General features: G+C 39.6%; 2 protein-coding genes across 3 annotated transcripts; both read right to left on the bottom strand.

Moving 5' to 3' along the window:
- Positions 1-4252: 4252 nt before the first annotated feature.
- Positions 4253-12106, bottom strand: tppp3 (tubulin polymerization-promoting protein family member 3). The gene is made up of 4 exons (XM_079838011.1): positions 11992-12106; positions 8950-9144; positions 8541-8694; positions 4253-7323 (listed from the first exon to the last, which is right to left on the bottom strand). Exons 2-4 carry the CDS (start codon positions 9132-9134, stop codon positions 7132-7134), a joined length of 531 nt encoding a protein of 176 aa, XP_079694137.1. The 5' UTR covers positions 9135-9144; positions 11992-12106; the 3' UTR covers positions 4253-7131.
- A 7596-nt stretch (positions 12107-19702) lies between these two features.
- zdhhc1 (zDHHC palmitoyltransferase 1) lies at positions 19703-40572 on the bottom strand. 2 transcript variants are annotated; one of them, XM_079842942.1, is made up of 11 exons: positions 39973-40572; positions 38853-39097; positions 38491-38666; positions 37188-37289; positions 36457-36584; positions 36151-36306; positions 32069-32190; positions 28440-28528; positions 26361-26475; positions 26108-26210; positions 19703-21323 (listed from the first exon to the last, which is right to left on the bottom strand). In XM_079842942.1, the coding sequence occupies exons 2-11, from the start codon at positions 39069-39071 to the stop codon at positions 20782-20784; spliced, it is 1752 nt and encodes a 583-aa protein (XP_079699068.1). In that variant the 5' UTR covers positions 39072-39097; positions 39973-40572; the 3' UTR covers positions 19703-20781. The 2 variants fall into 2 exon arrangements, with proteins under 2 accessions (XP_079699068.1, XP_079699067.1); XM_079842941.1 differs by having other exon boundaries at positions 28440-28531.
- Positions 40573-72089: the final 31517 nt, after the last annotated feature.

Consider the following 72089-nt stretch of genomic DNA (forward strand, 5'->3'; position numbering starts at 1 on the left):
ACGGGTGTCGAACGACATGAGGGTAAGTAATTAATGACAGAATTTTAATTTTTTGGTGAACAAACCCTTTAAGTGTTTGCTGAAGTTAAAGTTGGAGATCAGTATGCAGTGTTAAATCATTAAACATTTTCCCTGTTTGTTTCCCTGCATTTTTTAGGATTTTCTGATTTAATGCAGAACGCAGAACATCAATAACAACAGGCACAGCAGCCTACGCAGCACTTATATTTTCTCATATGGCACTTCCTGAACTCTCTACATTAACCCTGTAAATGCTGGTGCTAAAGAAAACAGCAAATCACAACTATTACAAAAAGACTGCTGCACTACACTAAACAGACAACTGTCCCATTGTCAACAAAAGAACTCCATAGCATGCCGTGCCCTCCTCAGAACGCCCACTGCCATGAGCTAGTAGAGCTTTGGAGAGTAGCCTTTTTTCTTTTTGGGGCAGTAAACCCAAACTCTATCCCCAGGGTAAAAGTCTGTCATTGCTGTGGGCATCGTATGCCCACTTCTGTCTGGCAGTTCCCTGTTGGTCCCTGGCTCCCTCATGCACCAACGTGGAGTCTCTTCCATAATCTTTGCAAGTACTCCATCCCTGGGCACCCTGGTATATTTGGTTCTGATGGGGACCCAAAAGTGTTAAAAGTAACCAGCTGAACATGAGGACAGCCGGCGTGCACCCTGTAGACTCTTGAACTGTCATTCAATAGGACCAAAAGTCTAGGTGTTGGTCCCAGTCTCGCTGGTGCTCACTAGTTAGGATGGCTAACTGGGTGGTCAGGGTGCGGTTGAAGAGTTCTGCTAAGTCAACACCCTGTGGTTGAAGAGGAGGATCTCTTCCGTCACTCCAAATTGGCAGAACATTTCCTCCACCAGCTTCCCTGCCTTGTGGCCACACTCAAAAGGCGGTTTCCCTATTGGCCGAAAAGACTTCCTGGAGGTATTGCAGTGCCCACTCAAAGTGTGTTGCATGCACTTAAAGGTCATACTGCATTTAGTTGCCTTGTACTTGCACTTGTGTAATGACAATAAAGTTGAATCTAATCTAATCTAACCACACAACAGCAATGAGACTCCCGCTAGGACCTGCTCCATCGGGAGAAGGTGGCGGCAGCATTGCAAAGGCCAAATGGCATAACCCAGAACTGCCACAGTCCTTGGCCTATAGTAAACGTGGTCTTTGGTTTGGCTTACGGGGCGAGCTTCACCTGCCAATCACCCCCTGCAGCTCAAGGGAGCAGAACCAGCTTGGCCCCACAATGTAGTCCAGGCGTCAATTCAGGGTAGTGGGTAAGAGCTTTTCCTCGTGACCACGATTAAGCAGCGATAGTTCACACAGAAACGCCAAGAGTAGTCCTTTTTCACAAGGCTTGATCACTCCTGCTTTTTCCATCTCTCTGATCTTTTGCTCTGCTGCTGTCTGCTTGGCCAGCCGATGGGGCCACAAGTGGATGAGTGGAGCCGTGCCAGTATCAATGTCATGTTGCACCTACCCGTTTCGTCCACAGTCTTTATCTCGTGCCACAAAGACATCCTGGTTGTGGTCAAGCACTTCCTGCAACCATTAACACTGGCTGGGGGTGAGTCCTTAACTGCTCCACAGACACAGTTCATGAATGGTCTGGTCAGTCTCTTTTGACAGGGGGTGGTACTGGCTCTCGACTATCCCAACCAGCTGATTCCCCCCAAACCGAAAGTGAAGGGTTGCGGGGCAAAGACGCAGGACAATCACAGGTCACATGTCCCATCTCCCCGCAATGGTAACATAGGTCCGATGAGTAGAACGTCCTCGCCGGTTCAGAGGCCATTCCCTGCTCTCATGCTGTGGCGTAATGACACCCATACAACATCCCTACAGCATCATCGCCTTCGGCACGTTTGGCTTGCCATACCTGGGCAGAAGGGTGGTAAAAGGAACGTGCCGCTCGCATCGTCATGAACACAGACACTGCTCGCTCTGCCAAGGACTGGCCCAGTCTGTGGAGTGGCTAGATGAACATGCTGCCGTAGCTTTTCTGGGAGTAGGACTTGCAGGAATGTGTTGAGAGCCAGTTCCTCAGCTGCAGGACACTGGGGATATCCACGAGACACACAAAATCATACATCTGCAGCCAAAGAAACCAGACTGTCTCCTTCTTTCCTTTGCATACTAGCCAGCTGATCTCATAGATCTCGTCCAATCGTAGCTCAAGCGCACTGGTCAGAGACTCATATTCCCGTTACTCTGCTGGCGTGAGATCAAGGACCACTTGAGGACCACAACCAGACTGTCAGCTATACTTGTGCAAAGTAGGGCTCAGGTGGATCTGATCCATCTTACCTGGGCAGCTTAACATGGACCCGCACTGAACCAGACTCAACCCTGTTCACTTCCCTTCCAGGCAGACCACACTTCCAGCAATGGGAGGTTGGTACTTCCTCAACTATTCAAAACCAGCATGTTCACTCTCGCTAGCTGAAACATTGTTCTCATCCTGTCAGATCCAAACCTGTGTGAATCTCGCGCCATCGTGAGGTTGATTGCGGGATCGCAGGTGGTATGTTTGCTGGCCCCTGCCACTTCTCTCTGGCTTAGCATGGGAGTAAACATTGTGGCAGACGCAGGGATTACCCGGCCGCAGCTTCGCACGTCATCTCGCATCTCCTTTACAAGACTGCTTAAATCACACAGGACACATTCCAATGTGCACTCCGTCATCCCACTTCTGACACCAGTGTAATGTCTTGAAACAAAAAAGGAGCTCTTCGTTGAAAGCTTTAATGCCAAACGCAGAATAATAACAACAGGCACAGCAATAACAACGGCACTTCCTGAACTTTCAGCATTAACCCTGAATGGTGGTGCTAAAGAAAACAACAAATCACAACTATTACAAACAGACTTCTGCGCTACAATTCAACATTCATTTACATACTGTATGTTGTGTGGTGCATTGTCATCTCCTGTTTTTTTAATGTCACAAGATGATGTTGTGAAGCATTAATTTTGCTTTGTTTGGTAAAAAAATAATAATAATTACGCTGATCAGACAAAGGAATACTGATCATAGAGATGCAATTAAGATCATGCAACTAAGATTAGTGAACTCTGTTCATATTGTACCATCACCAATCTCCTGCTTCCTGCTCTTCTGCTGTCTGCAACTCTTGTACAAGTAAAAGAGTTAACATGACAGCTGTACTGAATGTTGTGCTCCTTCATACTTAAGATTGTCATTTCATGATCTTTATATGTACATTGCAATGTACATTACAATTAATCAAATGAATACACTAACAATGCATGACTTTCAAACTCTTAACCAATTGTCAAAATGGATGGCTTGCAACATGACTTTTGAAAGAATTACAGTTCCAAATGTAATTTCAAGAGTCATATCACCTCCCAATTTTAGGCCTCAGAAATCTGAAACAATAAAACTACATGTAACATAAATGAAACGTAAATGGTCTCCAATATATGCACGTCATTATCATCATCAGTTGAATTTGTGGTGGACAAGACATGATATGCAGTACAGGTACAAACACTGCTGTGCCTGCTCTTTCCTTTCCTCGTTAAATAAAAGACAGCTTGAAAAATATCCCAAAAAATGTTGTGTTGTTCCAAAAAAATGTTTTCATAATTGTCTATTTATATAAAACATCTATTATCAGTCAAAACATTGTTGTGCTTTCTATGGAGTTTATTCATCTAAATGAAATTGAATCCTGTCACGGTAAAGCTACATTTTCAGCATCATTACTCAAGTCTTACATGATCCTTTAGAAGTCATTGTAATATGCTGCTTTGAGCAGCAAAGCATTTTGCTGCAAAAAAAACATTTATTTATTTGTATCAGTGTTGAAACAGTTGTGATGCTTAATATTTTTGTGTGTGGGGGGGGGGGGGGATTCAGGATTCTTTGATGAACAGAAAATTCAAAAGAACAACGTTCATTTGAACAGAATTTGTAACCATGGAAAGGTTTTACTGTCACTTTAGATCAATTTAATGTGTTAACTTCTTTAAAAAATAAAATTCTTAATGACTGTCTGAACGGTATGTTGCATGACTCTTCATGAAATATTGTATAAACAATGTGAAATAAAATGTTTACATTTATTAGAGAAATGTTCTACAAAACGCCACAAGGTGGTACAATCGAGTCAACTTTAGTCTCGTTCAGAGGATTCATATGGATTCATTGAAAGTTTTCTGATAGTAATGACCTCGATTTGGATTATGTTAATTTGTTTTTATTTTCACATCTTTTATAATTTCACTCCAGTATATAGCAAGCCTAATGACACGTATGAATATCATTGCAGCATGTTGTTACTTGCTAATTGTTGTAGCTATAATAAAAAATAGACTGTATCAAGACATATTTACATGTAAATGTAAATATAAAATGTGACAAATACAGAACATATTAAATATTTAACAGGTGGGTTGAATTCGAAGAAGTGCAAGAAGTTAACTTTAAAAAGTCACTTTAGGCTAATCAGATAGTAGACTACTTATTATTGAATGATATCATCTATCGTTCCACTCGGTGCATGATATCCTGAGCAAAGTCCAGTACGTGGTTCTCAAACGTTTAGGCTACATCAGAAACGTGGGTAATCCGTGATTAGACGCACAAGGTTGTGTTAGAATTGCAATCAAACCATAAGAAATAAAACATGTTGACATTAAAATGTTTATATAGTATAATTTTACATTCACCTAATATTTTAGTATTTTAACATTACAAAATCCTTTCTCGTAGCTCCCCCTAGAGGCACTCCGTCCTGTGCACGCTGATGGGACTCGAGTTTATTCACGAGCGCGCGGCAGTCATCTCTGCCTGCATGTGCGGCATATTATATCAACAGCGCCAGTCAAGCCTGTCGGATTCTGCAATTCATGTTAACAGGCAATTAATCAGCCGGTTGATTACAGCGCGCGGCGAGCACAGAAGTTGACTAAAGGCGATTGCGACGCTGCTGTGCGATGCCATTCATCAACGTGTGACATGAGCAACAAAGGCTCGATCTGGAATGGAGCGAGATGTTTTTGATTAAACGCTTCCAAGGAGATGAACCAAACAAACGTTGCCATGAACGAGTGTGTTTGGTTACAAACACACAGAGGGCAGGGGAAGGCTGCCGGAGCCAGGTGCCGGGCCGGGCTGTTGTGTTTGTGTATGGGACGGTTGCCACGGCAACAGAGGGACCGGCGTCGGCGTCCTGCCTGTCCCTCAGGGGTGACTCCGGACAAATGGATCGCCCTAGTACACACGCTCTGCCTAATGCTGAATATGACAGTAAACAGCGTTCAGCAAAAGGTCGTGTTATGACTCTGTTATGAAGAATTTGGTTTTATTTCATTTGTACCACCTTTTACAGCAATAAAGTAATTACGTTTATTTGTGGATGTTGCCATGGTTACAGTGGCACATTTTTGGAAGCGCAGGGACATAGTATTACCCCCAACCACTGGGTTAAACATATGGGTCATGTTAGGTTATCTTAAAATTCGTTCGGTCGTTTTTTTTACGTCGTTGGTTGATGGGTTATTTTTAACTATATAACCCAGCAATTGGGTTAATACAGTTCCCACTACGATGGTTCAAATTTTAACGGTCCAGTGACAGTTAACGAACATCAGCTGCAGCCTGATTATGAAAGGTAGGCTAGTAATATCGTTTAATGATGTAGCCTAGTATGTAACTTATAACATCAAGTAATGTGAACTTAAACGTTAAATATATCCTAACACTGATTTTTGTTTTATGCCAGCAGGCAAAAAAGGCTGCATTTTTTTAAATGTATTTTAATTAAACATGGCATATAATTTCATTAACAACCTCGATGGATCCCCTATTCATGGACCTCTGGTTTACATTTTTACTGGATATTAACACAATGAATGTGTTTAAACATGCTGTAGAATGTGAAACCATATAATATTTCATCTTTTTGGAACTAGTTGTCATAGTATGCATAATAGTAATTATATTGACACAATATTTTGTGTAGCTTATTGTCTGTTTCAGTCTTGCACATCGCCAGAAAGGTCTTCCTGCAAAAAAGTACTAAGTTTATGTATTTTATTTGTGTTTTTTTTTTTAAATAGACCAAAGTACAAAAACAAAAATTTAAATAAAAAACACAAGAAAAGATATTTAGTAATGGTTTATACAAAGGCAGTTTCCAGTTTCAGTAACACAGCTAACTAAAACAAAGATATGACATTGAATTTTCGGAAATCATTTTGGCAGACAACATAAGGGTATAGATAATATACATAATAAAGCTGGTTCACCATTTCATGGAAAAAGGAATATCCTTTGAAGATTGACATTTAGCATTGAACATTGTTAGAATTTAGATGACTGCAATTAAGTAAGAGCATCAACAGACCGTAGTCACATTAGACGGCATATTGAATTTAATGTGGATGAAAATGAGCCTGTGAGGGATAGACGTACAGTCTTTACAATGGAACGAGCTGTATAAAGATTCTGGATCACACGTCATTTTCACAACTCACAACTTTTAAAATTGTTTTTGTCTACTGCAGTTTTTTTTTCCCGCAAAGATTTTTCATCAGCTGCACAATCAGTATGTTGTAAAACAACATTGAACACAGTGGATTCTATCCCTCACAGCCTTGTTTTCATGTAAATGTAATGTAATGTAAAGGTCTATAAGCATGTTAGTAGAAATTAATCTCTTAAAGAGCTTCTTATGTTCATTTCTCCCTCTTTAAAGAATAGTGATGTTCAGATGCACCTATAGCTATTAAGCAACATAAAACCTGAAACAAATACACTACTTGTCTGTTTCCCCTCCAGCAGAGCTGTCTTTATATTTGTTCTTTGAGATTTTCACCTGAAATCCTACATAAAGCAGGGGCTGGTAACTGCATGAAAGAAGTGAGACCAGTTCCTCTTTTACCCTTCTGTCAACTTTCTAATGAAAATTGACTGTAATACTATGTTCTTTATCATTAAAGACAAACATTTACAACACTTCCTGCGTTACACTGCATAGTGACTGTGTGATTTTACATGTTAAAGTTCAAGTTTGGCTTTGGTCCAGACTTAAGTGCTGATGAAGATGGAGCTCAGAGCTTAGGACATGTTGCCATGGGCCTTACTTGGCCTTCGTCTTCTCTTCGTAAGACCCAGCGTTCTTGTAGGCCCCTACGTAGCCCGTGTGCTCCACAAGCTCCTCCCGCCCACCTTTTCCTTTGCCTTTCCCACTCTCATCAAAGCGCTCCTTGTGTGAGCCCGTATATTTCGATGTGTCGGTTAATCTATCCACTGCAGCAGTTTTTGCCACTTTCTAGAATGGTTCAAAAAGAAACATACAAATAAAAAAGGGAATGAATAAAGCTTTTCAATTATGGCAAGATCAATCAAAGTTGGAGAGCAATATACTATATATATATGCCTGTTTTATAAAAGCAATAAATAGAAAATCAAGTAAAAAAAACAAAAACAAACATGGAACTATAAATTAAATATGCTGCAAATCATTATTTCATCAGATGATCTGTACAAGTCTGTTTCAGCCTGCCCCAGCAGAGCTTTTTCTGTCAATAGCATAGGCTATACATCACATATTCCTGCAACTCCTTTTGAACTTAGTTGCCAGAATTGATTCATTGTTGTTTGATTTCTTACTGCCCTCTAGTGTTGAACTGACTGAGGAATAAGTCGGTTTTTTTGTGTTTCTCAATCTTGCTCCTTGAGGCCCACCTCATTTTAGGTGTCTCACTAATTTGACATACCCAGCGCTCTACAAATGAGTTGAATTATGTGTTATGTACAGAGACAGGAGAATGTGCAGTGTTGAGGGACCTTCTTGAGCAGAAACTGCTTAGCATTTCTTGGTTTATCTAACATTTTTAAAATGTCAGGTGATACACTCACACATTTCTGTCACAACAAAGTTGAGGTAGTCTAACTAGTTGAATTACAATCGATGTTCAGTGAAGTGTGATGAAATGGCAAACCAATAACTTGTTTCTTTCTTGCTTTTTTCGTTTTATATACCGTTCAAAAGTTTGGGGTTGGTAAGATTTTAAAGTTGTTGTTTTTTTTAAGTAGCCCCTGGCTGCATTTATTTGGAATATTATTATTAGTATATGTTAATATAAATGTTGTGAAATATTATTACAATTGGTTAACTGTTTTTATTTGAATATTAAAATTAAATGTGTTATTATTGTAATTGCAAAGACTATGCTGATTTGCTTCTCAAGAAACATTTCTTATTATTATCAATGTTGACAACAGTTATGTTGCTTAACCCTGATACATTTTTCAAGGATGCTTTGATGAATAGAAAGATAAAAAGAACATTTATTTTAATTACTTTTGATCAATTTAATGTCCTTGCTGAATAAAAGTATACATTTCTTTAAAAAAATAACGTTCAACTGTTGTATAATGGTAATGTTTTGATTGACATTGATTTTGATGCCGCCTTGTGTACAGTATAGCCACAAAACTAATTTCAAAATTTTACTAAAATACCTTAAATGATACAAGACTTACCGTTACACCAACGTTGGTAGGTTCTTTGCCATCAATTAGCTTATGCATAGACTGCAATGCCTCCTCTTTGCTTTGACCTTTGAACCTCTTTGGGGCCAATTCTTCTAGAGCTTTCTGGAACTCCTCATATGTTATAACCCGAGATGTCTTTGCTCTGAAACATATGGTAAACATGGTAAACATCTATGAAGATATTTTTAATATTTACAATTTATTTTATATGTGGTTATATTGTGTGCACGATAACAATTTGGTCAAATTAAAATAGGATGCGTCTCAATCAGCTCCCTAGTTCAGTAGTCAGGGCACTGATCAGGACATAAATCAATGGTGCCCTGACTACTGAACCAGGGAGCTAATTGGGACGCACCCATAGTCTCCAAAACAAAAAAATTACGGAAAAACTCACTTGACTTTAGTGAAGACAATATCTACATCAGTGCTGGTGACATTCTTGCCATCAACGACTTTGCAGTCTTTGCACAGCTTAGCCCAGTTTTTCCCATTCATCTCCTTCCCAGTGGCTTTGGTGTCACCATGAACAGCAAACTTCTTAAAGGAGTCCAGAAGCTGGTCCATGTCGCTTTCTGCCATATTGGGTATTCTGCTTAAACAAATAATAAGACTATGACATCATGGAACCATTTCTCCAGAAAAAGAGGTGTTTTCACTGACCACATAAGTCATCTGCAATAGGCATGATAAACAGACATTAATTTGACAAAACAAAAAAAGATTAAAGAGAAGGCAGATTACAGTGATAAACAAAAAAGTAAATATTGCATTGTACTATCATCTTATAGGAATCTCGGATGTTTATTATACAGTATGTATTAAGTAACGTCTACAGTCTCAGTCTGTACAGAGCAATTTGGGCCCAGACAATAAAGCACCTTAAACTCTGATTTAGTCATTCTAAATTATCCAAGTTATCTGCATTATCTAATTGTCCCGTGATTTTAGCTTTGAGATATTTTACTAATGGTCTTCTTGTTGCAGAGTTTTGGCAAACTTGTTCAGCAGGTCACCCTCTTTTCCATTGCGTTTTGAAGGGTCTGAATGAATAAAATACCAATTAAAGCACCAGCCAAAAGTAACACATTAGGTGTGTGTGGAACGACAGAGCCCGATGTCAAATTTAAGGGCCATAAGGATAGAGCTAATGAGGTGATGATCAGCACTCTGCAAACTGCTAATTATTCATTCAACATACAAAAAACACATTTTTCCTAGACATTTTCAGACAGCCTCTTTGCTTCCCTCTTTCCTTCCTTCATAATTCTGTATTTCTCTATTTTCTTTCTTTTGAGTGCATGAGTGAGGCCAATTCCAGACTTTCTTGGTGTGTCTGCACAGTCCAGCCTTTGTCAATGGAGGCGAGAGTAGGTGTGTGGATGGTCTGATGTGCCTCGGAGTTATTGTGGAATGTTTCAGATGGATGTCAGAAGTTTGGCAGCTGATGGCCTCATAGAGAGGCGATGAGTACAGCAGCGGTGGGTGGGCTTGCCCTGGCTTCAACTCCAACTCCTTCAGCCATCTGTATTCTCCTCTCAGCTCACACACTTAAGTGTTACATCAGATAGGCTCACCGAGGCTGCATTTATTTGATCAAAAATACAGCAAAAACAATACTATTGTAAAATAGTATTATAATTTAAAACGTTTTTTTTTTTTTTTATATATATAAATAATAATAGATTAAATGATAAAATGTGATTTATTCCTATGATGACAAAGCCAAATTTTCAGCAGCCTTTACCCCAGTCTTATCACATGAATCAGCGTATCCCAAATATGCTAATTTGGTACTCAAGAAATATTTATTATCAATGTTGAAAACAGTTGTGATGCTATATATTTTTGTGGTGATACGTTTTTTGTTAGGATTCTTTGATCAAGAGAAAAATAAAAAAATATTTCATTTAGAAATTTAAATTTTACAATTTTGATCAATTTAATGTGTACTTGCTGAATAAAAATATGAGTTTCCTTTTTTTCTTTCTTTCTTTTCTGAAGTTTTTTCCGTATTTCTTAAGGAGAATTAATCTAAAATTGCAATCATCACTGGGTCGGCAAACAATTCTTCAGTCATTGAACCATCGAAGTCATCGCATTTTATGTCGTCATGCTTAACATGTTGCATGTGTGTGCTGTGTATTTCCCTAATACAGTGTGCGAGGGATCATATGCAAGCTGCTGCTGAGGTTATTCCCACACAGGCGGCCGAATAAAGACATCATTGTGAGCATGAGCCTCACCCTTCTAACACGCATGCAAAGGCAGCCGTCCACATAAACACACATTGCCCACCTCCCAGGAGATCCCCTTACTCAGGACAAGACTTTGTGGAGGTGTCTATGGAAACCATTGTATTAAAGAGGTAAACAGAGACACGCTTACCCACCCAACCAAACAAAACACACAAACATACAGTAGACTCATCAAAATAACAAAGGCAGTTCCTGAAGACTTTATGAGCAGAGCACAATCTTCCTCCGCGTCAGCCCTATAGGGTTTTACAGCTAATCCTTTGTGGTCCTGCCTGCATACCTGTATTCCTCACACGACATGTTTCTTCACACTTATTGTGTATTTCATACTGACATAAAATAGACATAATATGTGATAATCACTTCATAAACCATAAAACTGATATGTCTGAAATATAACTGATATAGACAACTTAATGAGTGTTTGCTTTCTGATCAGACAGACAGCAACCCTATAATTAACCTGATGATGTCAGCAGTGTTTGGTTCAGCAATTATATGACTAGCATCCTTTTGTGCCAATTCGCCACTGGGAAAACACCATGCAGTATGTATATAGCCTATAGATCACTGCAATCTAAATCATTTTAGTCAGTGACAACTGTAATTATCCAAACATGATTTCATCTTCTGGCACTTGATCGCCCTTAGTCATACTGCAGATGTTGTAACAATACTGTTTATTGAAAACGTCGATTTTTTTTTTAATGTATTTATTTATTGCAATAAAAAAAAAACAATATTTTATGTCCATTTCACTTGTGTGTTATATATTTATGTCCAGTAGAAGGAGAAAGAAATAGCAACATTAAAACAAATTATTGCAAGCGTTTCCAACTTCAAATTTATGCATGTTTGCTCAGGGGCACAAAAAAACCAACAAAAAAAACATTTTGTCTTGAAATAACGGCACTTTGTGTTTATTATGTCACTTTACTCACTGAATTCACACTCTTCTGTGCAGCAATACCCATATGCAGCATGCCATTGACAGTTTCAATATGAAAACCACAGATGCAGTGTACCAATGTATGGCATATTATGGGTCTGTGTGATGTTATGTGTGCATGCATATAGCGAATAAAGACGAGTACATGTACTTTATGCATGTTCACAGGTGTGGAGTGCATTTGCTTATGAAGATCATTCTATCACATTAGTAGCAGTCAAATCACTCTTACCTGTGCTACTGACTTCCAGCTGCTGGCAATCCACACACAAGGACACACACTCCTAGGTCTGCACAACTTCTGTCCTGTCCTGCTCTCTCTCTCTCTCTCTTTCTCTGTCTCTCCTGTTACTCCCTTCTGAAATGGGCTTTAAAAGGCTGAGGGCTTGTTATCATCTGTTTATTCCTGTATCCATGGAGACGTCCTGTTTAACATCAAGGGATGGCTATAAAAGAGAGAGTGTGTGTGAAAGAGAGAGAGAGAGAATGAAAGAGAGCCTACTCAAGTTGTAGTGACCAGGGTCATTTGTCAGTCGGGGTGAACTGGAAGCTTGAGCATAGCAACATAGAGAAACCAAAAAAAGCATTTGTGTTTTATTTGTGGTTTGTGTTTATCCTCTGTTTTGCTGTGTTGTGTTGTGTTGTGTTTGTTTGTTACTCATTCAACAGTGTGAGTGTGTAAGAAGAGAGCGAGGAATGCGATTCATCTAGCACAACATGCATGTGTTAGTGTGTGTATGTGAGAATGTTCATCCAATACTGCCTGTGTGTGTGTGTGTGTGTGTGTGTGTTTGGTCCTGGTAAACCCTACATTGTGGGGACAAAATGTGTGTGTCTCAATTCGTTTGATTTTGTATGAATTACCTAACCCCACCCCTAAAACATACCCATCACTGCAATATAGACAAATCGTACAAATTTATACGAGTGAGGTCATACGAATTAGTCACCTCGTACAAATACATACAAATTGGTTGTGAGATAGCGTTGTTTATTCTGATTGGTCAATAGCAACAATCATCATTTAAATATTTTGAAATAATTACCAGTGTTCCGTTGGTCATGGAAAACCCATGTGCTCATGCTCTGTCTGAAATGGCCATTATTTCAAAATAAACACCTCAGGGTGATATGAGACTCTGATCGGCCTGTTGGGGTTAATTTCATGAACTGGCTCTACATGATCCCTTCCATGTAGTTTCTCTCAGGTGCAGCTGAATCTCATAGAGGGCCCTTCTGGAGATGGCAAGACAGGTCTTTTTTTTGCTAATTCTGTCTCTCTCCGCCCCTGCTCTTCTCTTTCTGTCTTTCTTTCTCGTTTGGCTCCTCTCCTTCATCCACTGAGTTAATATTTTCCATGGTTGCCCTCACTGTCTCTTTTCCTCTTTTTGTCCGAAGAACAGGACATATAAAAAACAGAATCACGATTCAGCAACAGCCTAGAGCCAAAGGTGTTACAGTCGAGCCTGATTTCACTGAGAAATGTTTTAATTTTTTTATGATTTAAACCATTTTTGCCATTTGGAATCACTTTTTATGAGTGATACATAATGCAGGACCAGAATATATTTGAGCTTGGTTAGTTTGTACCAGTGCATTATGGATGAACCATTGATCAACATAAATAGGCCTACATGACAAATATTTGGGGCATGTAAAATTTCACACCAATAACATACAACAACAGTTTAAATGAACTGAATAATTCAGGCTCATATATACAAGAGTGTGATGGAGCATTTGCCTTGCCAGTTCTATTATGGTACATTAGACTGATCAAATTGCCCTTAGAACAAAACTGTTTGCCAAACGTTGACTTTAACTCCTTATTCATACAAAGAGCACTTTTGTTCATTTGCTGAATCATGGTGCTGAAAGATTTACAGTTTCACTCTATGATTAGATTTACATTCAGATTTTTGCACAGAGAAGTTTGTTTAAACTGCTTTACATTCATCTTTCCACAGCTGTGCCACTGTTTCTGAAGCCCTGGCATCTCATTGCTGCACAGAGCTGCTATTTTTTTTAAAAGTGTAATACAATCATCTCAAAAAATATGCAAGGTTTATATATTTATAAATAAATAATTATAAAAATAATCAAAAATTACAAATCAGTTGTAATATTCAAAAATATGAAAAATATATTATACTGTAACATTTAAAAACATGTTAATTTATTATATTAATTTAAATATTTACATTTTGGTATAGTTATTTGTTTATTTTTTTATAGCTTTGAATTAGCATCCAAAGCTGATGAACTTTAAAGGGTTGTGTTCTTTCGCAGCTCAACAGCACAGCATTTAGCCTCTTCTTTCGGTGGTTCAGTTTGGTCATGTGTACTGTTTAGGTTCAGAAAATGCATTGTGGGTATAACGTGTGATTATGGGAATATTTTGAGTGTTTATGCGTGTGTACTCGTCTAAGAAGATATCTAAAGGAACTTTGGAGCGTTGCCATTCCAAAATATGATCTGATGAAATGATCTTTCATCACTCACTTGACCAGATTACATTACAGTTGCCTCCAGCAGAAACAGCATTGAGGTTTGCTACGAGAAAGGAAAACTGCATACCATGGCAATAAATAGGCTGTGGTGTGTTTTTAAAAGAAAGGGAATAAGATGTGTATAACTGGAATCAAAGTCATTGAAAACAGAGAATATCTTTGTCAGCGTTAAAATGTTGAAATATCAATAGTCTCCATTTTATGTGCATTTTATAAATTCTCCTATGAAGGAAAACATACAGAATCAGATACTCGAATCTTCTGTAATCACTTAATGAATTGTGGGTAATTATTTTAAAGGGTTAGTTCACCCAAAAATGAAAATGCTGCCATTAATTACTCCAACGTTACAATGTCGTTCCAAACCACTGAAGTCACATGATAACTTTTATGACGTGTTTTTTGGGGCTTGAAAGTGAGGGTGAGTAAATAATGAGAGAAATTTCATTTTTGGGTGAACTAACCCTTTAATATTGTAGCAATACAGCAAACAGCGTTGTCATAATTACAGCAGAAATACCAGAAGAAATATCTTGATCAATATCCAGAGGCCGTCAAATGCTGTGTTGGACAATGGACCTTCAAGTCTTTAAAGCTGAGAACCACTGATATAGAAGATGTTTTTTTTGGTGGCGCCCCCCTTTGAAAGGGGAAATCCTTTGCCTTCACATCACATTTTTGAGAGTGGCACACATGCTTGTATTTTGGCTTTGAGAACAAGAGCTCATCCACAGCATGAACTTAAAAGGCCTATCCAATAAACACCTGTCCATCCTACACTGACCGCGAAAACCGCTCACATCCTGAAATATAAAAATAAAAAAACTCAGACACACACTCTGTTATAGACATCATCATTTAATATGGAAACATGCTGGATCCGATTATTTCTTTCTGTAAAAACATTGATTTCGAACCTACAGATGTGCGATATGCACTCGTAGCCCTATTAACTGAACTTTTATGCTTCAATAAAGTGTTGAGTGATGTCTGTTACACATTGAGCTGCTAAGACACACACTGTAAATCTCAAAATCTGCATGACCTTTTGATGACTGACACGTTTAGTGGGTGTATGCGAGTTGTCATGGAAACACTTTGTTGTGACATCAAACTTCACACGGCAAAATGCTGTGCAGAAAGTGAACGGTCCAGTATCTTCAATAGTGACATTTACAGTGCACAACATGTCAAACAAACTGAACACTTGCACTACAGCATTTCAACGCATTAGATGGGACATGACATGCGTTTACCACATAGTTGTTTCACTGTTTTACTCTCATTTTCAGCACCTCTTTATCATCCATAAAAAGAGCAGTAGGCCTATATACACGCAACAAATACTTTTTATACACACGCATACAAATTGAAAACAGGAAAGTTGTTGTTTTTCTAACAACTTTACTCAAGACTGTCCAGTCAGAGTTGGTTTTAATGCAATATGCATTATCACTTTGGAATATTATATCATCTTTACTCTTTCGTTAATGTGCATGCAAGGAAGTCAATGTGCATGCAGGGAAGTGGTCAGCAGATGGAGGATTGCTGGGCTGCTGCAGTCCAGCAATATCATATAACCTATACTCTTCCTATTCTCATTTGCTTCATTTACTTAGCTGCTTTTCTATGTAAACTAATGTCTCTCCATTTTCAGCTCATTTAGTGCTGTGAAAGCAGAGAAACCCATAGCCAACAGGAAACAGATGTGCACCTCAGAACAAAAGGTCTATGGCTGTGGCTTTCTGCATGCGTGTCTTTGCGTGTTTGATGTATGATGGAAAGAATCAACTCTTGTTCCACCAACCACCGTTCATTAAGGCAGCTTGTTTTTGCATGACAGAATATAAAGTGTGTACTGTGTTTGGGAAACCTGCATGAACCATTAGAAAATGAAGTAGCCTACTGCGTCTGTGCAACAATAACCACTGGTGTCCACAACAATGCTGTGATTTAATGAACACAAGCGGTGGGAAAAACAGAGAGATGTGGGGGAGCCCTGGAGGGTCAAACTAATGGCATCAAACAGCACTCACTTCATATTTCAGCTTTTGTTTTAACTGTTGTCATAGAGACGGTTACTGCTAGAATAGCTTATTTTCTTTCCTTTTTTCTGGTTAAGGACTATAGATGATGAGGTCACCGTTGGAAATGAATGAAACAGATTGAGAGACATTGATAAGTGAAAGGACACACAGTTCTGTTTAACCACTCTTTCCCTGTCAACCCTACCTCAGTTGCATGTGGAGGCTATTGCTTATTATTTATCTGCTATACAGACTGAATTGAAGTAAACCTGTTCAGAGCAAATAGGGGCTAAAACCAATATTTGCAGCAAAACATGGTAGACATTTTGTTCTGGTTTACATCTACAGATTTATATCACTTTACATGAGTATACAGTTGGATTTACAATATCCAAATCTTGTAACATATAGCTAGGCGATATAGTTTACATTTTGCAACAATATAAACAATCATGCGGCTGAACTTTGCTATATACTGCGTATATCTTTATATCAATGTACTGTATGTATCATGTGGGTTAAATTGTAGGTTGGAGTTATTCATTTATTAGGTGATAAAGATTATGAACATTTTGTTGTATAAAAGGAAAATCCCTCTCATGTAATATACAATCACACTCTTATTCTCCAAAAGGACAAAATCACAAATTATTGCTTAATTGTCCAGAGAATAAGGCATCTTACAAAATACTAATAGGAAACTTAATTTAAATCTCCAATTACATTGAAAAGAATTTAGACTTTAAAAAGAACGTGGGATGTGTGAAAAAAAGAACGAAAAAGTCAAACTAACATGGGTGGAGGAGGTTTGGACATAAAATCCCTTAATCTCACTATCATATACTGACAATCTTAAACTCCCTTCAGTGCACACCGTATAATTCATGAGAAGTCATAATGCAAGTCATAATAAGGCCTTTGTTTGGATATGGTGATCAGCAGAGTCTATAAATCCGTTCCAATGACAATGGTTTGACCACATAATAAATCAACCAAGGTGAATTGTGAAAACTGAGCTCTTCATCTCTGGTGAATAATTTCGTGCAGTGTACCGCTGGCTCCAGCCAAAATGTTTCTGCCAGTAATGCTGCTGCTGTCACTGTGAGTCCTGTCACAAGTTCTGCTGCATGCCTCTCTTCACCAGAGGAACTCTAACTGTCAGTGTCACAGTGTTATAGTATCCTGATGCCATGGTTACTCTGGGTACATACACACTACTGCAAAAACAGCCACCTGGCTTTCAGAATGACAGTGTCTGACAACAAAAAAATGTGCAATTGGCTTTTAAAACATATTTTAAAGGCTTATAAAAATGTAAGATGCCTATGAAAATACGTTAATATACCTATGAAAAATCTTTAAAAGCAGAATAAGCAGCCTTTTTTACAGCAGTTTGACAATAAATGGATGTAGGAGCAGAACATGATACTTTGTTTCAAGCAGGAGAGAAAGGAGAGTCTGAATGATTTTATACAGCTGGTCCGGGAACAGGATCCATCTTGCCGGTGCTATTTTCTAAACCAAAACAATAGTCCCATCCTCAAGGCAAGGAAATTACAACCATAACTGCCTATGATATCATACTTCAGCTGTTGGTAAATAAACTTAAGTGCGTAACCACACTCTTATTCAGTGGATGTCATGACTCTGACCAATTCCATTACATGTCTCTAGGCAGCTATATTTTGCACATTTTTTATCTCAATTTAAAGTATAAAAAGATTGATGCAACTCCACGTGTGACTATAAGCTTATCTATTTACCTACATTAAGGCTTTGACAAAAGATTGTCTGACAACTTTCTGACCTGGCAGAGAACAGTAGGCCTAGTGTTCTCAACAGATAAGCCTATGAACATGAAGTATTAAAATATACCAGGAGCTACAGCAGGTGTTTGGGACGTGATTGTGTGCTCTCTCTCTCTCTCTCTCTCTCTCTCTCTCTCTCTCTCTCTCTCTCTCTCTCTCTCTCTCTCTCTCTCTCTCTCTCTCTCTCTCTCTCTCTCTCTCTCTCTCTCTCTCTCTCTCTCTCTCTCTCTCTCTCTCACTACAGTTCTACACAATTACAGAATCAGAAATAATTCTGTCTTAAAACAGTGTAAAAAAAAAAGAAAAAAAAAGGGTTCATTTAAAATCAAGCCAAAACTTTGAGTTTTAGAACCTGAACCTGAAGAGAGACACTCTTTTACTACTCGGAGTAGGAAAAAAAGATCATGTGACTTTCATTGCAGCTTTGGATTTATTCTGAATGTATGGACAACTACACTGAACTGTAGAACCTTAAAGGTACTGTATGCAAGTTTTTCACTTAACTAAAGCATAAAAATACCATAATATGCCTGCATATATTTAGGAAACTAAATTCACATACTTGTTTCTCTGAAAAGAAATGCTACAGCCAGTTATTCTACTTTGAAATGTGAATGTCTGTTTTTGTTTTGGTTAGGGGGGCCAATAGTATTTCGACACCCCAGGTTGCCAGATGGCGGAAAACACAGCGTATTGCTGCCATGTAAGCCAGCAAACAAACTGGGTCAGAGATTGCAGATTCTACCCGATCTAAAAAGCCTCATCATCCATCTAAAAATCTCTATGAACGAGAGCATATTAAAACGTGGATAAATCAACTCAACGTACAGTGTGGCTTGCATTGTCAATTCCGCTTGCTCTTGTTGCGTCCTCAAGCTGGCAACCCGCGTGAGCATCGAGTCTGAGGAGGAGGGGGTGGGGGAAACAACGCTCTCCAATATTTTTTATTTGATTGAAAAATTATATTATTGATTCAGGACACACAAAAGCAGGGCAACAATCATGCAAAGCTACATGTGCAATTTTTATTGAGGAGTAGAAATTGAGGTCAAAAAGGTATAGGAATAACAATAACCCAGACTATGTTCAGAATGGCAAACTATCATGCTAATAGTACTAATTTTGCAGTATAATATACACTGCACATTATTTGCTAATTTGACACATGCCTGAAATAGCCAGATGATCTACTAAATGTGCAATACAGGGCAGTGTGTGGAATGCACTGTGGGATACAGTAGCCACACACTTGACTTCTTGACCTTCCAGAAAGCAGTATCAATCAACTGTTATTTTTAACATCTCTTTAATCATTCTTCTATTTCACGTCTTTAAATTGAATGCCGTAAACTAGTATTCTTTTCCAAACAAACATAGCCCGAGTCTGAGTCATTACCTGTTTATTTATTGTCTTCATTAAAGAATGAGTGACTAGATTTAAACCCTTTTATTAATTCTAATATTCAATTATTATTATTATTATTATTATTATAATATACAAAAAACATTTGATATAACATGTAAATAAATGAAAATAAAAAAAACAGATAATATTAAAACCATTGAAAACTCTAAACAAATAGTGTCTAGGAAAACAGTTAAAAAGAAATTGATTTTATTTGATTTAAATAAAGAAAAGAAAAAACATATTGCTTCCCCATCAGGCCATCATTCAGCCACTCCCTCTACCCAAAACATCATGTACAAAGAATGTTTCCATTCACAGATTGAACATTAATGTGTAAGTGGGTTGTTTGAGCAGCATTTGAGATGGAGGGAGTGGATTACACTCATAAGGGCCAACATCATGTGGCACTGCTTAATATAAGATGTTCATTTAGAGAGTGACTAAAGCACTTGAGTAAGTACTAAACGTGTGATAACAGAAAACATTCATGACATTAGATTCAAATACCACTAGAAGTACATTCTGTAGTGCATAACTCAAGTTCACACAAACACAACTGGGTCGGATTCAAACAACCAGACATATATAAAGCTTATAAAAACAACAAAAAGGAAATGCAACAATTAATAACAACAATAATAATTTAAAAATAAAGTAACTTAATATACAATAAACATACACATGGACTAAAAAACCCTGAAAATGAAAATCAGTGGTCATGCGTGTTTCATCATAGAAAACTAAAACTTTGGCATTTAACATATATAAATAAATAGTTAATAATGGCAGCACTGCATGAAGTATTTAAAAAACATGTTTGTGCAATGCTACAACAAAGTCATAGTGAAATGTACTGGAATTGATAAAAGGCTAAATAAATGTATATAGTGTCTTGGTTTCCTCAAAAGATTCATTAATATGTTGAGGGCCCATGTCCAAGGCTTCAATCCATTATCAACTTTTACCACAATTTCATGAATAAATATTTGTATAAGTGATATTGATCATATTGCAACTTTATTTAATATGAGGCGTTTGGAATGACCAAATTACACTGACCAATGACAACCAGCATTAGATGTTTTGTCCAGCAAAAGGTCAGACAACAAAATCCATATTGCTGACATTCAGTGGTGTTTGCATAGGTTGCATCAGGTTCTGAGTGCTACATCAGTTATCGGATCGTACCATTTTAAATGGCAAAACAAGACCGACCAAGTGCCGATGAGTCCTGACTAGTAGTGATGTGTCTCTGTAATGTGGTAATCTCTACACCTTCGGGGTTCCTAATCTGGAGTTGGGCTTTGTGTCCTCCATACTCCTCTTTTTACCTGTCTGTTTGCGTTTCACCACACAGGGACTTTCCTCTGTGATAATGCCCTTTTGGGGCATGGCAGGCTCCCCGCTTCCGCGAGTCACGAACATAGATGGATTATGAGACACCATCTCAAACCTTTGCTCTGCAGCTTTACGAACGGCCGCTTTCCTCTTGGTCCTGGGCTGAGGGGAGGGTAAAGCTTGTCTGACTGCTGTGGAAGGCAAAGCACACTGGAGAGAAGAGGAATAGCTGGTGGCAGCAGCAGTAGTAGTGCAGGTGGGGGTCGGAGCTCCGGCCAGGGCTGCGCTGCCAAGCCGAGCCATAGCTACAGGGATCTCCTCCAGAGATTCTGCAGAGTCAGAATGATACTCAGCAGGGGGGCCAGCAGCTTGTACGGGTGCAAGAGGGGGGAGGGAGGCCCGCAGTGGAAATGCTGGGAAGGGTAAGCGTTGACCAAGAGAGGAGGACACAGTGGCAGCAGCTACAGAGGACTCTATTTGTTGTAAAGCACAGACACAGATCACAAAGGTAACTACTCACACACTGTTTTCGCCAATATTAAGACCACTGAACAACAGCATATAGATTTTGTAGAAAAGTACCGTTTGCTACAATTATTACCTAATCTATTCAATTAAAGGCCATTTTAACAAGATTTTAATGGGAAACTACGTGCTACAAAGTGGCTATGCAGCTTATTTATGGAAGCCCATTTCCACCACATAAGAAAAAAAACAAGATCTGATAAATTATAAATCATGACATAAAAAGAACTTATGAGACAAAAAGTCATAATTATGATATAAATCATGATGATTCAATTATATGCCATGACATAAAAGTCTGTGATATAATTATCACATGAAAAGTTCTCAAAAGTCAAATTATGATAATATAAAATCATAACTATTTGTCATAATGACCATCTTGGTTGTCAATTATGTTGTTTTTTTACCTTAAGTCATAAATATGATTCATTTTTTCTTATGTGGCAGAAATAGGCTTCAATAAACACTAGATCAAACATATGAAAAAGGCACACAGGCCATTTAAGGCCACAGAACAATTCAAACACTAAATACAACTGAACAATGCACTGGAAGCTAAAATAAAGTTATACATCAGGTAAAGACAACTGCTCGGTTAGCAGGTTTCAACTTTCATAATATAGTTTTATCTTAGAACAATACTCCCATCTAAAGCAAACAGGGTGTTGTTCAGTGATGCAGATCTACAAAGCTATTTAATATCATAACATAGCAACGTCTTCCATAATTTACTAATCTCCTAAACCAGTGGGGCACTGTTAGGATTAGTCAACTTTCTATCTTAGTCTTGATGTTTAATGTGTGATATGCTGCTAATATGTTGCAGGCCTGTACATTTTATCTGTATTTGTGAGTATAAACAAAATGTTAATATATAAATGATTGCTATAAAATTCTAATACATATGCTCAGGGCTCCAGACTGTGAGTAAAACGGTCGACCAAAAATATAAATTTGCGAGTGATATCTTTGCCGAGATCGCCACTGGTGACCATATAAATTAACATGTTATGATTAAGAAATTGCATGCCTTTTTACCGGCATGTTCTGTGATGAGTAGCACATCACATCTTTTGTTGTGTTGAGGTAATAAAATGAGACGACACGCAGCAAAGTTGCAGTGAAAAAAAAAAAAACTCACTTTGTTCGCGCATCAAAAAACGAACTGAGAAAGCGAGGTTCAGCTTTCCATGTCAGAAACGTGTGTCAAAACTAAAATATCGGGCTTTTTCAAATCTCTATCGAGCAACAACACTGACGATTGTGCCAGCATGAGAGAGATAGAAAGCGACGGAGACGTGTCATCGAATGAACATCCAAGTAGGTTAGGCCTACTGTAAAAGTGCAGAAAGGCAGTGTCGTCGTGCACACAACGTGGATAAACTACAACAGATAAACATGTCAGTTGTGTGGAAGCGAAATAATCATTAACAATTCTCGTTTTCAAGTGATACCGATATGGATTCTTATCCTCAACATCTTTTAATCTTTGCCGTTTTCTGTTACTGCCTGAACTTAACATTTTTTGTAGGGCAGTCATAATCGAAGTAAGATTTGCACTTAATTGTCACCTTTAATATGTCACTTTTAACGTGTTTGTTAATTTGATCACGAAATACAAGCAATGAATGTCGTTTTGGCGCTCTTTAATGTGGCCTGACAGATCGCTCAATCAGCATTTCGACCTTGGAAAGAGCTTGTAAATCGTTTCATGTAACGTCAAATTTAACTCAGAAAAGACCTCAATGTTCATAAACTCGTCAGTCAGCTAGAAAAATAGCTATAGAAAAAAGCATTTTTGCTAAATATGTGCAGTGCATATCACTATACACTCACCTAAAGGATTATTAGGAACACCTGTTCCATTTCTCATTAATGCAATTATCTAATCAAACAATCACATGGCAGTTGCTTCAATGCATTTAGGGGTGTGGTCCTGGTCAAGACAATCTCCTGAACTCCAAACTGAATGTCAGAATGGGAAAGAAAGGTGATTTAAGCAATTTTGAGCGTGGCATGGTTGTTGGTGCCAGACGGGCCGGTCTGAGTATTTCACGATCTGCTCAGTTACTGGGATTTTTACGCACAACCATTTCTAGGGTTTACAAAGAATGGTGTGAAAAGTGAAAAACATCCAGTATGCGGCAGTCCTGTGGGCGAAAATGCCTTGTTGATGCTAGAGGTCAGAGGAGAATGGGCCGACTGATTCAAGCTGACAGAAGAGCAACTTTGACTGAAATAATCACTCGTTACAACCGAGGTATGCAGCAAAGCATTTGTGAAGCCACAACACACACAACCTTGAAGCGGATGGGCTACAACAGCAGAAGACCCCACCGGGTACCACTCATCTCCATTACAAATAGGAAAAAGAGGCTACAATTTGCACAAGCTCACCAAAATTGGACAGTTGAAGACTGGAAAAATGTTGCCTGGTCTGATGAGTCTCGATTTCTGTTGAGACATTCAGATGGTAGAGTCAGAATTTGGCGTAAACAGAATGAGAACATGGATCCATCATGCCTTGTTACCACTGTGCAGGCTAGTGGTGGTGGTGTAATGGTGTGGGGGATGTTTTCTTGGCACACTTCAGGCCCCTTAGTGCCAATTGGGCATCGTTTAAATGCCACGGCCTACCTGAGCATTGTTTCGGATCATGTCCATCCCTTTATGACCACCATGTACCCATCCTCTGATGGATACTTCCAGCAGGATAATGCACCATGTCACAAAGCTCCAATCATTTCAAATTGGTTTCTTGAACATGACAATGAGTTCACTGTACTAAAATGGCCCCCGCAGTCACCAGATCTCAACCCAATAAAGCATCTTTGGGATGTGGTGGAACGGGAGCTTCGTGCCCTGGATGTGCATCCCACAAATCTCCATCAACTGCTAGATGCTATCCTATCAATATGGGCCAACATTTCTAAAGAATGCTTTTAGCACCTTGTTGAATCAATGCCACGTAGAATTAAGGCAGTTCTGAAGCCGAAAGGGGGTCAAACACAGTATTAGTATGGTGTTCCTAATAATCCTTTAGGTGAGTGTATCATGCACTATATGCACTAATCTTTATATTTGTACTTAACCTGTTGTCTACATGAGAGAATGGAAGGAGCTAAAAATTTAATTAAACACCGCCCATATAATTGCATGTGAAGAGCTGCCAAACTATACTCATTGGCAAAGTGATGCGGACATTATTATGGTCTGTGACACTGGTTCAGATTCTGTGTAAAGAACGATTCTTTTTGTGACTGAATGTAGTTCTCAAGATGGAAAAGCAATTCAGTTCCTGCTTTAAGTGAATCTTAGTTCCCAGGACATCCACAAGGATGAAAATGCTGATGCTGTAAAAGGAGGGCAGACGTGACAACACATGACGAAATTAAAACCCATTTATTTTTTGTGGAACTTTTGGCATCTATTTTTTTCCCTTATAGGAGTCAATGGTTCTACAGTTTATTTTTTTTGTCTGGAGCCCTGTATGCTTTAATAATTGCATAATAAATTTGATGTTTTAACTAGATCAGTCCAGACTAAACTTACTTTCACCATTTCTTATTCTCCTCTCTATTCTGCATCGCATTTTACAGCACTTGGCATGTCCAAGGATGAATCACTTTGTTGTATTCCTCATTTGTAAGTTGCTTTGGAGAGAACTGCTTGCTAAATGAATAAATGTACACTACAGTTCAAAAGTTTAGGGCAAGTAAGATATTAAATATCTTTATTACATATTATATATTTAAACATTTTAAAAGAAATTTATACTTTTTAATTAATTATTCTTTTTAAAATAATACTTTTATTCAGCAGATGAAATTAATTAAAAGTGACAGCAAAGACATTGGGCCCTATCATACACCTGGCGCAATGTGAAGCCAAGCGCATGTCGCAAGTGTTTTTTACTAGTTTCAGCCTGACGCAATTATCATTTTCATGTCCAGCGCCATGTTTTTTAAATAGCAAATGCATTTGAGCCCATCTGTTCACTCATGGGTGTGCTGGTCTGAAAATGAGGTGTGTTCAGGTGCATTGTTGGCGCATTGCTATTTTGTGGCAACTGAAATACACTGCGCCATTGACCAACAAAAACCTGGTCTAAAGTCAATAGCAAAGTGTTTTTTGTGATATTTAAAGGGTGCGTTAGTAATGTGCGCCTAGTAATAGGCGGGTGCACAACATGCGTACACTCTGCTTGTTACACACACAGAGAGCAGCACACAAACATTTTTAAATATAAAAAATTAAAGGATTCCTCTCTGGAGGAGTGTTCAGTCTTTTCTGCTTGCAAATTCGCCATGGTGCAAGCACAACAGGCTTTGAAAGGAAAGGGAGATGAGACTCTGATTGGTTTATTGCATGTTACGCCCAAAACAGAACCATGACTCATTAAGAGACTAGGTACAACCCTTTTGGACCATGCGCCTGTCGCGCAGACCGTATTTTCCGTTGTTAAACTAGCAAAAGTGGATTCGGACATGCCCTAAGTGCACCTGCGCCATGAGATTCAGACCTTGCGTTCAGACCATTAAAATAGGGCCCCAAGTTGCAAAACATGTCTATTTCAAATTAATGCTATTCTTTTGAACTTTCACCCCTGGTGAGCATAAGAGACTTCTTTAAAAAACATAAGAATATGATACCGACCCCAAACTTTTGAACGGTCATGTAAATCAATGAAATATTACAGTAAGCAGCTGATTGTGCATGTTTGTCTTACCCTGCTCAGTAGGAGTCTTTGGCATGCCTTTGTTGGTGCTGGTGTCAATGGACCTGTCACTGTTTACCTCAGCTGCAAGTTTGCGCACTTTCCTCTTTTTTTTCTATGAAAATTAATTGAATGATATTAGTACATATTGAGGCAGAAAGAGGTTACAACTTCAGTAGAGTGTACAGGCCAATGGTTGTGTAATTACTCCCTGAAATTAATATAACATCATTTTTGTGTGTCTGGTGGTTGTGGCGAGTCACACCTGTGTGTGTTTGTGCGGGTGAGGTGATGCTTTATGCTCAGTTAAGACAGCAGGGAGGAGCTCTTCTTCGCCCATGTGCTCAGACGAGCTTCTGACCCGGCCGTTGCCGTAACGCCTGCAGAGAGACGCACACATTACTCAAATCTATTGTACACAAAGATTTCTACAGTGACATTTATTACTTCAAATGTTATACCACATACAATGTCTTCAAAAGACTACAGGTCCACTGTTCGCTATGATCATTTGTTATGATTGCTAAAAGTGGAAAGAGCCAATGACAAAACGCAGCGACGAACCATTTCCAAATTCTATGGAATCACTGATCACTCAGCATGACTGTCGGCCAGTAAGATCACAGTACTGCTTAACCACTGTTGGCTGACGTCCACATGCAATCACATATCCACCCTTCTCTTTAGCTCCATGTCATTGTTCCTTCTACCTATTCCAGACACTCCAGCTAACAAGAAGGTTTTCGCATCAGAACAGATGCATCAATAACTTCATGGCTCAGGAGCACCATTAAATGTCCAACAGTAATATTTTATACATTTTACAGTTAAAGCTCTGAGCTTCTTTAGCAATAATGTTTATTGAACAGACTGTTATAGTCTCAATAATTGTTACTGAATAGAGATTACAATTTAACTGTGAAGCCTTTAATGTATAATAACCTGGGATTTAAAATGTCATTGGAAACAATTTTGCCACTATGACAATGTAATTACTGTAGCATTATGACATTTGTGACTGTTTCTTATTACGCAATTTGACATGAGCAAAACAGATCCCAGTAACTGCTTCTGCAGAACTGGTCCAGTTAGGACCATGAGAATTTGAATATATAACAAACACTCGGTTCACAGGGCTTTCTCAAGTAAAAATAAAAAAAAGCAAACTGATGTATAAGGAACTAACGGATTAGTCCATACAGATATAAAAAACACAAAAGTAAAAATTCTTTAATCTGCAACTGATCCTCTTGCTCAAACTTGAACTGCTCCACAAAAGCATTAATATCCTTCATTCCCTTCCAGCTGAGTTCTCAGAGGACTGACATGATACCATAATTGGCCAATAAAATAAATGAGATTATTTTTATTTTCACTGTTATGGGAATCAATCATCCCCTTAAGCCACTATTAGAAGAAAATGTGCAGAGTAACACCGATTTGGCTGGACTCAAGACATTAATGCCGGCAATAGTAAAGAGGATAGAAAGCCAAGTCTTGTGTGAACAGGAGACTATTTTTCTGTTCAATTATTTCTTCACAGTGTTCAGCAAAGTCAGTGACATTTACTCGCTTGCTGTTTGGCCACATTTTAACACGTCTCATAATATACACGTCTGTTCAAAAGTTTGGAAGTTCTTTTTTTAAAAGAAGTCTCTAATGATCACCAAGGCTGTATTTATTTGATCAAACAGGGTAAAAAAACAAAACAGTAACGCTGTGAAATATGATTACATTTATTATAATACAATGACTGTTTTCAATTGTAATAGATTTTAAAATGTAATTTACTCTTCTGATGGCAAAGCTGAATTTTCAGCATTATTACTCCAGTCTAAGTGTCACATGATCCTTCATAAATCATTCTAATATGCCAATCGATTTACTGCTCAAGAAACATTTAATTTTATTATCACGGTTGTAAATGATTGTGCAGCTTAATTCTTGTGATACATTTTTTCCTGATTATTTGTTGATTAGAAAGTTCAAAAGAACAGCATTTCTTTGAAAGATTTTTTTTGTAACAATTTAAATGTCTTTACCGTCACTTTTGATCAATTGAATGTTTCCTTTCTGAATAAAAGTATTAATTTAAGCAAATTAATACTTTAATAAAACCAAAAAGAAGCACTTTAAATGAATAAATAATTACCCCAAACTTTTGAACGGTAGTGCACGTAGCATTAGCCCTTAGTCACTGGGCCATGTCATTAGTTTTATTTTAGTGTACCTTTTAATGCAATTAATGTAAGCATCACAGTCTCACCAGATTTTTAGGTTAAACATTTAGGTGATATTTTTAAGTAAGTTATCACATTTTATTAATCTAACTGCCAAAACTTACGCTGTTCCTTCTTGGGTGCTCATGGTGGTTGGATCCTCTACCTCCATCTCAGGGTTGGTGTAGCCAAGTGTCCCACTATAACTGACCTGCTGCTGCAGCAAAACAATGATGGAAATAAAATAATGGTGAGAGAGAAAACAGCCACATCAGAGACAGAGATACATTACTATTGCTTTGAAAATAAACAGTTGTCCGACATGAAACATTAGTTGGTACAGTAAAAAAGCGTCATAGGTAACACTCATTAGTTAACATGAACTAATAATGAACTGCACTTATAAAACATTTATTTATCTTTGTTAATGTTAATTTCAACATTTACTTATTGCACTATTAAAATCTTGTTAACATTAGTTAATGCACTGTGAACTAACATGAACAAACCTTGAACAGCTGGATTTTTATGAACTAACATTAACAAAGATGAACTAATGCTGAACAGAGGTGTTGTTCATGGTTAGTTCATGTTAACTAATGCATTAACTAATGTTAACTAATACAACCTTATTGTAAAGTGTTACCAGGGGAAAAAAATTATGAACCGCATGTACCTATATTTGCTCAAACTAGCTGAATCCAATGCCACATTTTTTTCATTTTGAGAACAGGAGCGTAGAATCTAAGAGTGTATGTGCAAGTTTGTGTGCCTTATGGGTGTGGGATACCGATGGCACGTGTGCTTGTGTATGTGGCAACATGCATGATTACAGAAATGGTAGCCCTGCCCAACACAACAATTTACATAACGAGCCAAGGCAAACAGTTCTTGAGGAACAGTGAAGTCACATGCACACTTCTCAGTTAAGGCTGGGGTCAACTTGCATAACCCTTCTGGAAAGCACACATACTACAAACCCAGCCTGTCTAGGTAAGAGATTCTTGCAAAATGGCATAGATTTAAAATTGTAAAAAGCTATATTGTTTGTTACATACTTAATTTTAATATGTACACTACAGATACAAATTTTGGGGTTGGCAAGTATCATAGGCTCACCAAGGCCAAAAACAGTAATATAGTTAAATATTATTACAATTACAAATAATTTCAAATAGTTTCTATTTGAATATATGTAATTTATTCATGTTATGGAAACGAATAAATGATCCTTCAGAAATCTTTCCAATATGCTGATTCAGTAACATTTCATAAATGTTGAAAAAAAAATTCAGGTTTCATTTAAGAATAAAAAGTTCAAAAGTGACGTATTTACAAGTTTAGTGCATACTTATTGAATCAAAGTCTTAATTTATTTAAAAAAAAAAACTTTTAAATGGCAGCATACATATGCATATGAAATTGATAAAATATTATTTAATAAATAAATATTATTAAATTTCGCAATTAATCAAGCCCCTGGAGCAGTACATAAATTCCAGAATATTTTGTTGTATAGTCAGTCAAAGAGCAACATGTTACTGTCATGCCTGCTTACAGTGTTATATTTAAAGTACAGTGCTAATGTCTATCATGGCAGAGTCACACTGTCCTCAGAACACACATCATGCGTTCTGTGGCAGGAAGTGAACTAATGGTGTGCGCTCATTTCCTATAGTTCAGTGTGAGCTCAATGTGCCGCCCCTGTGAGGATTTGGCAGTAGCATGGTGGAGTAGTTTTCCTGGGAATGTGTTAATTGCTCTGAGAAGCAACTGCGCAGATGATTTCGTCCCCACACTAGGTTGTTTTAACAACCTGGTTGTTACAACAATTAAGTTGCCATGAGCTATCCGCCCTGAAGATTACATATGTGGACAACACAGCTCTGTTTTCAGTATTCAAATCTACAAGCCTACATAGGGAAAACTAAACCCCTATGGAATGTTATTTAGGACGTGTGGAGTCGTGGCAATATTTTAATACATACACTACCATTCAAAATTTTGGGGTCAGTAAGAATTTTAATGTTCTAGAAAGAAGTATTTTATACTCACCAAGGCTGCTTTATTTGATAAAAAATAATTATTATTGCACTGTTTACTATTTTAATATATATTTTTAAATGCAATAGTGAATTACTATTATAGTAGTATGCTGATTTGGTGCTCAAGAAACATATTATCAATATTTAAAACAATTGAAACCATTACAATTTTTTCAGGATTCCTTTTTGTTCATTTTCAGGAATTTTTGTAACAATATAAATGTATTTACGGTCACTTCAGTTCAATTTAATTCATCCTTGCTGAAAAAAAAAAAAATACTGGACCCACTTTATATTAGGTGGCCTTAACTACTATGTACTAACATTTTAGTTAATCATTTAATACAATGCACTTATTGTGTACATACATGTTTTTACATCGTACTTACATTTTTAAAAATACCTGCATGTAATTACATCTGTAATTAATTTCTGTAGTTACATTTGTAATTACACATTTGACACCTAACCCTACCCTTAAACTTACCCATACCACCACACCTGTCCCTAACCCTACCCGTATCCCACCTCAATATCAGCAAAAGTGTTTGCAATACAATTTGAACACAGTAAGTACATTGTACTTATTTTTTGATGTAAGTACATAGTACTTAAGGCCACCTAATATAAAGTGGGGCCAAAGTACTTACTGTCCCCAAATTTTTGAATGGATAATTTACATAATAAAAAAACAACAATACAACTAACAGACTATCCCAAAAAATGCTTTAGTACCGAATTAATTTAATTAAACATCAGCATACCTCTGTTCCTTAAACCTGTGCATTTGATGCATGCACCAAATATTAATATATAATCACATAAAAACAATAGGTGGAGAATACATCTGTTGAGAGCCAACATTGTTTTCAGTGGCCTATCAACAAAATGGTCATGTGACATCGGATTATAAATTAATCTGCTAAATAGAGTAGCAAATTGTTACATTTGGTTTTATGTGGGTGGAAACAAATATTACTTTATCAAAAAGATTTATCTATTTACACCAAGTGCAAATAGCATACCTTGTTGGCAAGTGCTATTCACACTAGCTCTGTCAAACAATGCCTAGTTGGGCCTAACAGGATTTTAAAAAGATGTGCATATTTTAATGTCTTCAGTGGCGTAGTCAGTAGAGCGTAAGGCTCGTGGAACCAGGTTTTGATGCAATCGACCCAGGTTCGAATCCGGCTTTTGCCGAGCTCGCCCTTCTCCCTTTTCCCATCACATATCACATCGGAAAGGCATTTTTAATTTCAATAAAACATAAGAAAATGTTGTAAAAGTGGAAATAAAGTGCCTAACGAAATGTTTAATAATAATACAATTATTTATTGGGTAAGGTTAGGGGTAGGTGTAGGGAGGGCTTTGATTGGCCCATTAAGGCGGCATCCATTTAATAATTTTAATAAATATAATCATTTACACTGTTATTATTGCATCTTGTTAATGTACAACAATACTGAGGTGCAAATAGTGTGTCCCTGTCAAAATAAAGTATAAATAGCATCTAATTACTATTAACACATATTTCAAAGAACTACTACTTTTATATAGTGTAAAAAGAATATATTACTATTTTCACTTAGTATGCTATTTACACAAGTGTAAAACATTTTACACAAAAAAGAAATGTGTAGTACATCAAACTGTAAATAACCATTGTTAGCTGTGCTAAAAAAAAGTGCTTATGTTTGTCTGTGTTGTACCTTGATAAGATTAATCTTGGGAATCCCAGATTCATTTTCTGGAGGAGGCTTTCTAGAATCTTTGGCCTCTTGCCGATGCCGCTGTCGCACAATATACTCATATGTGCTAAGTCTGTTCCACACTGAAGAAGAGAATGAGAGGGAGAGAATGAGGCAGAGAATCTGACACAAAATGTCTTCTTTCATATCACCCATACACATCACATTCATCATTCAGGATAGGAAACATATCTCCATATTATTCATATAGTTAGGCAAAAGGTGGAAAAGAAAACCTGAAGTGTAGATGTGGATGTTTATTTCTGATTTGATCTCACAAATGGGTTGGATAAAAAGATATGAACAAAGTTCTACTGCCACTAGATTTCCTAGGAATGCCCCCTTGTGGCACACAGTGAGATGTCGCTCATGCATAACTAGGCTCCATATAATGCACATAATTTCAATGCCTATCTTTTTCTCTGTTCATGTTTCTGCTATTGTTTTTTTTATTCGGTTCAGCCAGATGCAGCTCTACCTCGGTGTGCTCAAACCGACAGAGGAAAATGTTTAATTAGAATAACAATCAACGCAACAAAACTGACTAGAGGGTGACTGTCTTTGTCGGCGAGGCTTCAGAAAATTAACTGATCTTGCCTGTGGTGTTTCGTTGTTATGGTTACTAAGGCTGGCACTAAGCTAGACAGATCTGCCTGAGATGAAAGTAGGCAGCATACGGTGGTGAGTGACCCAAACTCTTTTGTGGAAATCAAACTGTGGTCTCTCTAACGCAGAAGAATTAAGACTTCACCAAAGCCTGAGCCCAAATCAAACTGTTGGCATGGAGCAGATATTAACCTGCTTATTCCAGACATCAGGGGAATACACCTGCACTTCTTGGTACAGCTCAAAAGGATATATTCATATTTAGCTTCAGTAAACAACACTATAAGGATATATTTAGAGATCGACCGATATTGATTTTTATAACCATTATTGGCATGTTTATGTGCCTGATAACCGATATATAGAACCAATATTTATTTATTGTGCCATTTCTGTTTTTTACAATTATAGCAACAGCACTGAACAAACCGTTTTATTTAACGCTTTTTAAACACCGTAATTTTTGCAATTTCACTCCCCTCTTCCATACAAAACAAAACACACTTCTACATCAATATAGTCTGAAAGAGTGTATTTTTAAATACAGTGCAAGTAAAGTCTTTTTAACATTACTGCTGGTGCATCTTTTTATTTATAACAACAGTATTAACAACAGGCTAAATACATTAACAAAGTCTAATGTTTTCAAATGGAGAACATAAATAAATGAGAGAGTCTATCAACTCCCCATAAATATAAGCATTCGCTTTAAACTACAGTTTTAAAAGCTTTATGTGTTGTTTTAAAGACTAAAGAGTGAAGAGAATGGAACGCTCTGGAATACGCAAACATTGTCAGAAAAATAAACAAAACAGCAAATACATCATCGCTATTACAGAGTCCATCTCATCTGGCACATCATAATTATTTATAATGTTTTTGTCGGCTTAGATTATGAAATAGCTACCTGCTGATGACAGAGCGCTGTTTTCATATATGCGTTTACACAGAACGTCTCTCGCAGAGATGGACCTAGTAATTCATTTTATTCAGAGCTGTAATTATTTAGATGTTTAATATATAGTATAAATGTTATATAGCAGACGTTAATATAATTTAAGGAGTTTTAAATGAGTGGGTCTTGTTAAAAGTTACATACGGTGGCTATGCTGGAGGAACAACCTGGTGAGTTGAACGGCTGAACGCGACTTCACGAGATGAGCATAGACCACAGAGAGAGAAATAAATTCAGCGCTTTTATTTTCAACATGCTCTCATTAATTGTTGTTTTATTAAATTCATGTAAAGTTATGTCTTTATTGGGAAATGATGGATTATGTGACTCCTCGAGTTTGTCTCTATTTTTAGCGGCAAGTTTAAACTACAAAACCTACATACATCTTATTTGTGCATCACTGGCTGTTATGTTAAATAAAGTTTGTTACTTAAAGGGTTAGTTCACCCAAAAATGAAAATTCTGTCATTAATTACTCACCCTCATGTCGTTCGACACCTGTAAGACCTCCGTTCATATTCGGAACACAAATGAAGATATTTTTGTTGAAAGCTGATGGCTGGGAAGGCTTCAGATAGGCCTCCATTGGCATTCTGTACATTTACACTCCCAAGACCCATAAAAGGCACTTAAAACGTCGTTACAAAGTCCATCTCACCCCAGTGACTCTACAATAATTTTACGATGCGACGACAATAGTTTTTGTGCACAAAAAAAAATCAAAATAACACCTTTATCCAACTTGTTCTTGTCTTCCGTGTGTGCCTCCACGACGCATGCGCGAGAATATGACGCATATCCGGCGTTCGGACACATGACCCAGAAGCGATTTGTTTACAAGCAGAGGAAGACGCGCATATCTAAGCTGTTGAATTCTACATTGATCGTGCTTTAGGTATCGGCGTAGTTCTCAAAATCGGACTAAAGTGTGCATTTCATGGATTCCCGAACCCCGGCGCTACGTCATTTTCTCGCGCATGCGTCGTGGAGGCACACACGGAAGACAAGAACAAGTTGGATAAAGGTGTTATTTTGATTTTTTTTTTGCGCACAAAAACTATTGTCGTCGCATCGTAAAATTATTGTAGAGCCACTGTGGTGAGATGGACTTTGTAACGACGTTTTAAGTGCCTTTTATGCGTCTTGGGAGTGTAAATGTACTGAATGCCAATGGAGGCCTATCTGAAGCCTTTCTCAGCCATCAGCTTTCAACAAAAATATCTTCATTTGTGTTCCGAATATGAACGGAGGTCTTACAGGTGTCGAACGACATGAGGGTGAGTAATTAATGACAGAATTTTCATTTTTGGGTGAACTAACCCTTTAAAGGATGCAAGTTATTTGACCTTTGAACACCGTTGTTTACTCATCTTAGCCTGGTCCTACTCTCGTACATTTCATTTATACAGAGAGTCTGGCCACTCTCCATTGACAAGCGTTTACTTCCTTGAAGGCGGGTACTCTGTTGAAGTTTAAAACTATTGGATCTGCCCAGAGCCACTCTGGATCTGCCATAACCAATTACTAACGTTTGGTCGTGACGTATGTCATCTCAAACTTGCGCACAACATCGTCATCGTTCTCAGCCACTCCCACTGTTCGCTTATTGGACCAGTTAAAATTTGACCGGAGAAAACCAGAGCATATACCCAGACGGAGTACTGAAGGAAAATGGAAATTGAGCGAAAGTACGTAGGAGGGCGGAGCCAGGCTAGACTCATCTCTCCTCAGACCCAGTTCTTTAATGGCGGGCTTGTACGCAATTCTCAAAACGCCATTTACTGGTGAATCCGATATTACAAAACCGATACCCGTTTATGAAAAAATGCTTAAATATCTGGAAACCGATACATCGGTCGATCTCTAGATAAATTTATAATGAAATATGCAAATATATGCATATTTCTTTTAAAGTGTGCTGCATTCAGTTCCTTAGAACTGATGCACTATAGAAGAATGAGTGCACTATATGTCTAATAGCAATTTAATCATTGGTTAATATTAAAGAAGTGTGAATTACTGTTCAAAAGTTTGTTTGTTTTTGGACCAAATTAATGCTTTTATTCAGCAGGGACGAATTGGTTGATCGATCCAAAGTGACATTGTTCCAAATAATCTATTTCAAATAATGTTCATCATTCTATTCATCAAATTCATCAACAGTTTTCAATATTGATAATAATAAGAAATGTTCATTTAGCACCAAATCGGCATACAAATGACTTCTGAATAACCATGTGACACTTAAGACTGGAATAATAGATCCTGAAAATGCAGCTTTGCCAACACAGGAATAAATTACTTTTTAAACTATATTAAAATAGAAAACATGTTATTTAAAATTCCAATAATATTTCACAACATTACCGTTTTACAGTATTTTGATCAAATAAATGCAGCCATGGTGATGATAAAAGCCTTCTTTCAAAAACATAAAACCTCAAACTTTTGAATGGTAGGTGATGTAGATGAGTGTACTCACTGAGGTATATGTGGAAGCAGAGTAAGTGGCCCAGCAAGAGTGCAGACAGGAGGCCCAGAGCAATAGTGACCCCTGCTAGAGCGGGAATGGCTGGACCGGCTGTGGTGACTGGAGCCACCGGCAGAAACACAAACCACACCACAGACTCATTTCTTACTGCAGACAGAAAGACAAAGATAAATAAATAGGATGAGCACCTTGACACGTGGACAGAAATATCACATTATCTGTGAAAATGTACTGTATTATATGTTGTTGTGTGTAGTGGGTCCAACTTTAGTACATTCAAAACACACACCACCTTACCCTGTTGAAAGTGCTTGTCAGATCGTAGCTTTGATGGGTCCAAAAAGAACTCTATAAAAATATAACTGGCAATAACTACAACCAAAACAATCCCCAGGAGAGCAGAAATCACACTATTGAGAAAAAGCCTGTCACAAATAGAAAAAAATAGAAAGAGAAATACAAACAAACATAAATTTTCAGGCCTTCAAAGAGATTTTTTTTAGAGTAAATGCTATTTTATACATGTCCATAAAGGTGAATCTGTGGATGTCATGCGCTTGTACATAATAATACATAAGTTGTCATAAGAACTTTGTTCACACTGACTGCACATGTATTCATATTGTCATTTAATGAAAAAACATGGTTAAACAAAAAAAAAAAAAGAAACAAAGAAGAACACGGCTGATTCATTGGTAAGCATCTGCCAGGGAAAATAAAACTCACAGACTAAAAGAGTGTTTGTATGTGATGCTAAGCAACAGCACTTGATCTCATGATTGCTTTATGACTTCCATTTGAGAAAACATTACATATGTCATACAATCATGAAATGTTTCATGTCAGCATACTGGATATAGTGACACTATAAAATGCTATATCTGAATACTATCTTTTTTCTGAACATTTTGACACAGGAACTGCCTTGAAAACTCACACAATTAAAATATCCATCCATGAAAACGGCAGAACGTGGAAAATGAACCTACACATTGACAGACAGAGAAGAGGAAGTGAAAACAACTCACCAGTAGTTTCTGCTGCCCACACAATTGTTCAACCATCGACAGTGGTGGTCGAAGCTTGCCACACACTTATTACACGCACTACAGTGTTTTGATTTAGGGCCCCTGTAAAGTACAAATTTACATGTTGTGGGACAGAATAGAAGAGTTGCTTGAAAAGTTGCACATTTGGACACAATTCAATGCAAACATGAGCGATCCTAGCATGTCAGGATCTGCCAATAAACACTAATTAAGGAGATGATAAAACGAAGAACAATGTAAACTCCATTACTCAGACAGTCTGTCAGATGCAAAGTAGTTATCTGTCAGTTATTGTCAAATTACACTTGAATCTTAAATATAAGTTGTCAAATTAACCACAATATATCTATACAGTCAGCCAGCTTCAGAAAGTGCTCCAATCAGTAGTTAAGTCATTTACAATTTAAAACTTACAAGATTGATTGTAGTTTTCACCCTTGTTCTTATCATATCGCTACTGCTGTCATATTAATAAAGAACTAAGGTTAAAGAAATAACGTTAAAAAAACAGAGGGTGTGCACTACACTAATTTTACTACAAGACACTACAGCCAAAATACACTTTTAAGTGTTGCTTTTATTGTACTTGATCTTTTTGAGTATATGGAATTCAATTACAATACATATCTTTAAGGCCCTTTTCTCTAAATGTTTTTTTATTCCAGAAATCTCCACTTCAGCGGCACTTACTAACACCAAACTCTACAGTTTTTTCCAATCCATTTTCTGAAGGTTTATACTGAGGGGTTTGTTATATATAATTTGCCTGATTTTTACAACATTTTATTGAGGAAATGTTTTTTATTGTGGAAATCGTTTTCTAGCAGTATTTTCATATTTATGGAGAGATAAACAGAGAAATCCAAAACCCCCTCTGTAGAAACGTTTAACTGGAAAATGAAACAACAATTTTGAAACTGGCGTTCAGATTTCTATTCTTGAAAATTAATGCAAATTAGTGCATATTTAATTAGGTAATGACTCATTCAATTTTATTTTTAAATATAACATTAAACTTTTCTGAACAATTCTTAATGTTATCAATCAACTATGGTCATATATCTATTTGTTAATGTCTTGCCTTAAGGAGGTTAAAGGTCACGCCAAACAACATCATGTGATAATCACTGTAACAGCCCATTGTGGCTTATTGATGTAGTAAAATATGCGTGAAAGGGGCAAAGATGCATTGAATCTATCTAGGAAGAGGTTCTCTCATTGTCTATACACATACATACCCACATAGCAATAGTGAAATAGATACCAGCATGCCTGTACTTACACATCTACTTCACAGAGGTAGCAGTGACAGTTCTCGATGACGTGCGCATGTTTGGTTCGGTCAAACACCGGCATGGGTCCTTTATAACTCTTTGCTCGGACATTATAATCTGCAGGGTCGATGGAGACGGCCATCAGGTGCATGAAGAGGTAACAGACAAATGTAATCCCTGTACACTGAGCTCTGAGTTAAAGACTGATAACTTGATCAGACTGGCTGTATATAATTCACACAGAGCTGTAAAATGTTCCAACTTCCAAGGGAGGGTACAGCCAGGGTACCTTTAAAATAATAACAACATGCAGATATGAGCAGGAATAGCTTCTTTGCAGGCAACATGACAAACTCTAAAACAAGGATACAACATATCCAGCTGGGATCCAGTGTGTGGGGAGAAGAGGCACAAATACACCAAAGCCAGTGACAGCAAAGTAGAGATAAAGCAGCCAGGCCAGGAGCTGGAAAGGGTGCGGGGGCCAGCTCCAACCATTGGTCCGAGAGCAGAGGGGCACATCAGCTCTCCTGGGTCCCCCCTCGCTCACTGGGGCTGTGCGATTGGAGTTCTTACCGCAGACATCCATGAGAGGGGAGCCTCCTTCTGTCACTCCTGCCATTTAAATATTGCAGTAGGTTTTACTTTTAAGTCACCATGAAATCAAAATGGTCAATTCTTATTTTTTTTATGGAATATCGCAGCATTTATTATAAAAGATTTTCTATGCACATACTTTTATAATGTGTCCTTGTTATATTTAATCAAAATAACATCCCCTCCCGCTAGCAGCAACATCTCTTCTCACTTGAAAGGGATGGTTTACCCAAATATTAAACATCTGCCATCATTTGCATCCTCAAGTCATTACAAACCTGTTTTACATTTATTTTTTATTTTTTTTTGTGGTACATAAGAGGATATTTGGGAAATTGTAAAGTGTTTTTTGGTCAATACACTTCAAGTCAAAGATAATCAAAATATCTTATTTTAAGTTGCACAGAAGAAAGTAAGTCATACAGGTTTGAAAGTACACGATGACAGAATGTCAGAATGTGTGAACTATTATTTTAAAAAAATATCAAAAACAACCTGTAAAACAAATATTAAAATTTTCACTATTGCATTTATAAATTATTTCATTCAAAATGATCTGCTTATAATAAAACATATAATTAATAATACTATATATATATATATATTTTTTTTTTTTTTTTTTTTTTTTTTTTTCATTTTTTTTTTTTTCTTCATTTAAAATGTAATACAAATGTTGTTAATGACGACTTAGAATTGTATGGCTACACCACTTATCGTTAAGAGATATCCAAACATTTTTTTTGTAGAAAATTGTTTAAACATTTGTCAAAAAATGTTTGACCACATGAATGCAAAAATTATATTTATATAACCATGTGTTTTAAAGTAGTTACTCGCATACATATCCTTATTATTGGCCATTGAACAGGCTCATGGTAAAGCATAAAGCTCACCTGCTCAGTTACTGATGACAGGACTCTGGGCAGCTCCACCACATCTGAATCAGCCAACATTACCTGCACTGTTTTTTCTTTACACGAAGACTACCACTAACGTTAACTTGACACATCTTTGAGCCTTACTCATCCACAGCACCAACACAACAGCTCTGAAAGACGACTAGCTTGATCTTCTTTACTCATTTGCTGTATCTGTAGCCTGAGAGCGGAGCGGCGTCTCAATAACCCACATATCTCATCGCGCTCTTGGGCTATGGGTAAACTAATCTCGAATAGATGTGGTAATTAACTTGCAATAGTGCACCAAACAAATAAGAGACTTGAACTGACCTAATGTTAACCGCTTGATGTGCGTGGAGAGCACGACTAACTGTACGTTACCGTTAACTAATCATTCTGCAAACAAATTACATTTTACAGAAACACGCACATCTCGATCAATATCCAAATCCATGCTGCATAAAAGACTGCACAAATACCAACAAGTATAGGTTTTAAAATAGAGCAGCGGCACGGAATCCAATATTGTCGGCATATAACAATTTGTGTATTTAATAGCTGACCGACCCACCTAACGTTACATCCGGGAAACCCGTTACACGTTTTATTTCAAATAAAAAGTCCCTACCACTAAATAAGAATGTTAAATTAATTTACTTATAAAGTACAATGTTAATTATATATATATATATATATATATATATATATATATATATATATATATATATATATATATATATATATATATATATATATATATATATATATATATATATATATATATATTTTTTTTTTTTTTTTTTTTTTTTTATTATTATTATTCATGATATGAAATTTGAGAGAGGCGAATGCTAAGTTTATGTTTTTTGTTTTTTCGTTAGATGCAGTTACTTTGTGCTGATATAATGTTTTACAGTATCAAGCTTTTCAGTGTTGCACGGTAGGCAGTTTTACACTAGATGGCAGCAATAACATGCTTTAAAACAATATTTATGATAAAACCGTAAAGCACATGAAATCGTTTATGTTTGTTTTCATAGGTATTTTCTTACCAATATGTCTCAGTTCATGCAAATTGAAAATTCTTTCGTAATTGACATACCCTCGTGTCATTCCAAACGTATTTCTACTGTCTAACATTAACATATTGTTCAAAAATCTATTTTTGAGGGTAAATTATGACAGAATGTTCTTTCTTTTTTTCTTTTTTTTTGTGGTGGTGGACTAGATTTTATGTAGTATTTATTTGACTTATAAATGGAAAAATCCCCATTATAAAACCCCATAGATAAATCTTGAAGGAACCAGCAGCGAATTATTTACTTTGTTAGCACACATTACAGGTCTTAGGGTGAACAATTAATCCGTGCAAGATAATACACAGAAAAAATAAATGGTTTGCCGTGGTAATCTTTAATCAAAATCTTCTTCGAATCTTCAATCAAAAGTAACTTCCGGTCTGGAATGGAGGAGCGCTGAAGTAAAACCCTGCCCTCTGTTCCGTTTAACTTGGTCACGGCACTGAAATAAAATCAGTTGCAACTTCCGGTTCACTGGGACTTTAAAAAATTGGACATGAATGCCCTCTCAAGTCAAAATTTAAATGTGATGAGCTCGTAATCGCAACTTCAGAAGTGGGAAGTAGGACATTTCCGTAATAGCGTGTGAAGGCAGCATTAGTCTCTCGTTAGTCTTGCAGGTTCTGACGTCATACCTTTCATCGTAAGAATGGTTTGTGGTGAACCAAAGTGTTATGTTTTTATGTTTTAGCTGCCCTATTTTAACTTCTGAATGCCAGTTGGCTTTCCAGCATAGAATTTCCCTTACAAAAAAATACTGCAGTTTTTTTTAATTAATACTGCAAACAATTGTATTGTTTTGGACATGAAAAAACTGCAATATTGCAGTTTTACTTCAGTTAGTCTACTGCATTTATATTGCATCTATACTTCATTATACTGCAAATCTACAGTTGTGCTTCATTGTACTGCAGTTATACTACATTACTGCAGTTTTACTTCAATGTACTGCGTTATTTTTTGTTAGGGTTGACAATTTGAATTAGATGGTTCGATTTAAATTTCCGTAATAGTTTATTTTACCGTACAGAACAAACAACAGACAATGTCAGGGTTATGGCATGTTTTTTTCAGCATTATTTCTCTGTTCTCCAGGGCAGGCTGTGCTTAAAATGACAAGGCCTGATGAAGACCGCTCATATTCTCACGTGGCTCAAAATGCTTAGAAACAAGCCCATTATTTATAGCCCACTGTGGACCCCCAGTATCCAAAAGTCTTACTTCTCCTTTGAGTGAAATAACACACTGTGTGCAAAGACTGACCAATAAACCCCCCAGTTAACAGCATCTGCGTGGGCCCTGCAAGGGTTGTAACTCAGGAAAGAACTCAAGTGCTGTCTGTTCTCCACTTTTGGAGGGAGAGTGCGAGGAATGCAACACCAAGTTGGCTATGCCAATGATGTCCAGCTTGATCTGTGGTGAGATGGCTCCTGTAAGGGAATGGGCACATCTGGAGATCTGGAACATACTGGCTAAGCAATTAAATTCCTCAAGGAACTTTTTTTTTGGTGTGTCTGCAGTCTGTGCAATACTACATTATTTAGTGATGCACCTGTTCCAACCCCCATGGTCCCCCAGGGGTTCAAATGAGATGAGACTAGAGGGGTGACGCCTTTCTGAGCACGTCTACAGAATAGCCATGATATTCTATGAATATGTTAAGTGACATTGGAATGCTGCGAGTAGCACGCTCCATAAAAATTTGAACTTCCGCTATGGGATCTGCTGAACAATGAGCTCTATTTCTATCCCAGTTCGCTATTCAAGGGGACGTGCATCACAAGGTTTAGCTTTAGTTTTGGCTGAGCACAGAGCTGATGTGGCCCAAGCAGTAAAAGCTAAACTGCTTTTGAAGAGAAAGTTTGGGCGGTCTCTCTCTTGGCAGTAGTGTGTGTCCGTAATTGAGAATGAAGCAGGGGCCAGTGAGTTTAGCTGGGGTGGGGATGACCCTATCACACACTTTCCCACATATAAAATTTCAATATCTGAGCTTTGACTTCCATCAGTAGTCCTTCGGAAAAAGGGATCCCTTAAACTCCTGTAGTCCAACTAACAAGCCAGAAGGCTAATTCACACTAAGAATGATAACTATAAAGATAGCAATTACTATATTATTCTTGAGAGCTTTAAAGTAGGGTGCATTCTGTCTATTTTTATTGTTCATCAGCTGAAAAAAAATCCTAAAGTGATTCTAACAATATTGTTTTACTGTGTCCTTATTATTATAAATGTGGTGTGGATTTCCCTATTATAACACCCTGTTGAAAAATCCAGCATAAACCAGCCTGAACATGCTGGTTTATGCTGGTATAGTGCTGGTCTAACTGGTGGACCTGCATAGTCATGCTGTTCTCAAGCAAAGCTGAGTTGGTGTAGTAGCTGGTCCACAGCACTTCCTTTTCGCATGCATCCCAGCATGCAAAACATACCATATGCTAGTGACTAGCAATGAAAAAAAAAATCAGCAGAGTAGAATCAGAATGATTATTAAAACTTTTTAGTTATCTTCCTTGATGTAAACGGGCCTTTACACACTGTGCAAAGACTTGCACCTGTGGTAAACAGTAACAAAGACCATTTGTTCACTTGAATGTCTGGTGTCATTGCCTTTTTATAGTTCCAACAAGGTAACACTGTTAAGAATGAATTCATTATGCCCTGGCACATACATTTCTTGGCTTAGGTTGAGATTTGACCTGACAAGAACTGCACAGACCGAAGAAAGCACTGTCGTCTTTGAGAGGCCCGGGCCAAGTGGAAGAGAGTGAAGAGTGGAGAGAGAATCTGGCAGTAACCACACACACACACACACACACACACACACACACACACACACACACACACACACACACACACACACACACACACACACACACACACACACACACACACACACACACACACACACACACACACACACACACACACACACATGTCTGGTCCGCTATCTTTGTGGGGACTCTCCATAGATGTAATGGTTTTTATTCAGTACAAACTGAATATTATATCACCTTACACTAACCCTACTCCTAAACCTACCCATCACAGAAAACTTTGCATTTTTACATTTTCAAAAAAACTCCTTCTGTATGATTAATAAGCTTGTTTCCTCATGGGGACCTCAATTTAGGCCCCCACGGTGACACGACTCCCCATGAGTCAGTGTGCATTCAGGTTGAAGTCCCCACCGGGATAGAAAAACATGAACACCACGCACTCACACACACATACATGTGTACATTCATATATATATATATATATATATATATATATATATATATGAATGAACCCCATGCTCTGGCCTTGGCACACTGCACCCCTTGCTTGATAAAATTAGAATCAGAAAGAAGAACAAAACGTGAAGTACTCTCCATGAGTACATATTAAGTTTCTCAGAAATTGAATGTGACAGACAGGTTTATGGTCTTGTTAATCAAAAGAAAAGGGGGCCCCCGAACTTTGACTGACTGTGTTTGGCCTGTAACCGCACACCATGCGAATTTACTGAGCTCATTGACAGAGTGGCTTGAGGGCCATCTTTTTAAGCATTTAGTCCGCCTCACTGCTCATGACACATGCTCTCATTCAGTTCACAAGATGGTTTATGTAACTGCATTTCCTTCTCTGTACAGAGCTGTTTGTAGGGAGTGTAAATTGCATCGTCATAATAGAAACAACAGAAGGAACATACAGAGAATTTTTTCGAAAACAGGAATCTAATTCAAGCAATTTCAGCAAGCACTTTTGCGTTTAAAGACGTCTAATAGTCGTCCACAGACAGCCCTGACGTCTAGGTTAAAACAAGGCAAAATTTGGGCTGTCCGTTAAAATGTAATAGATGTCTAGCTGTAGCCCAAGAATAGACTAGTCATCTAGAACATGAACATTTAAAAGAAATGAAACCAAACACCCTGTAATCACGGTTGACCTTGCTTACATGATGGAATATCATACATCTCACATTATTTTGGCAAAAATGACATGTAACCATATTCGAGGTATTTTGGTGGGTTACTCATAGCCGTACTATATCGGGTCTATAGTTAACTGAAATGACGGCTTTTGCTTGCTGGGTACACACGATTGTTTGGTCTATTTGTCTTAACTCACCATTGAAACATTGTAGATAAGAAGCCCCTAACACGTTGAATCAACATTTTACATTTATTTAGAAGACTTGATGTCGTAGATGTCTGATGCTCCATTATGCTAACATTATTTTCATTAAGCAGCTCCAGTGGTTCGTATATGGTACTGATAAGGCAGCACGCAGCAGGGTGATGTTGTGAGTTTGAGCCTCACCTGGAGCATGGTTTTCAGGGGTTAACGTGAGGACCGGTCTGGCTGCTCATCTTGAATAGAGCCAATCTGTAGCATCTGTGCTAATCTTCCTTTGAGTGAGAGGTTAATGCTTGTGCATGCCAGTTTAGTAGCCTAATCCCCATCATCTCCTGTAGCTCAGCTAGTAGAGCATGGTGCTGAACACCAAGCTCACGCAAATGAACTTGAGGAAATGACTAGCACTATGGTACAACAGTTTTACTCATGAAGAGAGAAACTTGCAATCTAGATTGCAAATGGAAACAAACTCATTTAGAGATCTTTAGAATTGCATAGAAAGACATGATGTCCCGTTATAAAAATGCTCTAAAACTTTGGTTCTCAACCAGGGGGACTCCAGGGTGGGCGCAAGATAACTAAAAAAAATGTGTACCGGTAGTTCGAAAGTGTCTGCTAAATGAAAAATGTTGTTTATTAAAACCAAATGTGTATGATATGTTGACATTTTGTATATTAATGTTATGTCAAATACCTCCGATTATAGACCTAACGGCTGTTACTTTAGCTGAAATCTATTCTGCAATCATTTGCAGTATCCTTATTATCACACAGAATGAGTCACACCTTCCTTCTTTTCCCAAAGTTTGACACATCCCTCTTTTTCCGGTCTCTTTGTTGTTGCTCTAATTTCTCCAATGGTGGCCATATAGAGAGAGAAACTGGGAGTTCTTGGCAACGTCTGCACTGGACTCAATTTGAAAATTGAGCGTACAGAATAAACAGCTTTGCAGTGTCAAAGGAATGAATAAAAAGGTCAGAGGCATGCTCTCTGGGAATCTGACCTCGAAATATTCTCTGTCTGTTCTTTGATAAGCAATTCTTATCACTTCCTCTTGATAATTGATGTTGGGGCATACCTCCCTGACCCCCTTTCGCCCTCTCTGTAACAACGGTTTCCATTCAGAAAGGGTGATTGTGCCTCTTCATTCCACCTCTTGCCGCTTCACGGCTCCCTCTGTACCTCGCACGCCAGAAACAATTATTATGGCAGCAGGGGTTGAGGGTAGCGAATGTTTTTTGGGGATACATGGGGACAGTCAGGGGGATCCTTTACTTCTGTTGCCAGGCCCTCAACAGGAGTCTCCTGGGATTGCTGTTGGTGTAGCACGCTCTTCCTCTCCTCCACAAAGGGAGATTTAGCCCTCACTGTGTTTAGGGAAGTGGACTCAGAGGGAGGTAATCTCAGAAAAAGGAATCTAGAGCAAAGAAACAATAGCGTCACAAAAAAGAACAGTCACAGCCTTTTAATGTTTGCAGAAAGCCCCCCCCCCCCCCCACCACACCACCACCAAAAAAACAACAACATTTGCAGCATGTGTGTCTGCCCTCCCGAGACTATGACATTGGTTGACATACTGGGAGTATAGAACAACACAATAGAAGCAGCAGCACTTTTCTCTGAAGCCAACAAGTGTCTAATACAGGGTTCCTCAAACTCGGTCCTGGAGGGCCGCTGTCCTGCAGAGTTTAGCTCCAACGCCAAATAAACACACCTGAACCAGCTAATCAGTGTCTTACAAGGCCCTAGTTAGACACTGATTAGCATGTTCAGGTGTGTTTAATTGGGGTTGGAGCTAAACTATGCAGGACAGCGGCCCTCCAGGACCGAGTTTGGAGACCCCTGGTCTAATACTTACCAACAAATATTTGTTTATTGAATATTGATTGATTTAAAGGCACAATATTTAAGATTTTTGTCCAAACCCCACTAGCACAGCGTTATTTATTTTGTTCACTTGTGTACTTGTGTAATGTCTATCCTCATTGCGTCGCCTGTCAATGGCTGCATGTCCACGTTATCCTCAGTTTCCGCTTTTACTTTGCTATTGTTTTGAATATGCGACCTCTAACAGCGAAAATTACATACTGGGAATTTTTACATTCCAATTATCAACGTTTTTTTTATATTTATAACTGCATATGTAATGAATAATGAATATATATATATATATATATATATATATATATATATATATATATATATATATATATATATATATATATATATATATATATATATATATATATATATATATATATAGAGTGCGTAGAGAGCTTCATGGTATGGGTTTCCTTTGGCGAGCAGCTGCATCCAAGCCTTACATCACCAAGTGCAATGCAAAGCATCGGATGCAGTGGTGTAAAGCACATGGCCACAGAACTCTAGAGCAGTGGAGACGTGTTCTCTGGAGTGACAAATCAAGCTTCTTTGTCTGGCAATCTGATGGACATGGCTGAGTTTGGTGGTTGCCAGGAGAACGGTACTTGCCTGACTGCATTGTTCCAAGTGTAAAGTTTGGTTGAGGGGGGATTATAGTGTGGATTGTTTTAAAGGGTTTAGGCTTGGCCCCTTAGTTCCTGTGAAAGGAACTCTTAATGCTTTTGGACAATTTCATGCTCCCAACTTTGAGGATGGCCCCTTCCTGTTCCAACATGACTGCACACCAGTGCACAAAGCAAGGTCCATAAAGACATTGATGAGCGAGTTTGGTGTGGAAGAACTTGACTGGCCTCTACAGAGTCCTGACCTCAACCCGATAGAACAACTTTGGGATGAATTAGAGTGGAGACTGCAAGCCAGGCACTATAGTCTAATATCAGTACCTAACCTCACAAATGCGCTTCTAGAAGAATGGTCAAAAATTCCCACAAACACACTCCTAAACCTTGTGTTAAGCCTTCCCAGAAGAGTTTAAGCTGTTATAGCTGCAAAGGGTAGGCCAACTCCATATTAAACCCTACGGATTAAGAATGCAATGTCATTAAAGTTCATGTGCATGTAAAGGCAGACGTATATAATTTTAAATATGCTATTTTTGCAGCAGCAGTATGTCTTAAATGCTTACAGCAACGTATCAGTGTATGTATTGGACTTCCTGTACTTGTTTTGCAGCAGCAATATCAGCAGCAGTAGTGTAGCAGATATATTGTGCCAAGAATAAAATACAGTTTTCATGATATACTGTATTTCATCACGACCAGATTAAATCTCTAAACTATCCAATTTGACAGAATGTGGTAAATTTATAAAATATTGGATGACCTGAAATTTCCTTCTATTAAATTCAGATAAGACTGACTTATTGGACCAAAAACCTGTACATAGAATATCTTAGAATGCAATTTGCATTTAGAAGGATGTCCTGTTACTTCATCCTCTACAGCAGTGGTACTCAAATGGGGGTACGTGTACCCCTGGGGGAACGTGAAGGCACTCCAGGGGGTACGTGAGATTTTAAAATATACTTATATTTAAAAAGTAGCATCCATGCAAAAATACTTTAAAAGGAACTATTTAATAAATATTTCAGGAAAATATAAGTTTAAGTGCATAAAATAAATTTTATATTCAGTACAGCGATGGTCATTTCGGTTAATTTTCCCGACCGCTAACCGCCGCTTATTATCCGAATATTAACTGTTAACTGGCCGAGAATTGCTGGGCGAAATTCTCGACCGCGTCGCCGAACAACCCGGCCGACGATATGGGGGAGTCCAGGAACCGGTTCTTATCAGTCTCCCTCATGTCGGCCAGGTTGAGCCAGAGATGCCGTTCCTGGACCACTAAGGTGGACATCGCCTGACCTACGGAACGGGCGGTAACTTTCGTCGCCCGGAGGGCGAGGTCCGTCGCCGCCCGGAGCTCCCGGACGAGCTCTGGGTCAGACCTACCCTCGTGCATGTCCATGAGTGCCTGGGCCTGGTGCACCTGGAGCAACACCATGGAATGCAAGGCAGACGCGGCCTGTCCGCAGGACCTGTAGGCCTTCGCAGTCAGACTGGACGAAAGCCTACAAGCTTTGGACGGGAGACGAGGATCACCACGCCACTCGGAGGCGGTCGCCGGACGCAGCTGCATCGCGACAGCGCGTTCGACTGGCGGGATCCTCTCGTAACCCTTGGCCTGTCCACCGTCAAGGGTAGTGAGGAGGGAGGAGCCTCCAGGTCTGTTTCTGGCACTGAAGGGTGTCGTCCACGACCTGGAAAGCTCCTCATGCACCTCCGGGAAGAATGGCACTGGGGCGGGACGCTGAGAACGAGCGCGACCCCCCCCCAGGAACCAATCATCCAACCTAGAAGGTTCGGGACGTGGTGGAGGGTTCCACACAAGCCCGACCTTTTCGGTGGCCCGGGAAAGCATAGCCGTCAACTCGGGGTCCGACTCAACCGTTGCCACTCTCCCAGAGGGAGGCAGTACAGCTGAATCCTCATCCTCCGAGGACTGGAACTCCCCCTCCGATGCTGCGATCAACATCTGCTCATCTGCGGGCGCTCCGAAAGAGATGACTGGGCGCCCGTGGACGGGACCAGCGATCTCTTCCAGTGGCGCCACCGGCAGCGGTGCTTGTGAGGGTTCAGGGACCTGCGTAGGGACACTAGGCGGGTTTGTCCTGAACGTTATCCTCAGATCACCCCGGTCATCCGTCGAAGTAGGTCTATCCTGGTTAGGGATAGCTCTAGATCGAGGTATGGGGAGGGGGACTCCGCCTTCCCGGAGGTAGGTGAGTCTTGATCTAAGCACCGCAATAGTCATGTTCCCGCAGTGAGAACACGAGCTATTCACAAACGCTGCCTCAGCGTGCTGTAAGCCCAGGCACGTGATGCAGTGAGTGTGGCCGTCAGCGGGCGAGAGGGAACGACCGCATCCAGAAACGCACGGGTGGAATGACATCTTGAAAAAGACGCAGTCACACCCGTGTTGCTCTTTTTGTGAGGAAACGCTCTTTTAAGAGAGTGCTGAAGCACCCAGGGAAACCGCGGCAACACACAGGAGATAGTGCAGCCTGTGTTTGCACTCAAAAAAGGAACGCCCACCGATACCAACAGTTTTGCTGTGACAACAGCAGTTGTTCCTCGCAGCTTTGAGTTCGCGGTCCCGCTGGAAAGTGCCGTCACACCAACACACGATCCTCTTCTCTCTGTCCTTGTAGTCTCTTTCGCTGAATACACAGGAAAGCAGTCTGCAACTTCAAACGCCGGTTCGGCTCCGAAGTGAATGACGTCAGTGCGTGGCTCTCGCTTCCTGTTTATACCCGCGGCGCGGGGCGGAGCGCGAGATGCAAATCTCGCACGCCAATTGTTCATTGGCCTGTTCTTAAGTTCTCGAAGCTGATAGGGGCTCTCTGAAGTGATCCCAATTCGTCGGTATTACCGACGTACGTCGTAGTGACCGACTGAAAGGGAACATTGAATAATAATTTCGTCTGCATCCATTGTATATCTTGCCGTTTTACTTCCTTTTCCGGGTCAGAACGTCTTGGGCTGTTCCGCCAGTGTAACGTTATAGTGTAAATGCAAATATCGGATACGGGTCGCTTTTTTTTTATTGACAAAAAACAGCAAAATACAAAACTCTCGTAGTGGAAAGAGAGTATACACATACAAAATGTAGTCAAGATACAAAAGTTAATAACTAAACAGAAAACAACAACAGAACAAAAAAAACAAAAACAAAAAAAAGAAAGAAAGAAAGGGGCTATTTATAAACAAAAGTCATTGTCAAAAAGGCTATTTATTCCCCCCCCCCCTTCTTTTCCATTTTTTCTCTTTCTTTTACTTTTTACACACAATTCTGACTTTATACACATAATTCTGACTTTATACACACAATTCTGACTTTATATCACACAATTCAAATCTGACTATCACACAATTCTGACTGTATATCACACAATTCTGACTTTATACACACAATTCTGACTTTATACACAGTTCAAATCTGACTATCACACAATTCTGACTTTATACACACAATTCTGACTTTATACACACAATTCTGACTTTATATCACACAATTCAAATCTTACTATCACACAATTCTGACTTTATTCACGCAATTCTGACTTTATACACGCAATTCTGACTTTATATACACAATTCTGACTTTATACACACAATTCTGACTTTATACACACAGTTCAAATCTGACTATCACACAATTCTGACTTTATACACACAATTCTGACTTTATACACACAATTCTGACTTTATACACACAATTCTGACTTTATATCACACAATTCAAATCTGACTATCACACAATTCTGACTTTATTCACGCAATTCTGACTTTATACACGCAATTCTGACTTTATACACGCAATTCTGACTTTATATACACAATTCTGACTTTATACAATTCTGACTGTATACACACAGTTCAAATCTGACTATCACACAATTCTGACTTTATACACACAATTCTGGCTTTATATCACACAATTCTGGCTTTATATCACACAATTCTGACTTTATACGCACAATTCTGACTTTATATACACAATTCTGACTTTATACACACAATTCTGACTTTATACACACAGTTCAAATCTCACTATCACACAATTCTGACTTTATACACACAATTCTGACTTTATATAGACCTACACAATTCTGACTTTATATCACACAATTCAAATCTGACTATCACACAATTCTGACTTTATTCACGCAATTCTGACTTTATACACGCAATTCTGACTTTATACACGCAATTCTGACTTTATATACACAATTCTGACTTTATAAAATTCTGACTTTATACACACAGTTCAAATCTGACTATCACACAATTCTGACTTTATACACGCAATTCTGACTTTATACACGCAATTCTGACTTTATATACACAATTCTGACTTTATACAATTCTGACTTTATACACACAGTTCAAATCTGACTATCACACAATTCTGGCTTTATATCACACAATTCTGGCTTTATATCACACAATTCTGACTTTATACACACAATTCTGACTTTATACACACAGTTCAAATCTGACTATCACACAATTCTGACTTTATACACACAATTCTGACTTTATACACACAATTCTGACTTTATATCACACAATTCAAATCTGACTATCACACAATTCTGACTTTATTCACGCAATTCTGACTTTATACACGCAATTCTGACTTTATACACGCAATTCTGACTTTATATACACAATTCTGACTTTATACACACAATTCTGACTTTATACACACAGTTCAAATCTGACTATCGCACAATTCTGACTTAATACACACAATTCTGGCTTTATATCACACAATTCTGGCTTTATATCACACAATTCTGACTTTATACACGCAATTCTGACTTTATACACACAGTTCAAATCTGACTATCACACAATTCTGACTTTATACACACAATTCTGACTTTATACACACAATTTTGACTTTATATCACACAATTCAAATCTGACTATCACACAATTCTGACTTTATTCACGCAATTCTGACTTTATACACGCAATTCTGACTTTATACACGCAATTCTGACTTTATATACACAATTCTGATTTTATACACACAATTCTGACTTTATATACACAGTTCAAATCTGACTATCACACAATTCTGACTTTATATCACACAATTCTGGCTTTATATCACACAATTCTGACTTTATACACGCAATTCTGACTTTATATAAGCAATTCTGACTTTATATACGCAATTCTGACTTTATACACGCAATTCTGACTTTATACACACAATTCTGACTTTAATTCGCACAATTCTATTCTGACTTTATACACACAATTCTGACTTTATACACGCAATTCTGACTTTATACACACAATTCTGACTTTAATTCGCACAATTCTATTCTGACTTTATACACACAATTCTGACTTTATATCTCACAATTCAATTCTGACTTTATACACACAAGTCTGACTTTATACACACAATTTTTTTTTTTCTCCCCTTCAACAGACAGACCAAAATAGTGCAGTAATAAACAGTCTAGTAATAAACAATCTAGTAATTCCATAAGGCCAGAAGTGAAATAAAAATGTGTAAATGTATAGGTGTATGGGTGTGAGTGTGTGTGTGTGTGTGTGTGCATAAGCAAATTAACCATATAATTATTTATTACCATCTTCATTGCCATCACCACCACCACTTCCATCATACTGCCTTCATTGTATTAGTCTCCTTCTCCTTCCCCTTTTTTCTTTTTTCTCCTATGTAATGATTACCATTGCCACCACTCTCCATAGACAAATCAATTTTAGATAGTAAATTAGTGATAGAGGATAATATATAAGAGAACCCTCCCCCCACATCTATTCCTATTTTCTCCTATACTGTTTTTTTTTTTTTTTTCCTTTGTATGTTGTGTGTAGTGTCTATGGTGCATTAAAAGAAGGGGTACAGTGTGATAGTGTCTCCACTTGGGACAGAGATGCTGTCCTATGGAAACCACTTCTCTCCTGTCTTTCCTGCCTGAGTGTTTATGAGGTTTTTCAGTGTATATGCACATACATATATACACACTCTTTTTTTTTTTCTTCCTTCTCTCTCTTCTACGTTGTGGTGCATTAAAAACACATGAAAAGATTAGGGGGGAATTGGAAACAATCAATTGATTTAACTACAGCAGTAGTGGTAGCAATGAAAACCAGGTTAGTAATTCCAAAACAGCAATAATAATAATAATAATGATAATGATGATGATGATGGCAATGGTGATAACAATGATGAGAGAAACGACAATAACAACAGCAATTACAAACATAAAAAATAATACTAGTAATCATAACAATAACAGTAATGAAAATAATGACAATGATGACAATAATAACAAAAATGCATATAATGTAATATCCGTGGGGTGATTAAAAGGTGGAAGGAATCAGAGTTGAGAGGATAGAAGGGATTCATAGTTGTAAGAGGTCAGAAAGTGTTGGATGGCAGAGGTCGGTTTCAGATGCGTAATTATAAGGGGGAGATGTGTATTCCATTGAAATGAAGTCTGTAATAAGGTTTTTCCAGTGGTTAATGTGTATTTTGTTACGTGTTTTCCAGTTCATGAAGATAGTTTTCTTGGCGATGGTTAGAGCTGTGAGGAGCATTTTAAAGTTTATATTTTTATCAGAAATTATTGTGAGGTCCCCCAGCAAGCAATTAGAGGGCGATAGTGGGATGCGGCAGCCCACTGTATTAGATAGTGATTGTGTGACATCTTCCCAAAAGTGTTTGATTAGAGTGCAGTGCCAGGTTGCATGTATGTATGTATCTGTAGCTTTCTGATTGCAATGTGTGCAGACTTCTGATATGAAACCCATTTTAGCTAATCTATTGCCCGTGTAATGTGTTCTATGAAGTGTTTTGTATTGTATTAATTGAAGATTAGCATTTTTGGACATGTGATAGATGTTTTTACAAATTTGGGTCCAGAAGTTGGCATCAGGAGCTATTGAGAGATCGTTTTCCCATTTTATTGTTGGTAAGTATATGGTCTGAGGTTGATTTGAAATGATTTTGTATATTTTTGAGAGAAGTTTCTTTGGAGAGGAAATGTTAACCAAGTCTGGTATTGCCGGTGGAAGTTCTAAATTTATGGCTCTGATATTCTGCAGTTTAAAAAAAAAATACGGGTCGCTTTTAAAAGATGATGTAAGTGGGTCGACAATAAAATCGGATATAGTCACCAAATCGGAATTGTGCATCAAGACCTGCAGTGCAAATGCGGCCTTTCTGATGCAAAAAAAGCTATATGCATTCATGACCTCTAGACTAGATTACTGTAATGCATTACTATGTGGTTGTCCTGCATCCTCAATAAACACGCTACAATTAGTCCAAAATGCAGCTGCTAGTGTTCTTAATAGGTCAAGAATTATATCGTCTCTACACTAGGTTACCTATCAGGTTCAGTATCAATTACAAAGTATTGCTACTGACCAACAAGTCCCTAAATGGTTTAGCTCCTGGTTAAACCGATCTTTTATTGCACTACAATCCATCACGTTCTTTAAGGTCACAAGGTCACAAAACTCTGGACTTTTGGTAGTACCTAGCATATCAAAGTCCACTAAAGGAGCATTTGGCTCCTAAACTCTGGATTAGCCTTATTGATAATGTTCAGGGCTTACTCACTCCCCCAGTTTAAATCCAGATTAAATACATATTTTTTGCCTTCACAATACATCTCATAACTTTGTACTCCAGTTATATCAGATCAAATGCACATGATTATCTTTGCTTAATGAACAGCAGCTATGTTAATTATTTTCCATTTGCTTTTCTTTTTTTATCTTGGGATGCCTATGGGGTATATGTCAGCTCCAGATTGGATCCAGCCTACTACAAAGACTTCAGATGACCCGACAGCTGTGAAGAGATGACTTCAACTCCTGCGAGGATGGACACAGATGACGCAAACTCTGAATCAACATGCACCAATGTTAAATTTCTATATATTGAAATCATGATGTTCTTGTAATTTTAATGACTTAAATGAGCTCCTTGTTTCTGCCCTAAATTACTACATTGTTAGCTAACTGCGTGATTTGTATATGTACTTGGACACAGTCACCTCTGATAACATATCAATCTAAATTGTAATGTAGATGTGCATTTTCTGTAAAGCTGCTTTGAAACTATATTTATTGTGAAAAGCGCTATACAAATAAATGTGAATTGAATAGAAAATTCTTCATCACTGCTGCCGACTTTAACTTGCTTGCTGGTTGTTTGTAATTTTTTTCTGCTTGGAAATGAAAAGGTTTCTCCGATATTGTAATTTGGGGTTGATACATTTTTGTTACACTGTTCAGTGTAAACACTGTTTACATTTACAAGTAAATATAATCCAGATAATAAATATAATATAAATTATATTGAGGGGTCATCAAAGTGGCATTACACATTTTGAAAACTCTTGATGTAATTGAACTGATTAATAATTTGGAAACAAATTAGAATTACTGTACTTCAAAATAAATTGAAGTTATTTAATAACAAATACATAAAGCACAGTCTATGGGTGAAAGCAGAGAATAAAAGTGTAGAAATCAGAGCATGTGTCCTGAGGGAAACTGCAAGGAAATGTCCAAGTGGTTGCAGCTTTCAGAACCTTGAGTATGGGCAGCCATCACATTAGAGGCTATCAGGCTTTGTTGCTGTCTTCTCTGAAACGGAGGACACACACAATACTTGGAACTATATTTTATGGCAGTGTGACAGGAAAATGAGCCCTAGTACAAGCTGCCAGCAGTTGTCTCACAGTTTCAGCTGAACATGAGCAGAGCAGAAAGATGATCAGTGAATAGAGGTGCATCTTATTCACAGCCATGGAAAACCCTCTTCTTTTTCCAAATACTATTCTTCATCAGTACATGAACACAAAAAAGCAAAGGTGCAAAGGTAAAGCACTAGTTTTGATTCCATTAGTTAATTTCAACCTTCATCATTAAACATGCCAAGGACACAATATTTTATGGATAAGATAACAAATTAAATTCCAAATGACATAAATCTTCGTATCTAGAACTGCATGATAGAACTGCATCAACATTGGCCTCGAAAGGTTCAAGAATTTTTTTAAAGCCATGGCCAAAAACCAGAACAATCCAAATTAAACACATCTCTTTGATTTACAGAGGCAGGTGCTGGTGGAGTTAGATAGCTCCCACACACTGTGCAAAGCAGACCCCAGATCAGTGTCCTTGAAGTTCTTGTTATAATTATGTAAACGTCAGCCATTCATATTGCAGTCCCATTCCAAAATGGGGTAGTTGATCTCATAGTCTCAGGCAATATGTTTGTGGTGAAAAAAATGTGACATGGAAGGAAGGAAACCATTAGACATAATCCAGACACAGAATAAGTGATAGGCTGCTTATCCCTGTACAAGCAAAACAGAGACATGGAATTTCAGTCACTGGTTTGTCTATCACATTTTCATGACAATAGATGAATGTCTGGGGAAATATGATTCACACAGTGCCCCATGTGTGCTGCAGAGCATAATGTGAAAAATGTATTTACATGTTATGTTTCACTGTTCCGTAGTGTAAAATAGATGTGAATGTTTCATTCAAATTGAAGTGTTTTTTTTTACCACTTGGCAAGATTCATAAAGTTAAGAAAACACATTATCTGTAGCGTGCACAGAAAAACAGGCAGAAAGCTGTACACTTCTCTTTTTAATAACAGAAACAGACTTAATCAACAGAAGCAGACTTAACCAATCGCACACTTTTCACTAGACATAGAGTGTGTTTCAATCAGCTCCCTAGTTCAGTAGTCAGTCCATTGACTGATTCCCTGATCAGTGCCCTGACTACTGAACTATGGAGCTGATTGAGACACACCCATAGTAATAACCGAACAATCCACCACTACAACCCCCCCTCCCAAAATGCCCTCACGGAAAAATATCCATATTTAAAACTTTATAGACTAAAATAACTAACTTCCGGTGGACGGCCGTATGCATCGATTTACGGGCGAAAGAGTAACCCTTGACCCTTGGACCCTTGACAAACGCGGAAACGCAGAGAATAGAGCAAAACAAAACACCTGTCATGAATTAGAAGTCTAAAACGAGAATTTTTAAAGAGAAATGGCGGAGGATTTCGATATAAGAGAAGAGGGGCTTGAGTTTGTTGCCCAGCCTTATCCACGAGAGGCGTCAAAGCTTGCGATGCTCCTATACATCGGGTCAGGTGTTACTCTTGCGTCGGCTTGCGTACTGTTGTCCGCCGGAAGTTAGTTAGGCTATTTTAGTCTATACAGTTATAAATATGGATATTTCACTCACACAAACAAACCACTTCGCTTTAGAAGGCCTTTATTAACCCCCCGGAGTCGTGTGGAGCAGTTATATGATGGATAGATGCACTTTTATGGACTTCAAAAAAGAATCAGCCATTCACTGCCATTATAAAGCTTGGAAGAGCCAGGACTTTTTAAAATATAACTCCAATTTTATTTGTCTGAAAGAAAAAGGTCATATACACCTAGGATGACTTGAGGGTGAGTAAATCATGGGCTAATTTTCATTTTTGGGTGAACTAACCCTTTAAGTGACCTTTATTTCTTGGAAGCTTCTATCAACCTTATGCTTCTACATCTGGACTTTACTTGTCCAGTAAAAAGCAGAAACCAGATGACTTCCACTGGACTATTGATTAATATGAAGTAAGGACATTACAACTATGCACAGAGAATCATGCAGTTTCTATTATATTTTAAAACCAACAAACATTAAAAACCAACAAACAACAAAATAAAACGAACAGCACAGCACAGAACTAAAGCTTTGAATCCTTCGGTTTTGGTTGCTCTTTTTTATATTTACTTGTGCACTTTGACATCTGATATAACTGCAGACTTTCGCTGAAAATCATATCAGATACACGATGAGCGTGCACCATTGGGAGAGAATAATGAAATCTTACCTGCATGTTGACAGCAGGATATCAAGTAGGACAGCAGGCCTGTTTTGACAACATTACTGAGGCCTGGGAAAAAAAAAAGTTCTGTACACAAAAGTAGGGCAAGCTAGGGTAAACTAGACAAATGTGAACATCGTGTGGGCACAGTGTTTTGATGGGAATCAAAGTTTTGGCATTTTAACCAATAATCAAATAAGCATTCAATCAGAAGTTCAGTACAGAATGTTTACTGTGAAATCTAAGTCACAGCTAATCAGAACTGCATGATGGACGCATAATGCACCAACACTCAGTACTGCATGACAGACAGTGCCTTAAAACATCAAGCCAGGTTTGTATCTCTCACTCCGAGAGACCATAACTCAGAATGAGAATTAAAGAGAGAACTAGCATAATCTTTTTCTGTTTTGTCCCTATCTTCACTCTAATGTGAATGCCATAAAATGTCCAGGAAAAACGGGTCAAGCTGACAAAGTTCATGCAGACACAGGAACAATGGTGGTTTTGTAAGCGTTCCTGGGTGTTTATCAGTGCGCGACTGCCTTCGTGTCCTGCTGGGCACATTCTGAGCCTACTGTCACGAGTGCCACCAACATACAAAAAAACACAATGATCAGCCCACCTCCGCCACCACACTGAGTGCTCTCTGTTCCGTGTTTTGTTTTCTCTCTTTTTCTTTCTCTCTAATTATTTAAACCATTGTTGCTTTCTCTAACCCATTGTTTTTATCTCTCTTCTCCCAACATATTTTGCCAGTCAGCTTCTGTAAAAGATAATCACACAGAGACTTTTACTTTACTGTGTGAAATGAGGTTCAGTACAATTCATTCTAAGGCCTGGGTGAAAATACACTTGTAGTGTATGGCTCTTGTGGGTGTAGGAAGGAAGAAGACGGGGTCGGCGTACTGGGTGATAGACGCTGGTGCGAACGGATTTAATGCCCAACAACTCGTAAAGTTCGCGGACCGTCCGTGACATGAACGCCGTGCCTTGATCGGTGAGAATCTCTTTCGGGATTCCCACCCGGGAGATTAAAGAAAACAGCGCGCTCGCGACACTTTTCGCCGAAATAGTGCGGAGCGGAACTGCTTCCGGGTATCGCGTTGCATAATCCACGAGGACTAATGCAAAGCGATGCCCCCGTGCTGACCGTTCTAATGGCCCGATGAGGTCCATACCAATCAGTTCGAAGGTGACCTGCATCAGTGGAAGTGGGCACAATGGTGCTTTTGGGGTGGCCGGCGGATTCACCAACTGACATTCACGACACGACGCACACCACTTGCGTACATTCTCGTGAATGCCCGGCCAGAAGAACCGGCCATGAGACGGTTTAATGTAGCTGCCTGCCCTAAATGCCCGGCCATCGGGTTAGAATGATTCGCCTGGAAAAGCATTTCCCGGCGGCTTTTAGGAATTAATAACTGGGTTGTATCCTGCTTTGACTGGGTGTCTTGGGTCACCCGATACAACCTATCTTTTATAATCGCAAAATACGGAAAGGAGAGTGGTTGATCAGGATGGAGGAGGTGGCCGTCGATGGAACGGACCTGATTAAACGCATTTTTAAGCGTGTCATCCTGGGACTGTTCCTCGCGGTCTGTGAGCACCGGTGTCTCCAGCTCGCTCGTTTCCCCTGAAACCGCCGCCAGCGGTCCCGGTTCCGCCTCGCCCATCTGAGCAACCGCCAACTTCCTTTCCGGGCGTTTTCCCCAAGAAGCATCCGCGCATAAATGTCCCAATAAATTGTTAAACGCTGGCCAATTGGTTCCCAGAATTAGCGGATGCCGGAGGTGCGGGTTAACTGCAACCTCCACACTATGCGTTTGGTTTGCCCCCTAAACTGAATAGAAACGGGCACCAACGGAGAGTTCACCACTTCCCCGTGCAGGGACGGAGGAAGAGAGAGAAGAATCCGGCAGGACAGCGCCTCCCCTCGGCGCCTGCCGGGGATGTGCAGGTGGGTCACTGGCTCCGCCCATCCTCCAACGTGGGGCCGGCCTGGGTGTCAAGCCGCCGCGGGACCTAGGGAAGGGGACAGGCTTAGAGACAGAGGGGGCGGGGGAAGAAGAGGGAAGAGAGAGAGAGAGAGAGAAGCAGATGGAAGGGTTTCGCCGACCCCGTGACACGCCACCATCTGATCCTCCGCCAACTGGATGGCCTGGCTCAGCGACTTCGGGCGGTGGCACTGGACCCACTGCGCGGTCTTTCGAGGGAGCCGCGTGACGAACTGCTCCAATACCACACGATCGATAATGACCTCGACGTCGCTTCCGTCGGCCATCAGCCACTTGCGGCAGGAGTCCCGGAGCTGGTGCGCATAGGCGAAGGGTCAGCCGGAGTCATCCAGGGTCAGGGTGCGGAACCGCTGCCGATGTTGTTCTGGGCTCCGGCCAACCCGCTGTAAAATCGCGCGCTTGAGATCGTCGTACGCCAGGAGATTCTGGACTGGCAGCTGGTGGGCGGCTACCTGCGCCTCCCCAGACAACAGCGGCAGGAGCCGCATTGGCCAGTCCGCCTTGGGCCATCCCCGGGACTCGGCGGACCTCTCGAAGAGGTCGAGGAATGCCTCCGGATCATCCTCCGGGCCCATCTTCGAGAGGTGCAGGGCGGCGGCCGAGTCGGTGGTGTGAGGGGGGACGGCCCGAATCTCCCGGCCAATCCAGCTCCGGAACAGCTCCCGGTCTTCATGCTGGGCGTGAAGGAGAGCTTCGAAGTGCTTCTGTTGCTCCTCCCTCACCACCAGCAGATGATGTTGCTCCTGGTGAAGACCGGCGAGCGAGGTGACGAGGTCCGCAAGCGGCGTCTTTGGCGGGTTCTGCATGACGGCGGCGATCTTCTCCCTTCCCGGGTTTCGGCACCAGTGTAGTGTATGGCTCTTGTGGGTGTAGGAAGGAAGAAGACGGGGTCGGCGTACTGGGACTCGTGAGTAATCTCTTTTATTCTTGTTGCTCAATAAACAAACAGTGTGCACATCGCACAACGTAAACTTCTATATAAACTCTCTTTTTCGTAACAATCGTCGGTTTGGGCAGTTCCTCTCTGCATTCAGTCGTCGCTCGAGTCCCAGTCGTGCGTGTCTCTCTCTCCCTCTCTCTCGTCCCGGAGCGGCTTTTATGCGGTCTCTCCACGCCAATTACTGCAATGAGACACAGGTGTTTATGATCTGCACTTGACCTACTTACTCACCGCTCGGTTCCGCCCTCTCTCTCCCGCTGCAGACCTCGCGAAACCACCCCCCCCCCCCCACCACAACACTATATTGCCAAAAGTTTTTTTTATATATGTCTGCCTTTACATGCACATGAACTTTAATGACATCCCATTATTAATCCATAGGGTTTAATATGGAGTTGGCCTACCCTTTGCAGCTATAACAGCTTAAACTCTTCTGGGAAGGCTTAACACAAGGTTTAGGAGTGTGTTTATGGGAATTTTTGACCATTCTTCTAGAAGCGCAATTGTGAGGTCAGGCACTGATGTTGGACAAGAAGGCCTGGCTCGCAGTCTCCGCTATAATTCATCCCCAAGGTATTCTATCGTGTTGAGGTCAGGACTCTGTGAAGGCCAGCCAAGTTTCTCCACACCAAATTCGCACATCCATGTCTTCATGGACCTTGCTTTGTGTACTGGTTCGCAGTCATGTTGGAACAGGAAGGGCCCATCCCCAAACTGTTCCCAGTTGGGAGCATGAAACTGTCCAAAATTGGTATTGGTAATCTTGGTATGCTGAACCATTAAGAGTTCCTTTCACTGGAACTAAGGGACCAAGCCCAACCCCTGAAAAAATAACCCCTTTGGAGGTCTATAGCTATTGACTCTGCAGAAAGTTGACGATTTCTGTGCACTGTGCCCCTCAGCATGCGCTGACCCCGCTCTGTGATTTTACGTGGCCTACCACTTCGTGGCTGAGTTGCTGTTGTTTCCATTTGCTTCCACTTTGTTATAATACCACTAACAGTTGACCGTGGAATATTTAATAGTGAGGAAATTTCACAAATGGACTTATTGCACAGGTGGCAACCTATCACGGTACCACGCTTGAATTCACTGAGCTCCTGAGTGTGATCCATTCTTTCACAAATGTTTGTAGCAGCAGTCTGCATGGGTAGGTGCTTGATTTAAACACCTGTGGCCCTGGAAGTGATTGGAACACCTGAATTCAATGATTTTGAGGGGTGTCCCAAAACTTTTGGCAATAAAGGGCGTTTTCACACCTGAAAGTCCGCACCAAGTGACTTGAAAGAACCAAAGTTCATGTTTTGATACATTTTATACATTCGGTTAGTTTTGGTTTGGTTTCACATTGCAATTATGCGAGTGCACTAAAGAAATTTATATGACTTACTTGCGTCCTGCCGTCATCATCTATGTGGGCTGCATCTTGACATTGATTGGTTTGTAAATGGACGTGCGTCTGACATCAGCGTATTGTCAATTCAGTGGGTAACTTGGACAATTATGAATGAACAGACGCATATTGTTGCCACTATACTGTTATTATTATGGCATTAATACCTGCAGCACCAACTATACTCGAGGCTAGTTCAAATTCGCCAAATGAACGTCCTCGTTGTGCAAACATTTTTATCGTTGCCAGCAGGAAAGTAGGAGAAGACTGCAAGCAATCCTGTGAGCCCTGGCACCTGGGGGAGGTTTCACACCTGTAATTTTGATCTGATCAAACTTAAAAGTCCGAAAATACGGACCAAACAAGGTAGATGTGAAAGGGCCCATAGTGTAATTCATTGATACCTATAAACAAAGATCATCTCTGTTGTCAAACAACATCTCTGTTGCTCAAAAATATTCTCTCCTGTCAAGAGAACTTGTGTTGCTTCATAAGTTTTACAACACTATTGGAACGTTAATACCTACTACGCCTTACTGACCAGTGTCTGTCTTGTTTGAATACCATTTGGAGCACAAATAAGACAGCAGTACCTGGGACCCCAGGGTGGAGCCCAGGTCAAGGTCATAAAATCTGAAATATGTGTGTGGAGAGGACCAGCCCGCCACATCACATACATCCTTAAGAGACGCCCCAGAAAGCAAGGCTTTAGACGCCGCCACAGTCCTAAGTAAATAGGCCCGAACAGTTGAAGGTGAAGGCTGACCAAGCCAATTCATAAGCAAGAGAGATGGCGTCAACTACCCACATGCTCATTCTCAGCTTGGAAGCTGGGTACCCCTTTCTAGGTGACCCACAGTTGATCAGACTTATGCCACATGGCAGTTCTGTGGACGTAAGCATCTAGTGCGTTGAATGGGCAAAGCTTCTTTGGTCTGACGTACAAAGACATGGAGAACAGAAGTCCTTCAACACTATAGATCTTTCCACACTAGTGTGGACCTTGGGAACATTAACTGGCCTATGGTGAAGGCAGGACTTCAGGCCATGCCAGATGCAAATTCCAAACACGAAGGGGGAACCGACAGGGCTTGCAAATCACCTATTCTCTTGAGAGATGTAATGGCCAACAGGAACAAGGCTTTCAAGGTCAGAAACTTTTCTGGAACCTCTTTGATAGGCTTGAAGGGAGCAGCCAAAAGACCACGGCCAAGTCCCAGGCCGGAACACTTGTGTGAGCTGCAGGACTCAACGCACCATGGAAGAACCAAGATACCAATGGGTCTCTTCCCAAAAACATGCCACCCAAAGGAGTAAAATTAGCACCTATGCCTGCCACATACACATTTAAAGTGGAGGGGGATAACCCTACAACTCCAGCCCTGTACCAACCGGGCAGTTAACTGGATCCATGCAGGCATTCTTGCACCGTTAAGTGAATATTCTCCAATTCAAGGCATACAGTTTCATTGTGGAGGGACCTCTGAAGTGAAGAATGGTCTCAACAACCTCAGATGAGAGACCAGTCTCTATGAGTTGGGTCCCCTCAGGGGCCACACCCACAGCTTTTTTAACTCTGGGAAAGAAGATCCCTCCTGACCCGAATATCCCAAGGAGAGCCGTCAAGGAAGGATATCAGATCCGAGAACCAAACATAGGTTGGTCAGATTGGAGCCACTAGGAAAAGACGGCTCCATCCTGGTGAAGTCTCTCCAGAACTTCCGGGAACAGAGCAAGTGGGGGAAGGGAATGTACAGATGTAGCCTCAGCCACATCTACACCATGGCATCCAACCCCAATTGAGCTGGATGCAACAGAGAGAACCAGCGTGGGGTTTCTTGCGACACAAATACATCCACTTCCGCTTTGCCAAACCTCTTCCATATGAGATCTAGCACCTCGGGTGGATTCTCCATTCCCCGGGTCTCAGCCCCTGCCTTGACAGGATCTGTGCTCCCTTATTTAGGTATCCAGGAATGTAATCTGCAATCAGAGAGCCCAAAGGAAGATCTGGTGTGCCAGTCAGTAAAGTGAGCGTGACCGCAGACTCCCTGGTGATTTAAGTGACCACTGATGTATTGTCTGTTTGGACAAGGACAGGGTGGCCCCTTAGGAATGGGATGCAGTTTTTCAAAGCCAGAAAAGCAGCCATCATTTCCAGGCAATTTATATGCCACAAGAGATGACAGACCTTCCACAGACCTTGAGTCGAGCGACCCCCAAGGATCGCTCCCCAGTCTGTGAGAGAAGCATCTGTCATAAGCATCACCGCTGACAAGAATCGCCAAGGTACGAAGGCATCTGCTTGTAACCTTGATCGTGCAGAATGGGCTGCCCCTCTGGGAAAACCCCCTTGTCTTGAGCCACCACTGCAAGGGTTTCATGTATGTACTGGTAGGATGTTTTGGATGTGGAATGTGGGCATGTGTGGGATGCGCGTAAAAGGTTTTTTGAGTAAAGCTTCCATTTTATGAACTGCAGAGGCCTATTAGTATTCCTTACTAATGATATAACATGGTGTCAGAAGCAGACTTACCTCGCTTTCCAAGAGACGATGGTCATCTGCACCAGCACAGCGAGTAGTAAGAGTTTGTAAGTGAATTTTCGGAGAAACAATCGGCACCTGCAACTGCGAGACAGAGTGTGAGTGAGCGCAGAGACACTGAAAATAACTGAAAAGGGCAACAAAACGACAAGCGAGAAAATTCAATCGAAAATGGCACCAAGGTAAACAGTTAAGATGGACACTTTGTCCCCAATAAGCCCATCTGAACATTTCGACTTTAATTAATTTGGCAGCTGGCCAAATTGGATTAGACGATACGAGAGATTCTGCGGGGATTAGTGAAAGAAGCCAGGAATATCAAGTCAATTCGCTTATCTACACAATGGGAGATAAAGCTGATTATATCATGTGCACGCTGGCTCTGTCTGAAGAAGACAGGAAGAAATATGACAAAGTTAAAGAAGTATTCAAGAAACACTTCGTATGTAAGCACAACGTGATCTATGAGAGGGCTAATTTTAACAAGAGGTGCTAAGAACCATGCAAGTCAGCTGAAATGTTCATCACTGCAGTTCATAAACTAGCAGAAAATTGCCAGTATGGAGTCCTTCAAGAGGAAATGATAAGAGACAGACTGGTAGTTGGAATACGAGATCACACTTTGTCAGAGAGACTACAGCTTGACCCCAAGCTCACACTCAGTAAAGCCATCATAAAAGATAAGACAAAGTGAAGAAATAAAAAAGCAGCAGACGATCTTAAGACAAGCAAGTGGTGACTCAAATGAGGTAAACATGGACATGCTAAAATATGAAGTAAAACCAAAATTTGCACAAAAATGGCCGCAAAGACAACCAGACTGTACAAAATACAATGAAGCCAGCAAGGGATGTGGCAGATGTGGAAAGCCCCAAGCACACTTACTGAACAACTGCCCAGCAAGGGAGGCTGAGTGCAGGAAGTGCAAAAAAAAAGGCCACTTCGAAGCAGTATGCAAAACAAAGAAAAGACTGGATGAAATATATCATCATGATGAGACAGAGAGCATAGAGACTGTGTTCCTCACAAAAACACATCTCTTTACTATGGCATACACATAAAAAAACCTTTTTTTCAATTAAATGATTGTTAGGCTGCATTAGCTAGGTCAGCCGGAACCGGGAACACTTCCCATAACACCTGATGTACTCGTTACATCATAAAAAGAATGGCATCTACGCTAATGTTAGTCTCTCTGTTTATCCCGAGGTTTACTGCAGTGATCTGGATCCGGGCCGTATCCAGATCAGATGGTGGACCTGCGCCCAGACATGACCAACGCATGAAGTGTCTGCAGAGGCTGTGTCAATTAGACTCCCCCTGAAATTGCCTCATCAACATGGCATCCTCAATAAACCCGTCTCCGGCATGATGACCCCAATCTTTTGAATATTCCGATCTAATATGACCTCTGACCTGTAAAGTTGCCAGAATAATAATCATACACTCTTTGTTAATTGGCCAGAGGAGAACTGGCACCCCGACTGAGCCTGGTTTCTCCCAAGGTTTATTTCCCTCCATTATGCCACCTGATGGAGTTTTGGTTCCTTGCCACTGTCGCCTTTGGCTTGGCTTGTTCAGTTGGGGACAACATTTTCAACTAAATATCCAAATAATTTTAATTACTAAACTAAATTAAATACAACTAAATAACGGATCTGCCCACATTGTGACTGTATAATAAATGAAATGAGCTAGATGACATCACTGTTTTCTCCAGAGCGGCTGTACAGCCAAATCAAATTCTGTTGCATTATTTTCCTGTTTAACACTGTGAAGCTGCTTTGAAACAATCTGCATTGTAAAAGGCGCTATATAAATAAAGTTGACTTGTTCCTGGGAATTGTAAAGGCTGAGAATTCAACTGATGTGTGGCAAAAGTCCATTGCAGTGAACGGTGGGCAAATTCTTTTCAAGTTGGACACAGGAGCAGCTGTAACGGCCATCCCAGAAAGTATGTCCTCAAAGTGGAGCCACGGTGTTCTCAGCCCACCGGAAAAAAGCTGTGTGGACCAAGCAACATGTCAATACAGGTGAGAGGGCAGTTTGAAGCATCACTTTGCCATCAAGGAAGAGTGATAAAACACTTTTTTTGTTTGTGATACCAAGACTTGTGTCCCCTCTCCTTGGACTACCTGCCACAAAAGAGCTGGACATACATCAGACACAAACTTCAAAGAGCTGCTCCCAAAAGTCTTCACAGGGCTTGGAAAACTGGAAGGAGAATACAAAATCAAACTCAAAGTGTCAACCACTCCATTTGCTCTGTCGGTCCTTAGTCGAGTGCCCTTGCCCATGACGAATAAAGTCAAGGAGGAGCTGAAAACAATGGAAGATCTGGGAGCATCCATCGAAGAAGCAACAGAGTGGTGTTCAGGTATGGTGATAGTGCCACAACCAAATGGCAAGATTCGAATTGGCGTTGATTTAACACATCTGAACAACAATGTCTTCAGAGAAAGACATATACTTCCTGCAGTTGATGAAACACTGGCTAAACTGTCAGGCGCAACTGTGTTCACTAAGCTGGATGCCACTGCTGGTTTCTGGCAGATTCCATTGCATAAAGATTCGTTCCCACTCTTTTATAAAAATATTGGACGAGCAGGTATTAATAAAAATAGTGATAGTGCAAAGAATCACAGGAGAAAATAAAAACTCCACGTGGGGAGAAAAACAAAACCAGAGAACACCAATAACTAAGAACACCTTACTTGAGACAGCTTAGAAGGACTCAGTGGGGACACAGCAGGACATGCTTAGCCAAGACTAAAAAAAACCAAGAGTGAGGAACAAGTGAAAAAACACAGCTAAATACTCTAGGGGAAACAAGGCACAGGCGACCTGGACAACGTTAACAAGGACACACAAGGAAGATCTAAGGCAGAGGGGAACACTTGGGACCTCTAGAGGCCCGGAGACAAACAACAAGAGGCAGGATGCTGACACAAAGATAAAGTGAGTCAGTGCAAAACGTGTATCAAAAACAGCTACAGTCACCCAGAACCTCTGTTGACGACTCCTTTACCTTCGCGACCGTGTCAGAGAGTGGCAACAGATCTTTTCCATTGGAAAAAGGGTAATTACGTTCTACTGATTGACTATTACTCACCTTACATAGAAGTTGCTTCACTCACTTCAACAACAACGAAACATGTGATGGAGAAACTCAAATCTATGTTTGCCCGCCATGGGGTTCCGGAGGTCTTAGTTACAGACAATGGCAGCATCAGACTTTGCTAACTTTGCAAAAGACTATGATTTCCATCATGTGACCAGCAGCCCACACTATCCTCAAAGCAACGGGGAAGCGGAAAGAGCAGTGAGAACTGTTAAAACACTACTGAATAAAGGTGAGGACCCTCACAAAGCACCTATGGCTTACAGAGCTACGCCATTAGCATTAGAAGCTTCACCTGCTCAATTGTTGATGGGTAGGAACATCAGAACTTCTCTCCCAGTGAGTCCTTCCACACTGAAACCAGCCTGGCCCAATATAAACACCTTCAAGAGAAAGGACAAAGAGTTGAAGGCAAAACAGTCTATGTGGTACAATAAATGCCACAGAGCACTGAGACTGAGAAATTAGTGGTGCAGTGTTATGTTCTGTTTATGCGGAAAAGAACAAAAAGTATTGGTTGGAGAGTTGGAGAGGAGATGTACTGGTAGGATGTTTTGGATGTGGAATGTACGCATGCATGGGATGCATGTAAAAGGTTTTTTGAGTAAAGCTTCCATGTTATGAGCACACTGTCTCCGGTCCATTCCTTACTAATGATATAAAAATGTACAGCAGGCCAAAAGGTATCACATTGACTGCTGTTGCCATCAAACCCAAAAGTTTCTAAAACGGTTTGATAGGGCCTGACTGACCTAGCTTCAGTTCTTTTATAGCTGAGAGGAGGTATCGATACATGCAGGAGACAGACATGCCTGAATCGTTGTTGAATCACATATTATGCCCAGAAAAGTGGTTCACTGTTCTGGAGAAAGCATTCTCTTCTAGGCAGCCTCCACCTCAACTCTTTCATGTGGGTGAGAACGACATCTCGATGTCGAACCATCAAGTGCTCTGAGTGAGCTAATATCAACTAATCATTGATGTAATTAAATACACGAATGCCCTGGAGTCACAAAGGAGCAAGTGCAGTATCCACGCATTTCATGAAAATGTGGGGTGACAATGCTAGGCTGAAAGTGTAACCAAGTGGATGATTAGGATGGTGTAGGGGGTGGGGCATATGTTTATTTTGTCCTATAAATGCCGCGAAGGCCAGCAGGTGGCACGACTGCCTGACGTTTGATTCCTTCCCGTCCCCTTCCGGTGTTGTGACTCTGAAGCGCCATAGCGAGGTAGGAGCACTGCATTTTAGGTGCTATAGGAGTTTGCATAAGGATGTTGTTTCTTATGATCTATCTTACATTGTAGAGAGAACCTCTCCCGACGCAAGACTGTGAGCGCGTGGGTGGTATATGATCAAATGCAAGTTGGGCATGCTGTGTTTGCAGTGTTGGCAACAAACCGTATCACGCAGCGTCGTTAGTTTGCGCTATTGCGCCACATTTCTTGTTAACTCTTGGATTACGGCAGAGGTATGTCTGTATTAGATGATTAGGTTTATTATAATTTTTGTGTAATTGAGTGATTTAGAGGATTGTGTTGAGTTGGCACAACGCTGCTAGATTTGTGCCATGACTGGTGTTTTATGTGTTGATGTATTGTTTATTTTATTTATTTTGTTGAAGAATAAGTGTTATGTTTTTGTTTTTCTGTTGACAGATCTTACTTTGTGGAGTTCTATGCATATGGACCTTTGATGTCTAGGCCCCGCTGTTTTGCTTCTGACTTATTTACTTGGTTTTTCATAAGTTTTAAGTTGATTATTATGAATTGTGTGTTTCGAAATTATTTATTTTTGTTATTATTTCTTTTGTTACTTAGGTTTTGTTTGTACCAACCGCTAAGGGTCTATTTGTATGTGCCAAAGGGGAACTTAACCCATCTTTCTATTTTCTAGGAACCAGCCTGCGTGGGAGTTTCCTCTTGGGGTCTTCTGGGTCTTTTCTCCACTGCATGTGGCGTGAGGTTTACAAACACTGCATGGGTATTGAGCGTGTAAAGTTATTTGCAGTATTCACTACACCTTTTTTAAATGTGTTGGTTGGTGTACACGTGTGGTGAGTGCTTTTTAAGCTGTGGGTCTTTGGCCTAGTGACTTTTCCTCTGTTCTTCCCGCAGGCTTGGTTGACCATATATGCAGATGGTGGGTCCTGATTTTAATATTTTACTTAACGACTAGATATCTTAACTTGTGATTTAAATATTCTGCTTATTCATAGATTTTGGTACTAATTGTTAATAAAAGTGTTGTACTTGAAGGTCGCGTCTCTGTTCTTCATTTATTAGCAAGAGAGAACTTGTGTTGCTGTTTAGTTATGTCCGTGGGTATTAAAGCCCCGGTGGCGTAGTCGGACCAAGTGTGATCATTTCTTGCCATTGGTTACAAAAGGAAGAACCTGGAAGAGAACGTCCAGAGCCCCCTCGGTGAGAACTCATGCAGCAGCGGGGCTAGAACCGTGAGAAACGTGAGCCGGTGTGCTCTCCTCAAAGAGCGGCAGGTGAGAGCAGAGTGTGCGCAGCTGCAGCTGCTAACAATGAACACAGATCTGTACATCTGTAAATGAACATATCCAGAGCTGCTCTGAGAGAACGCTCAATAAACATTTAATTTTATTTTAGAAAAACCATTTTCAAAAAACTCAAAAGTCTTCACTTCAACCCGTCAAAAGAAAAGTTTGGTTTGACTTGAAATTATGACAGAAATTGCTATTATGCAATAGAATGTAATTCTTATAATAATAATAATTAGTGGTGCTTGCCTGTAAAGGTGAAGCACACTATTACTATTCTGTGGGCTTATTATATATTCTTATTATTAGTGGTGCTTGCGTAGCAAGGCATCACTATTACTATCTCACCCAGGAACGGTTTATTATTATTCTTACTTCTGGACACTTTTTCGGCGCGCTTCTCCTCCCAAATTTTTTGTCACAGACCCTTGAATGAGGCGTCAAATCGACCGGCCTATACGGGAATGGTGTGCTATATCTTTTCTAAGGGATGGGGGGTACGATGTTCGCCCCAGGGCCGAAAAAGTAGCCGAAAAATCCCATTGACTTAACATTGCGACAAATTTTAACGACTCATAGCTCCGAGCAAGGATTTCGTAGAATCCTAGCAATCGCCTAGCATCCACCCAGAATACCTTAGCAACCACCTAGCAACACCCTAGCAACCACTCCGAATACCATAGCAACTGCCTAGCAACACCCTAGCAACCACCCAGAACAGCCTAGCAACCGCCTAGCAACACCCTAGCAACCACCAAGAACACCCTAGCAACCGCCTAGCAACACCATAGCAACCACCCAGAATACCTTAGCAACCACCTAGCAACACCCTAGCAACCACTCTGAATACCTTAGAAACCACATAGCAACACCCTAGCAACCACCCAGAACACCCTAGCAACCGCCTAGCAACCACCCAGAATACCTTAGCAACCACCTAGCAACACCCTAGCAACCA

This window comes from Gobio gobio (assembly GCF_949357685.1).
Source record: "Gobio gobio genome assembly, chromosome: 2".
In the NCBI taxonomy this organism is placed as follows: domain Eukaryota; kingdom Metazoa; phylum Chordata; class Actinopteri; order Cypriniformes; family Gobionidae; genus Gobio; species Gobio gobio.

Bases quoted from the DNA above. Each gene is read 5' to 3' on its own strand.
- zdhhc1 (XM_079842941.1), bottom strand. From the start codon at position 39,071: ATGGATGTCTGCGGTAAGAACTCCAATCGCACAGCCCCAGTGAGCGAG. The intron at 37,290-38,490 runs GTAAGTACAGGC...TGTACTTTACAG, and splicing joins TACCTCTGTGAAGTAGATGT to GGGCCCTAAATCAAAACACT. The intron at 26,211-26,360 runs GTGTGACTCGCC...TAATTTTCATAG, and splicing joins ACCCGCACAAACACACACAG to AAAAAAAAGAGGAAAGTGCG.
- tppp3 (XM_079838011.1), bottom strand. From the start codon at position 9,134: ATGGCAGAAAGCGACATGGACCAGCTTCTGGACTCCTTTAAGAAGTTT. The intron at 8,695-8,949 runs GTGAGTTTTTCC...CATATGTTTCAG, and splicing joins ATTGTCTTCACTAAAGTCAA to AGCAAAGACATCTCGGGTTA. The intron at 7,324-8,540 runs GTAAGTCTTGTA...GAACCATTCTAG, and splicing joins CTACCAACGTTGGTGTAACG to AAAGTGGCAAAAACTGCTGC.